General features: G+C 40.8%; 4 protein-coding genes and 1 pseudogene across 6 annotated transcripts; 1 reads left to right on the top strand and 4 right to left on the bottom strand.

The window, feature by feature from the left end:
- Positions 1-8,344: 8,344 nt before the first annotated feature.
- On the top strand, positions 8,345-41,260 carry tmem106bb (transmembrane protein 106Bb). Of its 3 annotated transcripts, none has more exons than XM_034599894.1 (8): positions 8,345-8,489; positions 12,237-12,431; positions 12,663-12,726; positions 13,723-13,882; positions 16,275-16,415; positions 16,506-16,555; positions 20,459-20,512; positions 20,598-23,040. In XM_034599894.1, the coding sequence occupies exons 2-8, from the start codon at positions 12,245-12,247 to the stop codon at positions 20,734-20,736; spliced, it is 795 nt and encodes a 264-aa protein (XP_034455785.1). In that variant the 5' UTR covers positions 8,345-8,489; positions 12,237-12,244; the 3' UTR covers positions 20,737-23,040. The 3 variants fall into 3 exon arrangements, with proteins under 3 accessions (XP_034455785.1, XP_034455786.1, XP_034455787.1); XM_034599895.1 differs by lacking the exon at positions 20,598-23,040 and adding an exon at positions 40,615-41,260 and having other exon boundaries at positions 8,383-8,489; XM_034599896.1 differs by having other exon boundaries at positions 8,431-8,584.
- LOC117770436 (apoptosis regulator BAX-like) lies at positions 25,623-26,612 on the bottom strand. The gene has a single exon (XM_034599899.1). It carries the CDS (start codon positions 26,538-26,540, stop codon positions 25,941-25,943), a length of 600 nt encoding a protein of 199 aa, XP_034455790.1. The 5' UTR covers positions 26,541-26,612; the 3' UTR covers positions 25,623-25,940.
- Positions 36,281-39,876, bottom strand: LOC117770433 (apoptosis regulator BAX-like). The gene is made up of 2 exons (XM_034599897.1): positions 39,144-39,876; positions 36,281-36,319 (listed from the first exon to the last, which is right to left on the bottom strand). The coding sequence occupies exon 1, from the start codon at positions 39,777-39,779 to the stop codon at positions 39,180-39,182; it is 600 nt and encodes a 199-aa protein (XP_034455788.1). The 5' UTR covers positions 39,780-39,876; the 3' UTR covers positions 36,281-36,319; positions 39,144-39,179.
- Positions 36,367-36,935, bottom strand: LOC117770437 (annotated as a pseudogene).
- A 6,239-nt stretch (positions 41,261-47,499) lies between the features above and the next one.
- Positions 47,500-48,540, bottom strand: LOC117770434 (apoptosis regulator BAX-like). Its single transcript, XM_034599898.1, has one exon. The coding sequence runs from the start codon at positions 48,418-48,420 to the stop codon at positions 47,821-47,823; it is 600 nt and encodes a 199-aa protein (XP_034455789.1). The 5' UTR covers positions 48,421-48,540; the 3' UTR covers positions 47,500-47,820.
- Between the last annotated feature and the right edge of the window lie 2,166 nt (positions 48,541-50,706).

Below are 50,706 nucleotides of genomic sequence, written 5' to 3'. Positions count from 1 at the left end.
CAATGCATGATGGGAGCATCTGCCTCAGTTTAGCTGCATGTTTGGACCAGTTGACAAAAGCAGCAAGAGATTTGGTTGTTAGTAATAATCCCACCCTACTTGCATAATTCAGGCAAATAAATGAATAACGCCTCCATGTACATCCACTCAGAGTTGTATTGTGTGCTATGGTGGAGGAGGGCACCGTGACCTTGCTCCTGTTAGTAAAGGTGAGGAAACATGTGCTGTCTGCACATTTTATTCCCACTCAGTATTCAGCAAAGACAAAACCCAGACAAGCCTACTTGTGTGGCCAGCCAAAATGACAATGACAGCAATTTTACCATTAGGAGCAATCAGAAGCTAATCAGAGGAGCTGCTGATTTGAACTGCAGCTAATCAGAGACACTCGATGAAACAGTCCGTCGATCAGCATTGAAGAAGGTCAAAGTGTCAAAGTTTCTCTTGATGCAGTGAGGAGAATCAAAGCCAGGTCTCACTGGACTTGCTGCTGAATAAATAATTACGAAATGAATGAATGGAAATTCACTCATTATCTACTCAGCACTATGCCGGTTGAGGGGTGGGTGAAGTGTTTGAGTCCACAAAACACTTTTGGAGTTTCAGAGGTAAACAACGTCGCAGCCAAATCCAATACAATTGAAGTAAATGGCGACCACTTCTTCAAATGTAAAAAAAAACACAGAAACAAACATAATATGCCTCCATACTGCTCCTGTGGTGTTATCCAAGTGTCCTTAAGAGAAGGGATGGGGTCAAGGGGGCAGGTGGTTAGGCAGGCGGAGGTTACCAGGGTAAGAACTTGATTGGGAGACGGGGGGGTGAAAGAGGATAGAGCAGGGGATGAAGATGTGGTTGATGGAAAGGTAATTACAGATGGTGGGTTGGAGAATGAAGAGCATATGTCATGGGGTTGGAAAATGAGGATTGAATTTTTGTCTGATAAAAAGAGCTTTTGGCTGCAGAAATAGAGGCAGAGAAGGTGGAGAGAAGAGGTTAATATGTAAACAGGTCGTCAAAGTGTTTTGATTTCCGCCATTTCCTTTCTGACAACCACGGAACTCTGGAAGACTTGCGTACCTGCAGTGAAGTAAGAGGACAGAGAGAGGAGGAAAGAGTAGAAAGGAGAGTATCTGTGGATGAGGTAAGATGCATCAGTGAAAAAGAGTCAGATAAAGGGAGGCCTCATAAAACGGATGGGGCCAGAGAGGAGGGAGAGATGGAGCGAATGTTGCGATGGACAGATATAGAATCTGTGGATCAGATTGGGAGAGTGGGAGAGAGTAGGAGATGAAGAAGTGGTCGGAGACGTGAAGTGGGGTTACAATGAGGTTGGCGGTAGAGCAGTTTCTTGTCATCATACAAGATGGCATGTTGATGGCATTTAACAGTGGCAAGAAACTGGGAGAAGCCTTTGCACAGGCTGGTGTGATGATTGGATCGAAAGCAGTGAGCTCAGTGTTTACTGTAGCTTCCTGGGAAATGTTCAAAGAAGCACTGGAAAGTTGCCATAGCAGGTCAAAAAGCTGACTTCTTCAGCTGATGTGAAACCATTATTCAAAATGATTCACAAGGCAGGGCCATTATAAAAACTGGAATGACACTCACAGAGCACATACCTCCGCCAAGGCTCCACAGACCGCTCAAGAAACCACATTTAAATTCACTAGATCCCCAAAAAATTTGGATCTACATCAAATTGTACACACTGATAAATATCAGTTCCCTAAACAGGCCTTATTTTTTAAATCAAAATCTATAAAATCAATACAAAACATGAAAAATATCTTGCAATTTTAACGAAAGTGAAAAACAAATCCTGGATCTGCCCCCTTATCCAGATCAGTGTCAAAATGTAATGGTGTATACCACATGCTTCCACCGAGTGGTTATCATGGTGATCTGTCCTGTAGTTTTTGCATAATCCTGCTAACTCACAGACGAAAACAAGCAAAAACATAGCCTTCTTGGTGGAGGTAATAAAGATGTAGGTAAGCTCCAACACAGTCTCACAGCTTCCATGTGCACACACATTTTACCTTTGTGTTTAACTTTTCTTGTGCAAAACCCTCAAACTCATTTTGCAAACCAATGTCCCAACACTTGCTGTCTGGAGTGAACATTCACCAGTCAGAGTTGACACAGCAGTTTTCAGTGTACAACACAGTCAAGTTACAAAAACACACACAATTGCAGTGACAGGCTGTCAGTGAAAACAATGTTATTTACATGTAGCCTGCATAATTTAATGACTTATTTTCACAGCAGACATCAAACTTACATGGCGTGAGGGAGCAACAGGTTGTTATTCACCTGAAAAATCTACCAATCTTCCATTAATTGTTGACACAAATCCAAACAAATGGGGGATCCAGGAATTTCTTTATCACTCTCTTTAACTTTATGAGATAGGCCATTTTTTTACATTTTCACAAATTTCCTGAATTTTAATTCATGGAATATGATGAAAAAAATCTGGCGGATTAAGGGGATTGTGAGTGTGTGCAAACTGGTGCAGCTTGATTGACTTTAATTTGTTGGGCCTTGGCGTAGGTATGTGCTTTACTGAGTGCCATTCTAGTTATGTCTGCACCCAAAACAGTAGTCTGGATATGGCCTGTGTGTCATCAATGAAAGCTAATTGGCATGAACACAACAATGATTTGGAAAAAAAACTCAAAACATGATCCTCATCTTTTCACTTTATCCTACAATTTGAACAAGCCAAACCAAAGTGATTCTCCCTGAAGCAGATAGGAAAATAAATACAATATAAATTATTACCCCTCTCATCCACCCAGTATAGTATATGCTCGTATATTATCCACAGTGATCGAGTGACCGTGGTCATAAACTGCTACAAGTTCATTATGTCCAGAGCTGAGAATCTGTGTTGATACTGTGAACCAGAACTATAGGTTGCTGGTGAAGTGAAGCACAATGCAGCAGCAGCAACAGCAGCAGCAGCAGCAGCAGCAGCAGCAGCAACACAACCATTAATCATAGTCACACAGTGTATAACAACTGAGCAGTGAAGTGGCTGCATGAGTGATTACACTTGAGCAGCAGCAGCATGGGCGCTTATGTTTAGCAAACAAAAGAGTGTTTCTAGAGTCAATGCTGGATGGGGACAGCGACTCTCACAGCCGACAGCTGCTCTTCAAGTGTGTGCATGAAAGGTTGAAACCTCTGCTGTGATGTGATAACGGCTGACCGACCTGTCGGATTACAGCAGGATGAAATATGACAGCTTTCCACTGCAGAGAATAAAAACATAATACTTCAGCTTGTGCCCTGACTGGACTGGACACACTCTGGAAACCAGTGTGCACAGGAAACAAGGATTTATTGTCTGACTCAAACTGAGATTACTGACACATAAACCTAGTCTTCACATCTGCTGGTTTTTAGACCACCTCAGACAATGTACTTCAGATTGTGTATATTTTACACTACTGGCTACAATAATTGTTTAAAATTCTGCAGTGTACTGATCCAGGTTGTAAGAAAAGACAGTAACCAGTAGTTCCTGTTAACAAGGTAACTAAATGCCTTTGAATTTGCTGCTACATGTGTTTTATCTGTCTTGTTACTTTATTGGGAAACACAATGTGGCCCATAGAACCTCTTGAGTCAACATAGTAAATGGTCTGTATCTATATAGCGCTTTTCTATTCTTGATGACCACTCAAAGCTCATTACATCATCCTATCATACGTTACTCATACACTGCCCAGAGCTGTCAAGATGTACGACTTCATATGGTAGAGTCCTGGCATTTAGTTGAGTACATAGGGTACTTGTATTCAAGGAAACACAGTGGTCAGACCAGAAACTCATGCAGCAGCTCTGCAGCAGACACACTCCCAGTGTGAACAACAGATGCCTGTGACTTGCTGCACATCAGCAACACAGCCGTCACACATGCTGCACATGGACCCAGTGTGGCCCAGGCATTAGTATCAACAATTTCTCACATGCCGTCTTCCTTCTCTTTCCATCCTGTACAATATGGCACGCCGACAGATGTTGTCACAGTTTGCACTTGGAAAATCTGTTATTTTTTGGTTCCAAATTTGTGGTTCCAAACAGTTCAAAATTAGCTGTATGACCTGGAACAGAACCTGTTCAATGTTGGTGGGAAAGAGTTCTGACTAAAAAGATTGACTGATGGGTGAAACATTAGAAGGAAACCAACATTAAGTGTATCAGCAGGGATGGATACAACTTTTATTGATCCCCACAGGGAAACTGCTTTGATGCACAACTCATAGTCAGGAGAGAGGGGGTTAATAAGTATAAATGGAAAAAGCTATTGTAAAATAAGACCAATAAATGTAGTACAATTACAGTTGTTGTTTTTGTACAAAACGTAGTGTGCGAGATAGAATCTCCAGGCCTCTTCAGCATTAACATACAGCAAGTCCAGGGTTTTGTCTGCTGTGTGATTCATGGTATGCACATAGCCTCACAGCTAACAGTTCCATCCTGACTGACATATACCAAAAAAAGGAGAAAAAGAAAAGAAAAACCTGCACGTACACAATACAGGAATAATTATACAGTATATAGTAACACAAGTAGCACTGCTTTTACAACACGTCACATATCTCACATGGAAATCATGAAATCTCATGGTAGAGAAAAGTAATAGGGGGAAGAAAGCTCTGACAAGACAAATATATTTTAATATTTTCAACTTAACATTTTCGCCTCAGACTACTATTTAGATGAAACCATGTGAGAAGTTTACATGGGGAGGTTTCCTTTTGCTGGCACCCAGACATCTGGTATGTGCCATTGAGTCCCAACCAGAGAAGCAAAATGGTTGATAAACACTGGTTTAATTTACGCGTTGACCTGTACCCTACACAGAGCCCTACACGGTACCCTGACGCAACGCAGACTGCAATAGCTGTGATTGGTCCGCTTTGTAGCATCGCATTTCTGGCAGAATCACTGCCAGTTTTTTAATTGAGTTGAAGGAGTGAACACGGACAATGTCTTTCTTTTCTTTGTCCCAGTTCTTTAAGAAAAGGTAATTGCTCTTCAACATCTTTTAACTCTAACTCTAACACGATCTGCTTAGTAACACTCGCCATTGTTCTGATGTAAATAGAGACACCAGAGAATTTGTAAAGAAGCGGACCAGAAACCAGAAGATACTCAACACCAGCATCGAAACTCTACCGCCACTAATGTTTTGGTGGTGTTATTGCAGCGCAGCTCACACACACCTACACACAACTATGAATGCTCCGTGAAGGCCCCGTGCGTAAGCTACGTGCATACCTTTCGTTTGGGTGTAGTTTCGACACAGAATCATTAATTGGGCTGTTAAACCTAAGTAATAGTGAACACAGCAACATACTGGATCTGAGGCTGACCTGCATAAAGAACCTGGATAAACACTGCCACCAAGTGGGCTAACACTGCAGTTACAGAGTTACAGTACAGTGACAAGTTCAGAAAATTGTCAAAGACATTGTCGTATAGTTTATCGTAGTGTTACACTGTCCATTTCTAACTGACTGGAACATAAATAGGCCGCAGGGAAAGAAAGTGAAAGCTTTGTAACCATAATGGGATTTTCCACCAAAAAATTCAAATGAAGAATCAGCCATCAGATTTATGCTGGAGCTGGTAATCTCTTCATTAGTTGATTTTGAAGGATCGCAGACTCAACGCCCAATGTTAGAATACATGCCCCTGTATAAAAGTGGGTAGATATATGTTAAAGGTCCCATATTTTACACCTTTCTGGGACTTAATTTGAGGTACTAGTATCCCTAAAATGATCAGTGGTTTAAAGTCGAAAAAACTGCTGCAATGTGTGCCATGTCCTTTTCTTCTGTCTCTCTCTCTGGGGCTGCAGACAGCACACAAGCTGTTTTCGCCTGCCTCTGATTGGCTGACTGCACTTTGAGTGACACACGACCAGGCCTATCACCGGTCTCATTCTGGCGCATTGACGACCTCTCTGGTAAACACAGCTGAAAGTGACGTTAGTATGTTTGCATACCGCTATAGAAGACCAGCCAGTTACAACAGGATGTTTCTGACAGTAAGTTACACCGTCCTCATGTTTGTTCAAGTTTTAGCAGGACAGTCGGCCAATGTAGGAGTAACGTCCCGAGTTACAGTACGGAGTTTCAATACTGAACACGGCACATAAAAAGATATAATATAGTTTTTCTCGATTGCTTAAGCACGATTTTTAAAACAGGGCCCGGTTTTTCAAAACACTACACACAATTAGCACAACCATACACCCAATTAGCAGAACACCTCAGATTCTTTGCAAAATTAAACTCTTATAAAAACTATACACTAATTTATCAAAACCATATTTTGTTACCTTATGAAACACACACGTTTCATATGACTTAATTCTGTTTGAACCAGTTACACACTGCTGTTGCTAACCTAAAACACTTTTAGCAATTCCACTTCTCAGTGATTAGAGTACTGTAAGTACCCAGAGAAAGTGCAGATATACAATTAATTCACCAAACACTACACAAGACCAATGCTGCAGACTGATGAAAATATAATTTATTTCTCTCCATATACCCAAATCAGTCAACATGTCAACATGGAGAATCACAACAAAACATGTCCCAGTTTTCATGCTACTACAGTACTGTGCATAAAACTGTAAGCTCAGCAAGTATCAGACAAACAGACAATTCTGTATCCAGGACAGGTTACAATGACAGTAAAAAAAAAGAACAAAAAAAAAAGATCTGAAACAAACTGAAAATACGGTACAGAAAATACTAGACATTATCTCTTCGCCTAGCTGGATCTGGCCAGAGAATTTCATATACATCACAGGTGATAACCTCATTGGCAAGACAACGTGGGAAGAACCGTCTTGAATGTTGAATCCATCCTTGCACAGCTGCAGCGTCGATTTGGTCACAGGCCTCCTCCATGGCCTGAATGAGGGGTACCTGAGCCTGGGGCCGGAGACCCTAAACCCTCCACCGCCATGCCGAGAAAAACTCTTTGATTGGGTTTAGAAATGGAGAGTATGGTGGAAGGTATAGTACTGTAAACTGTGGATGGTGTTGAAACCAGTTCTGGACCAGAGCAGTGCTCTGGAATGACACATTGTCCCAGATGACAATGTATTGCATCTGGTGCATGTGGTTTACTGCTGTGACGATGTTGTGCAATCGGTGCAAAAATGTGAGAATGTGAGGTGTGTTGTAAGGGCCCATATTGGTGTGACGGAGGAGGACCCCATTCTGTGTAATGGCAGCGCAAAGGGTGATGTTACCCCCACGTTGCCCTGGGATATTGATTATAGCCCCGTGGCCAATGATATTTCTGCCTCTCCTCTTGCTTTGGTGAGGTTGAACCCTGCCTCATCTATGTATATGAATTGATGTGGGATTTCCTTAGCATCCATCTGTAAAACTCTCTGAAATACAGTGAAAGACAAGATTGTGTAGTTCAGCATAGATCTGGTATACAGTACATTTACATGTAAAAAGGTTACGTGTGCAGTATGCAACATCACAGTGCTAAAGTGAACAATACATACCTCCACATACTCATGCCGCAGCCTTCTCCTCCTCCATGGATTCCCCCTCTCACCCTCACTCTTCTTCTTCTTCTGACTCCTTCCATTTTGGTTGAAGACAGGTGAACTCACCTGCTGCATTTTTATAGTGCTTAAACCTGATTGGTGTGTCTACAATTAAGCAATCATGTGTTTGCGCACCTGATTGCTGTGTTGAACCAATTGGCTCATAGGGGGGGTCATTTGACAGTCAGTGCTTTGGAATTGCAAGGAAGTGACATCTTGATATACTTCAGTGTCTAATGTATACAAGTGTGTTTAGTGATTTGCAAATCACTGTGTGTATTGTTTTGGAAAAAGTGTGAAGCTGACATTGTGCTTATAGTGGTGCAAATCTGGGCCCATGTTTTGCTCCTTGAGTGTAAGGTTTTGATAATTGTGTAATACTTTTGATTTTAGTGTTTATGCAATCGAAAAAAACTGTAAAGAAATAATAATAATAATAATATAAATAGAGAATTCAAATTGTATCAATATATTGAATTTAGGGCACGGACTGAATGTTTTAACTGCTCTTCTATTACAGGAGGTAGACAATGAACCAATATGGAACTCCGCTTCCTTCATAAAAAGGTTTAATGTTTTTGTACTTTACATTCATGGATGTGGAAGTTGGCCACTAATATGATGAGGTTGCAAAGAAAAGAAAATCTCGAATTCTCTTCTGTAATGTGTGAAACTTATCTATGGAAGCCCTGTAAAACCCTGTATCTCATAATTATGACTTAGTATCTCACAAAGAGTCCCAGTCTTGTCCTGATCAAGTTTCTGCTTCATGACGCAGCCGCGCTCTGTGACGTCACTGCGTCACATTTGCGCATGTGTGTTTCACAGGAGATAAACAAACCTGCACGAGCCACGATCCGCTGACGTCTTCTGAACCAACAGTCACATTCAGGTAATGCTTCACCCGTTTCATTGAAATAACACTGTTTGTCTCACTTCGTCCATCTGCTTCACGTGGATACACTGCAACTGTATGCAACTACCTTGGTAAGTTGCGTTATTGGTCATGGCTGACATTCGTTTTCGACCGTTTGCTAGCTGTCCGCTAGCTAGCGAGCTAACCGGTGTTCCAGTCTAACTGGGGAACATGGCAACTGGTGATTTTTGTTGCCTTTATTACATATGTGGTTGGTCTGTTGCAGATTCGTCATGTTCACAAAGTGCGGTGATACACTGACGGTCTCGTTGAAATAAATATCAGACAAAAACCCATCACGAGTTAATGTTATGTGTCCGTGCCAACATCTCGTTTAGACAAAGTGCTTTTGTTTGATGCTGGTGATCATTACAATGCACACACACCAAACACGAGTCATATAAAAACATCCCTCACATCAACGAGGTGGAAGCTCGTGCGGTGTTTTTGTGAGTAAAGTTGGCGAACGTGCTTCTATTGGATGTGTTAAGCTTCATGTGTCCTCCTCCTGTCGCAGCTGACGCTCATCATTGTTTTTTTGTAGTTTCTGTAATGCAAGTGCTATTTATCTGTGTGTTATCAACAGATGATCTGTCTGAAGTGTGTTGAGTGTGTTGTCAACATGACACATGTGTGACGAGGCAAATCTGGAAAACTAACTTAACGTCTTCATTGTCGAACAACGTGTTGTGTATTTCTTCTCTTCTGTCAGATGATACTGTGCTTTGTTGGAACTGTGTCAGTCGAAGGAGTGAGTCAAATACCCTGTGCAAATAGGACAACTCTGGCTGAGTGGATTCACTGATTGTGTATTTCATGTTCAAACGGATTGTGGTCATGTTGCATTGTTTGCCATGTGTCCTTATGCTTAACGATGATTCATCTACAGCGGGTTACTCACAGGATAAGTCTCCTTGTGATGGAAATACAATGTTCAGTGTAGAAGAGGAAATGCTCTTCCACACTTTAACCCTTTGATACACAAGCTATTCAAACCCCTTCTAATGTACGACATGGGTCAAACATGACCCGTATTCATTCCCTGTGTTATTTCATGCATGGCTGGGTGTTTTTTTTGCTATCTTCATTTAGGAGAAGGCTCCTTTGATGACATTGGAGACTCATCTTCTACGTCATGAAAGCAGCTTTCTTCATTTAGTGAGCTGGAAAAAAGTCTGTAGATCCTGTAGAAAAAAGTCTAGGTCCTCAGCATCAGAGATTTCAGACTCAGAATCAAGACCAAGAATTGCCTCCTCATTTTCCTCATCCTGTTCTTCATACAGCATCTTTATGAACACGTTAACCGTAAGTCTGAAAAGATTGCGACCAGCCATACATACACTCTGGATAGAGTGTATTTTTTTCAAAAATACACCCATGCATGAAATAACACAGGAAATGAATACGGGACATTTTTGACCAATGTTGTCTATCAAAGGGTTAAAATCACGTCTGCTGACTTTAGCCAGCAGCGACAGGAGGACACATGAAGCTTAACACATTCAATAAAAGCACGTTCACCAACTTTACTCACAAAAACACCGCAGGAGTTTCCACCTCGTTGATGTGAGGGATGTGTTTGTTTTGTGTGCATTGTAATGATCACAAGCGTCAAACAAAAGCACTTTTGCGTGGAGCTGACCACGCGTGTGTATTCTTCAAGTTTTTCGACTATATTTTTCTACCCATATGATTTATATTGTTGTCTAAACTTGATGTTGGCACGGACATATTATATTATATCGTGATGGGTTTTTGTTTGATGATTATTTCAACAAGACCTTCAGTGTATCGCCGCACTTCACACACAGGCGCTTTGTGAAAATGACGAATCTGCGACCGAGTCTGCAACCGACAACATCTGGAATAAGGACAACAAATCACCGGTTGCCATGATCCCCAGTTAAACTAGGTCACCGGCTTGTTGTTATTCAGGTGGGATGTTGCTGTAACAGGTAATTTAGCCTGATTGGTCTCATGTTGTGATCTAACGTTACACCCACATTGACAGTAACTTCTCCCCTGACAGCATATTACAGGACACCAGCTCAAACTGGACGTTTTCAGGCCTGAACTGAGCTAACGGTTGGAGTTAATTAAAGAACGGACATACTAACGCCACACAAGCTAATCCACTTTGTTTGGTAACCAGAGGCTGAAAGCAGCTCCTCATTATGAACATCTGAACGTGTTGACCTGTGGATTTACTGACACGGCAGATAACACTGTGGGAAAGCAGCTTATTTACTTTTCATTGACAACTTGATCAGATGAAAGAACAGATCCAAGCATCTGAATGATTTTCTACTGTCAGAATCAATAAATGTAATAACTTTATTTGCCACTTATCTCTAAAGAAAAATGTGGAAAAATTGCAAAGGGAAAGTTAAAAGCGTTGGAGGTACTGTTGAGTAGAATCGTATGGCAGACATATGTCAGAAGTGGAACTGCTGCTGAGTTATTTAACCAATAGCTTGTTTGAAGATGAAAGAAGATATTTCTAACTATCCTGTGACAGTGACACCAGCTTGTCCTGTCTCTGTTTCTGTCTGATAAAGACTCAATTTACTGATTTAATGTTTCCATTATATAATAGTGTAAAGTGTGAGACTATGAGCTCACTAGTATTGGAGTTTAGTGCTTGGGAGAGAAGGATCCTTAAAGACAACTAGAGTTCAAACTTTACTTTTGTGACAATTTTAATTGTTTGGTTTGCTGCTAATGATTATTTTCATCAGCCACTCATTAGCTGGCTATTGTATTCATACATGAATTAATCATTTGCTCTGCAAAATCAGACAACCAAGCAGACTGGAAACTGAAAAGCAAGCTCTCTTTAAAGGCCTAGTGCACATTATTATAGAGTAACCAGGGAGAATCCTGAGGTTAACCGGGGGGGGGGGGGTACCTAGTGCACCTTCACTAGCCTCACGATTCGATTTAGATTCAGCAGTTTAGACTTTAGACAGGTGGGGTCTAGTCTAGACGCCACCTGGCCCCATGTTGCCCCCCTTAGCAGCGCCACTGCACTGAGGCGCATTACTTCGCAGGTCAACAAGTGACTCGGGTCCTCCGATGTTTTCTTATCACTTACACTTTGAACTGATATAAAAACCTGCTGAACTCATATTTATGTTCCTGGATAAACAGGGCGTCGCTTCTTCTGCAACAATGAAGTTAAAACATTGCGTGTGTCTCCCTGCTCTGTCCCTCTTCACGTTACAAAATGTATTTAGTTATTAATCGATGATGTCGGATCTTGACTCTTGATCGTTCCGGTCACTTTAACCCTGATGTCCTGACTGTGCCTGTCATGTTACGTCCCTTGTTGTGTAGCAGGTTTAAACATGTGTCTTATAACCTCGAGAGTGAAATCAAACAAAGTAATCACACAAAGTAAACCTCAGCCTGTACGTGTCTTAATAACTTCTGATCTGTTAGTTGTTAAAGTGTAAAGTGAGGGCAGGTCAGAGGGGGAGTGAGGAGGAAGCAGACTCTGACCTCCGACAGGACCTTTATTGTGTGTCTGTCCTGATCCTGTAGCAGCGCTGGTTATAATTATTCAGCAGTGGAACACCGCTGAAACAATGAATATAGTGGAAAACATGAATCAATTTTGTTTTGGTGTAAAGCAATTACTAAGCCCAGGTGTGGGCAACGTTGTAATACTGAGCTTATACTGCGAACCACACACTTCATTTGTTTGCCTTCCTTGTTTTCTAGGTGTGACAATGGGGAAGTCATTTTCCCACCTCACCAAGCAGACAGGCGATGACGAGGACCGGCTCTCCTCTCCTGAGGACGCCCAAACTGAGGATGGCAAGGACGGAGACGTCTCCCAGTTTCCTTACGTGGAGTTCACAGGACGGGACAGTGTGACATGTCCCACATGTCAGGGCACAGGGAGGATACCCAGAGGTAACACTCCTGTGTGCACAGCCTGGGTGGAGAAAGTCAAACTCTTATAGAAGCAGAATGGAGACTGAAAAGTGCGCTGTCTTACATGGCCTAGTCCAACATAATTACACAGTGACCAGTGATAACCCAGCGATAAACCAGGGGGATGGTGTAAAATAGGCTGTAGTTGTGCCATGGACTCAGTTTCTTCACAGCTAATAGTGACTCATCAGTGTTTGTTGTCTGTTTCAGGACAAGAAAATCAATTGGTGGCATTGATTCCATACAGTGACCAAAGGCTACGGCCCAGGAGGACGTAAGTACTTGCCTCTGTATGTTTGTGTCTTTTGTAGAAAACAACCCACACTATTTAATATTTAACAATTTCTACATCACAATCAACAGTTTAATGCATGAATAGGGATTGCAGAATTAAAGCTACACGGCCAATGCAAGCAATATAATAATTTCTCTGTTTTTATCATAATTTTTCTTTTAACTAAATTTATAAACTTGTAAATGTGCTTTACTTTGGCATGGCCACAAGAAACACATTTTAAGAGCAACAAATGAGGAACCGAATAAATAAAGTATATGGCTGTTTAAATTGAGGAAATGGCTACATTACTTAAAAGTGTTGATGGTATAATCAACCCCAAAGGGAATTGGAAGTGTCATAAAAAAGGTTTTTATTTGAAATGTTTTATTTCACATCAAAAAAAAAAATAAAGTCATATTTCAGTCTTTGTACAGAGATGATGGTCAGTAAGTTGGATAACCACAACAAGCCATGTCTTCTTTTTTTTAAAACTATGTATGGCATGAAGTAAACAGAACAGATTTCCTTATCCTCCACATTGTCCTTTTCTTAAGACGGTCATTTACGGTGGAAGTTCCCTGTACTGCACATATGATGCACTATGGTTCTCTTACTGTGATAGAAGAATGGCTGAAAGTTATGATGCAGTAATAACAAGAATATTATTGATGTAGATGGACAAAATTTGCAGTACAACACAAGTAAGGCTTCTTGAAAAAATGTAATTAGGAAAATAATGTTATCATATTTACTCACTATGGTTCCACAGAAACTTGGTTAGATGGTATCACAGTATTAGCCTATTGCCCAGGGCTAATGTCCCTCTTGTTAATTCTTGAGTGGCGCAATTACTACCAGGACTAAATAACTGTTTGACAATGTGAGCAACTAAACAACAAAAAAGTGTGCACATTTAGAATGTAACTCGTCTCACATTTTGTTATCAATGTGTGATTAGGAAGGAATTTAAGCAGTTGTCTATGTCTCCTTCAGGAAGTTGTATGTCTCAGCATCAGTGGTGGTCTGCCTGTTACTGTCCAGTCTGGCCGTCTTCTTCCTCTTCCCTCGCTCCATCGACGTCTCCTATGTTGGGGTGAAGTCTGTTTTCGTCAGCTACGACCAAGACAAGCGCAGCGTCTATCTCAACATCACAGTGAGTTTTTCCATTCCTGAAACTACTGAAATCTGCAGTGTGATTTACGCCTGTGCCGAAAACCTCCTGCTGTGTTGTGCATGTGTGAAAGGCAAACTGCGGGTAAAGCCGTACACAACTCTCCAGACTTTGCCGGAAAAAGGCTATGTGCAGCCCAGAAAAAGGATGTGACGACATGTTTCTGATGTGGGTTACAAACAGAGTGATCACAAATTTAAAACTGTATACATGAGTGATGCTGCAGTCAGTCGTGTAATAATGTACCCAATGAGGTGATGAAAAACACAAGAGTAGTACCCTCCCCATTTGCAAACATCATGCGTCAGTGTTTCTGTTTGCCGACTGTTGCTATCTGCACGGTCGAGGCCTACGAAGATGAATTCTGGACTGAAACACGTGCAAGGAATTTGTCCAATGTGCAGGCTTCAGTTGAAGTGAATAGCAGGCAGGAGCAAGTATTTGTAAGAAATATAATGATAGAACACCTTTTACGGGGGAAAAAAGAGCACCCAGCCACTATTAGGACTAATAAGCTTTGAGTTTCTAGATGACCACCAGTTGCACCAGATGTATTCAGGCATTGATCTACCTAAACTATTCTGAGTAGGTGGTGAGCTTAAGATAGAGACAAATGTTATAGAGCAGTGATGTGTCAGAGCTTTAAAAGGGGTGGGAGTAGTATTTTCTTTTTTCAGCTGTTTTTAAATCTAACCCTAGTTTGAGTCATGAGATCATAAGTCCACACTGGCTTTAATTAAAATGATTCAAGTGAACACTTGAGTCTCGCTTTAGTCCAGATCAAGAATGAGCCTTTCGGTCAAACTCCAGTCACCTGCTTTAAGATAAGATTTCATCGAACTACAAACAAATGAAAATACTGTGAGCAACAAAATAAAAACGAGCTCTATGATTAAACAACACATCCAAACGTGAAAGAAGATAAAACAATGAAGTCTGAAATGAAGAAACATCTTGAGCAAATCAAATGCAAATATACTTTCTAGGAGTGAGCCTGTCATGGGGTCACTGAAGCTCCTTTAGACATGCACTGGACTGTGCACATCCTCCGTATTGTCTCTGGAGGAGGTACATGTGTGAACGCAGACCGAGTGAGCCCCTCCACAGTTTCTACAGTCTTTATCCGCCTGACCTCCTAGTATTAAGTCAGTAGAAATCTAGGAGAAGTCGATGTGTGAACACAGCAGGGTATTCACTCCCGGATTCACCGCGAGCGTGGGGGGGTTTGATATAAAAAATTAGTGTCATGCACGTAGACGACACAGACGAAGATGTCTGGAGAGTTTGAGCCGGGGTGCTGTAAACATGATCACGTGATCTATGCAGCAGAGTTAATACGCAGTGTTTCCCCTACCATTATATTATGGGGGGTGCCCCACCCCCCCTGGAAGGTCAAGTACTTTTTTTTTTTTAAATATAGCGCCAGATCTCAACATAAGTCATTTAAGGTTACCTTTCCTATAAAACAGGTCTATAGCTTGCTCTTTTATTAAACAAACTAAATGGCCTTATGTTATTTATCTTATTTACACGACGGCATGTCAATTCTGTCTCTACATGGTCGCGCGTTTAGATTTCTCCTCTGCTCTCTGTATCGCGCAGGGCGGAGTTCCATCCCGATGGATGGAACTCTGTCACACTGTCTGTGTGACACGTGCGCGCACACACAGGTGAGCACACTCCCACCAGCGGACAGAGAGCATCCATCGGAAAACATGTCGCATCAACCACCTGAAAAGCAGATAAAAATATCCGCGTTTTTTAAACGCTCCCAGGGAGGTGAAGATGGCAACACTCACTCTCCTGCGAGTAGCAGCCGGAGTAGCTCTCCTGCTCCGGGTCCAAGTACAGAAAAGTGCCCAAGTGTTGCACGCCCTGCCCCAGACAAGCATCAGTCCAGTCACCACCGGATGACAGGTTTTGTCCATGTTTCATACAGGGCAATAATCATTTGTGGCCATATTCAAATCAAAGCCTATATGTAAAAACATTGTGCTGCAGTAGCAGCTCCTCTGCAGAACATGATGTGGAACTGAGAAGGTTCATATTGTGCATTGTAAATATGATAAATAGAAATAGTTGCACAATTGCCATTCTTTGTGTATATTTATTTCTTGTACATTCAGCCTTTAACAGAAATTGCAAAAAATAATAAATATGACCCTCCTAAGTGAGGTTTTTGGAAGATATCAGGGTGGTAGATCTCGGCTTACGTTTGGAATTAAAAAGTGATCTTGGGCTCGAAAAGGTTGGTCACCACTGCTCTAGTGAAAACATCACCCAATTATTTTATATTCAGTTTCTGCCAATAGATCCCTTTCACCTAAATCTTACACACTGGACCTTTAAACCTTTCTGCTACTTCTCCTTTCAGAACACTCTCAACATTACCAACAACAACTACTACTCAGTGGAGGTTGCCAACATCACAGCGCAGGTGCAGTTTGCCAAGACAGTGATCGGTAAAACCCGCATCAAAAACATCATTGCCATCAGCCCTCTGGACAAGAAACAGGTACAGCTCAGTGTTTGTTCACCAGGTCACCACCTGTCTCTGTGGATACAACTCTTAAGGCTTTACTATTTACTGCTTTTCTGTTTCCAGACTGATTATATGGTTCCCACCATCATCGCAGATGAGATGAGCTACATGTAGTAAGTATTGTGTGTGCAGAAGCAGAGCATGGAAAGCATGTAGATTTTTTTTTTAAACTCAGCAGCTCTGGCTGTGATGTAAATAGGGAAGGAAATAGATTTTTTTCAAGCATCTTCCTGTCAGTAAAAGTAATGTAAGCTTTTATTTTCTTCTGTTTAAGAGATTCTTACCAAAGAATAGCTAGTTGAGTAAAAGTAAAATATCTTTATAATGAAAACAGTAGAAATAATTTTTATATTTGCATGTTCAACTTAAACCGCATGGTGGCAGTACCAGCTTGTCCTAAAAATCACTCGAACAACTAGATCAGAGGTCACTAACAGGCGGACCGCGGTCCGGGTCCGGACCCAGAAGCCGTCCCGTACGGACCCGGACCTACAGCCAAAACAGAAGGTTATGATTTAAAACCTGACGGGGTGCTTCTATTTGTAACCGGCGCAGCTTTTGTAGTCTTTACGGTAGTGTTTTAGCGGATGAGAAACGCACAGACCAATTGCATGCGAGTTAAGCCATCCCACGTGATACTACTCAGCCAATCAAGTCTGTGCATTCCAGGCGGTAAACATTGCGACTCTACAGTGCAGACAGGTGAGAGAGTTGGAGGCAAGAAACACATGAAAAGACGGTAGAAAGAAAAAGAAAGATAGAGATACAGGTAGAGAAAACAAAGGGAGAGATACAGAGGAGTGAGACGGAGAAAGGGAGAGAAACAGGAGTGAGACGGAGAAAGGGAAAGAAACAGAGGAGTGAGACGGAGAAAGGGAGAGAAACAGGAGTGAGACGGAGAAAGGGAAAGAAACAGAGGAGTGAGACGGAGAAAGGGAGAGAAACAGAGGAGTGAGACGGAGAAAGGGAGAGAAACAGAGGAGTGAGACGGAGAAAGGGAAAGAAACAGAGGAGTGAGACGGAGAAAGTGGAGAAACAGGAGTGAGACGGAGAAAGTGGAGAAACAGGAGTGAGACGGAGAAAGTGGAGAAACAGGAGTGAGATGGAGAAAGTTGAGAAACAGGAGTGAGACGGAGAAAGTGGAGAAACAGGAGTGAGACGGAGAAAGGAAGAGAAACAGGAGTGAGATGGAGAAAGTTGAGAAACAGGAGTGAGACGGAGAAAGGGAGAGAAACAGACGAACAAAGTGGGGGAGTGGGATATAAGAGGGGAAGAAAGTGATTCTAAAACTGTTCAATTGTTAAGATGTGTTGAGATTTATTATCTGTAAAATTGGTTGAGACTTTTGAGTCAAGATGTGAAACAGAAAAAGGGAAATTCAACCTTTTGCTCCCTTTATTTAATTTTTCTGAAGTTAAGCCCTTTATTTGAACATGCACAATTTTCACATTTTATTTATTTTCTCTTATTTTGAAATGCAGCCCTACTTTTATTTAGTTAATGAGAGAACATTATACATATCTGCAATCATACATATATGTTCAGTTCTATGTTACGTGACAATAAATATTGTCAAAAAGTTTTTGAATCGTACTGAATTCATTTGATTTGACAGTCAGGTATTTAGTAAATGCAGATGTTGATACAACTACTAGGCTACTTAAATATATATCACACTAAATAGTTAGACATTAAGATCTTCCGGACCTTTGCTTCAAGAAATTTTCTCTAACTGGACCTCTTTAAATTTTAGTTGAATACCCCTGATCTAGAGCATTGCTCATTGTAAATGGGCTGTCATTATTTACTTAACTAGTGTTATGTTTTCATACAATGCATGTCGCTTCTCTCGCTTCTCTCTTCTCGTGCCCCTCTCACAGCAGACTGCTCACTCCCTGGATGGGTGGGGCAGTGAACTTTTTGTATCAGGAGGGAAGAGACTCAGAGCACGAGAGAGCGAAAGTGAAGAGCCCCAGTGAGTTGACGAGAGTTCAGAGACGGTTATTGACAGTTTGTTCATATTCTTTGTGAACGCTGAACCGAACGAATCAGTTTATAAATGATGAACATGAACGGCGTTCACTCCAGCGAAAGTTATACGTCAAGCAGCCGGTCAGTGACTTTGTTGAAGAACAGTAGAAACAAACAGTGAAAACACACCATAGAGTTTCCTCTATGAGCCACAGCTGCTCAATGATCAGAAGACCCCGACATTTATATTCGACTCGTAACAATGTCGTTTACACCTTTTTGTTTTAAGCCTAAATGTCCCCGAATATCTTCCCGACGAGGTGCATTCAGGGACTGTCGGAAATGCTACCGTCTGCTAGCTTAGCCACTTCCTGTGGACTTTTATGAATTTAATCTTTGTACAGTGATTTAGAGGAGATGTACAAAATATCGAGATATATATCGTGTCTTAGGCCATATCGCCCAGCCCTAGTGTAAAGGTTAGAAGATTAGATTAACTGTTCATAAGATATGCTTTCCACATACAGTTAGGCAAGTCTATGAAATCAGTAAGCAGATATACAATCACCGGCCACTTTATTAGGTACACCTTGCTAGTACCGGGTCTGACCCCCTTTTGCCTGCAGAACTGCCTTAATTCTTCGTAGCATAGATTCAACAAGGCGTGGCGTTCAAACGGTGCTCAATTGGTACTAAGGGGCCCAAAGTGTGCCAAGAAAATATCCCCCACACCATTACACCACCACCATCAGCCTGAGCCGTTGATACAAGGCAGGATGGATCCATGCTTTCATGTTGTTTACGCCAAATTCTGACCCTACCATCTGAATGTCGCAGCTGAAATCGAGACTCATCAGACCAGGCAACGTTTTTCCAATTTTCTATTGTCCAATTTTGATGAGCCTGTGCGAATTGTAGCCTCAGTTTCCTGTTCTTAGCTGACAGGAGTGGCACCCGGTGTGGTCTTCTGCTGCTGTAGCCCATCTGCTTCAAGGTTCAACGTGTTGTGCGTTCAGAGATGGTATTCTGCATACCTTGGTTGTAACGAGTGGTTATTTGAGTTACTGTTGCCTTTCTATCATCCCGAACCACTCTGCCCATTCTCCTCTGACCTCTGACATCAACAAGGCATTTTTTTCGTCCACACAACTGCCGCTCACTGGATATTTTCTCTTTTTCGGACCATTCTCTGTAAATCCTAGAGATGGTTGTGCGTGAAAATCCCAGTAGATAAGCAGTTTTTTAAATACTCAGACCAGCCCGTCTGGCACCAACAACCATGCCATGTTCAAAGTCACTTTAATCCCCTTTCTTCCCCACTCTGATGCTCGGTTTGAACTTCAGCAAGTCGTCTTCACCACGTCTAGATGCCTAAATGCATTGAGTTGCTGCCATGTGATTGGCTGATTAGCTATCTGTGTTAACAAGTAATTGAGCAGGTGTGCCTAATAAAGTGGCCGGTGAGTGTATATAATGAATGCTCAGAAAGTAGAGCAGGAACCGGCTGGGCAAGTGCAAGAGGCCCTCCTAATTCCTAACATGTTTAGATTCAAATGTGCACTTTCGTTTTCCTCACACTTGTCTCTGCAAGGATTTAACCTTTCGTAAGCAGCAGTGTGATGTAAAAGAGTTGATCTTATGTAAGAGTTTCTCCAGTCTTAAGGCCTCTTTTCACACCCCCACCATTTAGAGTATCTGTATTAAGATAGATCAGTAGAACCTCACAGAGCTGCCAGCATGGCTGTTCTTGTGTCCTTCACAGCAGTTGTGAAACAATATGTAGTAATTAGGTAAGAATATTTTATTGTTGGAATGCAACTGAAATCATGATTCAGCCATTTTTTGTTAAATATCAGCATTATTATATGATAAGGCACACCCCTGAATTTGAGAGTCCCACCTTAACTGTGATGTATTAATCTTTACTGTTATTAATCCAACCAGACATCAGTAGTTTTTTCAAATTCTCCCTGCTTGAAAACACTGTCAGTAATTTTTTAATTGCTCCACAATGCACAAGTACTAACATTTGTTTTATTTCCCAGTGACTACTGCACCCTGCAAACCATCAGGGTTCACAACATTGTCGTCATGATGCAGTAAGTTGTGTCGATCCTCCTAATCAAATCTACGCCAGTGAGTTGACTGTGTAAGCTCCAACCTGTGCCTTACCACCCTCTGCAGAGTGACAGTCACAACAACGTACTTTGGCCACGTGGAGCAGGTGTCTCAGGAGATGTACCAGTATGTGGACTGTGGAGGGAACACCACCTCTATCAGAGGGATGCCCCAGCCCTTCAACATCCCACATCCTGCTGAGTAACCCCCACCTTTGTGCTCCTCACTGGCCCTGACTCAGGCCCTGGATGGTCACCTTAGGTGGTTTACGGTGTTGCCTCTTCTTCTATACCTGCAGGGTCTAACAATCTGCTGTTGACATGATACTGTGGATTGGAATTCAAAACCAACACTAACAAAGTCCACACTGAGATAAGAATTACACCCAGGAAAGTTTGCAAAGCAAAAGTGTTGATGTGTGTGTGCGGACGCACATTGCATTCAGCAAAGAAAGCAAATCAACACAACCTTATAAATACAGGAGCGCTTTGATAATTAAGAGATCTGTATCCAAAAGATGTTTCTGTCACAATTACAAGTTAACTGTTTCATAATTATGAGATCCTTATCTACTAAGTACTAAGTTTCTCTTAACTCGTGTTTGAAATAATACAAAGGCGTTTCATATTTACAAGACCCATGACTCGTAATTGTAAGGAAACAGTTGAGCAAAAATAATACTTGTAGTTATGAAAAGATAATTGCAGTAAGTACTAAACAGTGCAATTAGAGTTTACATGTGTCATAACTACAAGACCTGTATTTGACAGTTGGGAGAAAAAATATCTAAGCTCTTTTAAAATTACAAAATCATTACCTTGAAATTAAGAGAGGAGAATTTGCTACAATATAATATAATTAGATTTAGTTAAATCATATCGATATTTCATAAAGTAAACAAAATATTTGTAACTCTGAGATCCATATCTTGTAATTGGGAGGTATGCTTCTCATGACTTAAGATACAGAGCCTATATTTGTGAGTCTCTTTTAATTATATGATATTTTCAAATCTCAGAATGTTGAAATATGAATCTAATTATTATGAGATGCTAATATATAATTCTATCGAATGTCTAAAACCTTTTCTCCCTGATGAATGCAGTGTGCACTCCACAATGTCGACTGGTTTAGGTGGCCTGCTGTTCAGTTGCAAACGTGGGTGTGTGTTTGATGGTCCAGGTGCAGCTCTGACTTTTCCGTTCTCTTTTCCACCTCTTGTGTGTTGTAGTGTATGAGAATGTGAGGCGATGTGGAGTTTTATCTTCCACCACCGTCTGAAAGCTGAGAGCAGTTCATTTCCGTTTCACTAACAAAAAGTGTTGTCGCTGCTTCATTAAGTTGTCTTCTTTTGTTTATGTAGGACTGCTGATTTTATCTCTAATATAAGTGCCAAAATAATACCAGAATTTCAATACCAACTTTGTTTTTGATATCTTTGTTTGCAGTGTTGAGGTTTGATGCCAGAACTAATTTCAATATAAGAAGTGGTGGCACATCTGTCGTTTCCATGATGTAAGATTAGGTTCATAGTTACATGAGTCACCATCATATTTCAACTGTAGTTATTATCCAGAGTATCTAGTAGCCTAAAGGGTTGTTGTGATTGCTCTGTTTTCCTGCCTCACATGCTGAAAGCTAAGTATTGGATTCAATGTTTTCTAATGTCGACTGAAATATAACATCTGTTATCATGACAATGCTCTTACATAATCTTGGATTTGCGAAAAAGGGCGTTTGTTAGAAAAATAAGCTGAAAAACATCATTATTATTTATAACATTTAAACCATAATGCACTACATAAGTCTATTTAAAGGGCACATTTTATTATTGGTCTCAAGTTCTCTGAAACCTGTGTATCCACCACAGTGTGTCGAGCTCTGTGAAGATAAGTCATGAAAACATGGTGATGTTACAGCACAAAAATATTCAGATGCTGTTCTGTCGGATACTGACATAAGTTAATTTTATCAATAGTATCTGCTTTGTTTTTTTTACAATCTGCTTACTTGCCTATAGTAGCTTTTGGCTGTCAGGTGCTCAGTATTGGTTTGTTGCTAAAATGGAGGCTTTCCTGTTGCATTCCAATTTAAAGTTAGAGGTGAACATTCTGATGGGGGCAGGTGGTGACAATTTCTAATGTGGTAGTTGTCCAGCTTTTAAGAGAAAGTCTGTTTGTTTTTTTTATCATTCCACTGTCGGGATAGATGTTTTTAATCTAATGTTTGCAATTAAAGAGTTATGGCTTCATCACACCAGAGTTCAAAATAACATTTGGAGTAAAATTGGTTCATTTCAGTGAAATGAATGGATTCACTCATCTGGGAGGAAGTTCATTTCATCACATCTTGCACATCATCTTCAACTTTGGGGAACTTTGACATATTTCAGCCAGTAAACAAAAGCAAAAGAAAAAGTCCTGTAGTGATCAGGGGCCTCATTTATTAAACAGTGCGTGAGATTCATACTAAAAGTGTATGTGCGCACGAAAGCCGTAAATGGCGTAAGCAAAGAAAAAAAACAGATTTATAAAACCGTGCCCATGCACACCTGAACGCAATGTTCACTTTATAAATCACTGTCTACCCAGAAATGTTAGAATGTGGATCTGCTGCCATGTCCGCCCTGTACACGCCCACATTCAACCGTAAGTGGTCAATACAAAGCACCTCATGAATATTAAATTATCCTGCTGACCAATGGGTTTCCACCATGAGTCATGACAGTCACGGCATCAAGCGATGAGAAGAGGAAGCGAAACTTTCTGACACTGACATCGAGGTGTTTGTTAGTCAGGTGGAGGTGAAGAGAGATTTTATGGGAAAGCAGTGATGTCACTAATAAAGAAAATACACTGATACGCTGCTGCTGTTATTAGAGTAATTGAGAGTGAGCACGATAGAGTGAACGGAGCCTGAAATAAAAAAAAGATCCAATTCAAAGGTGGAGTCAAAAGAAAAACACTATCAGAATGTGAGGGGACTTGTTGTATCGCCTGTTCGTAGTTTAATCATCCAAAACTGCAGGATTATTAAATTCAGAGACAGATGTGATGTCCTCAATCTATAGAATCTAACAGAATTATTATTATATGCTCGTGTTTGTACTGGGATGGTTCGGTTCCGTCGGTCGATCTGTGTGTTACTGGACTCAGTTCAGCACAAAGATCACAGATCTATAGAATCTATATCAGCTGATCAGTCATCGTCATGGTTACAAAAACTCTTTGTGATCGCTGAACCCTCGTTTCCTCCTCATCCATTCATTCACGCACAGTGTTAGAAGACATTATAAAAACCTATTAATGACTCGGCTCTGCAACTCCACTGTTTATTTGTATCTAAACTTAATTTGCTGTAAGGTGTTTTATGTCTTCTTCAATTAAATTAAAGTTAGTTTTAGTGTTAATGATGAAGTGGGTCATCAATCTGGCTTCAGTTCACCACCTCACGTCTGCATCGCCATCTCCAAAATGTTCGTACGCATGGGTACGTTTTCGTGGAAATGTGCAAATTTTGCCGTCAAGTTTGTTTATATAAATCCCAACGTTTGCGTGAGAAGTGGCGAAACTGATATAAATGAGGCCCCAGATCTTTCTGGCTGTGTTTCACCATGTGTTTTCATATCCACCTGCTGTCGTGGAGTAAAAGCTGCTCCACAGAAGAGGCTGCTTTGTACACAGTTATGAGTTTAAACAGCAGAAACATAGGTATATGTATATTAAAGTCAACATGGAGAAGCAATGTTTGTTCAGTTTATATTAAATTGTGTTTATTCTGTCTTCATAGAAATATAACTAATAGGTTGGGAAGATTAAACTACATCTGTAACTTTTGTTCCTATATAGAAAAGCTAACTTGAATTGTTATTTAATCCAAAATGCACCTTTAACAATCCCTATGAAAACTTCACTGTAGTAGTAGTATTTATTTAGGACTCCTAACATAAACCCTTAACAACCCACTTGAACAATAACTTTAAAAAAACATGACTCCTACCTCTTCTGACATGTTGTTGCTCTGTATTTGTTTTGAATAAAGTTTTACAATCAAGGAGTGAGGTTGTTTTTTTCTATCTACTAACCTCACCCTACAAAATGGTAAAAGGCAAACGGACTGCATGTATATAGCACTTTTATCAACAGCTTGTTATCAACGGCTCAAAGGGCTCCACACACTACACATTCACAGTTTACTGTACCCATCTCACATCTTTCAGGCACACACATGCCCCAGACTATTGCACTTTGATGTCCCCCTCCACTCCCCCCTGCACAATGTTACATTTTTCGTGTCAGCTAAGGCTAAATGGCCTTACCTCTATAACGACATTATTCCAAATCTGCTCTCAAGCATTTCTGTTTTATCTTTATGATTAAATATGGTTATAAAAAACCTTAACTTTGTTATCATACTCAAAGAATCAAGACACTGATAACATCACATCTTTGTATGTAAATTGTAAATCAACTGAAATAGTGCAGTGCTGAGATTGGTGCAATTTGGAAAAACGATACATTCAATGTAAATAATTGAATAAAAAAGCGACTATTGGAAAGGAAATCTCAGCCTGAGAAACAGAAACACAGCAAAGGTGATGATTTCAATCAAAGTAAAAGCACAACATCCCTTTTGTTGCTGTAATGTTCCATATTGATTTTAATTACAGATATTATACAATATTATGTCTGTTGTGTAACAGACCAATGAAATAGCATTCATGCAATGTATGGAAAATAACAGGAGTTCCGTAAATCATTCAAGATATATAAGCCACACGTGAACAGTAATAAAGCAAAAATCAGTTTCATTTTATGGAAAATAGTGATTATATAATCTTCATTACAGATAAACTAGGTAGGATGAACCTGTTTTTTTGTACGTTTTCCAACTGCACCATAGCAACAGGCAAGTTTAGAATAAGTACTGCCCTAGGAAGTTGAAATTTCCAGTTTAATTCAGCAATGACTATCCCAACAGAAAACAAACAGCACAGAGCAGTGTTCAATTAAAAGGTTTAAACAGAGAACCTCATAACATTGCAAACATTGTAAACAAAATGTACAGCAGTGCCATGATGAAGAGATGGTAAACAGGAAAGAAGGCAGGAGGACAGAGGGGAGCCACACAGCTACATTCACACACAGTGGGTGGTGTGTTTCCATAGGATGTTTGTCTGCTTCAGATTTTCAATGTTACAATTCAAACACAAATAAAATGAGTTTCTTTCAAATACCAACTCATCTAATAGACTAACCCCCCACCCAACCTTTACTGTTTCTGGCTCTACTGGCTGCAGCTCTAGAGTCATCGCTGTCACCCTCAAGTTTTCAAGTTTTGCAGAGAAATTGTAAAAAAAAATTAGAGGGGAAAATAACCATCTTTATGGCAACAAGGTGCGCCTCAGAGTCAACTGGTCAGTCTCCAGCTGATGAAGCTCCCGAGAGTTATGCCGGTGAAGAAGGTGATGATAAGGCCTCCTCTATGAGAGCTCATGGATGACGCGATCTGCACGGACGCCACCGCCAATTCTGAGAAACTGCAGATCCATCCTCCTCGTCCCCGAATCCAGCCCAAGAGATACTTTTTGAAATAGTCCACGGTGCACTTCAGTATCTCCGTCACTGACTGAAGCTTATGAGCCTCCACCATTTTGACTGCCAACTTGCCGGCAATATAGAAGAGAATAGCAATCTTCTCCCAGGTGATTCCATGCTCAAACGCCTTGTCTGCCATTTCCATAAATCTGTTCCACTTGAAGCCTTGTGCAAGCCCATCTATTCCATCTTGGATGTCCACGTCATCCTTTATTTTGTCACCAATTTTGCGGAACAATGTGCCCAGCTGGTCCACAAACTTGTCCTCCTGCTCATTCTTTAGTTCCACAGCAAGTAGGGTGAAGGACGGGACGTCCTCGGAGGGTATGTGTTTCAGCTCCTCCTCAATGACCTCTCTGATCAGGGCCTCTCCTATCCTCTCATCAGACACGCTGTTACTTTCACACGCCATGGTTAAAAAGTACAAACTTTCTCTGAAAAACTTCAAGAGAAACTTCCTCGGAGACTCTGCTTCTCTTCAGTGACTCTTCCTCTTCTCGACGGTTCAGTAGGCGGAGCTTTGTGTGTGAGAGGTGGAGTTGATAGTAGATGAGTCATAAGTCAGGTAAGTTCCACTAAAGGCTGGTTTCTGTGAACCACTTCCACTTTCTGTTTCAATAAAATAGAAACCATTTTGATTCTCAGTTTGAATAACCCTCCCCTGTTTAATATTTCACAATAAAACCTGCTCTTATCTGATCGTATGCTAAAACTAGAATACTTGCATCTCATGAGTTTATTTCCAACTCATTGAATCAATTATAAAACCCAAAACTAAGTAAGCTAAATTGATTTCAACCAGTGGTCGCCAACCCGCCGAATGCGATCTACTGGTCGATCTCCCAGTCTTCACGGTCGATCCCCCAACTCTCTGGACTCACTGGCTGTCGTCGCGCCGCAGATCAGCTGTGTGTCGGTTGTCTGTTTTTCACACGCGCTGTGTGTCTGCTACTGGCGGTGGAGCTGCAGGTTTATCTCCTGCATTTCCTTCAAGAACAAGTTGGTTCATGTACTAAAGTAAATGTCAGGACTCTACGGTATGAAGATGCGCATCTTTCTGTCGATAACAATCAAAGCCCCGTTGGAACAAATGAGTGGATTCAGAAGGTGAAACGCTGGAGTGCTTTTACTTTGAAACGTGTTCAGAAAGTGTTGTAAATACATTTGTGTCATAGAGAGATTCACATTGTGGTTCACAGCAGAATAAACAGAAAAAATGATCTTTAACCTGATTTTTAATGTTTATCTGATGAATTTATGTCACAAACAAATGGTTGCAACACTTTCTGTATGCCTTTTCAAAATAAAAGCACTCCAGCGTTTCTGTTGATGGAATCCATTCCCTTGTTTAAAAAGGGGTTATTATTGTGAAATATTTGCAAGAGCAGAAGATGCACGGCTTCATACTGTGTAGTACTGGTATTTATTTTAGTACAAGGGACTTCTTTCATACAGGGTAATAATCATATTTGTGGCCATATTCAAATCAAAGCCTATATGTACAAACATTGTGCTGCAGTAGCAGCTCCTCTGCAGAACATGTTGTGGAACTGAGAAGCTACATATTTTGCATTGTAAATATGAATGATATTAATTTGAATATTGTGAATTGAATGGAAAAAGTTGCACAACTGCCCTTCTTTGTGTATATTTATTTCTTGTACATTCAGCCTTTAATGAAATGTAATGGTAGATCTCGGCTTAAGTTTGTGATTAAAAAGTGATCTTGGGCTCGAAAAGGCTGGTGACCACTGATTTAAACACATGAATGAAATTGACATTGTGAGTCATAATCACAGAACGTCCGCGCGTCTATATTTTGTATAATTTTATATACTTATGTAATTGTATTTAAAAAATAATAATGTAAAACATATATAAAGTTATATAAAATACACATAAACATGTTTATATTGCCAAAGCACACATTAGACTTAAAATACAGTATAACAAATTGATTTAAATGGCAAAATACATAAAAAATCATCTTGTGTGTTAATAATAAGTTGTGAGATTTTGGTCCACCCCAATGTTCACTTCATGACTACGGCCTTGGTGTGTATTATCAAAGCTTTCTGTCCACACCTAAGGAACCTGCCGGAGGCCTTTGTTCTACCGACCTTTGTCTTTTAACTTTTGGTTTTGGTATCCAAGTGACAGGTGGGGGAGGACTGATAATCTTGACATGATGTCAAAGAACAGGTTGAATGCAGTCAAACCTGCAGACCCAGACTGACTGGCTGGTCTGAAAAGTAATCAGCATTCGAAAGTAAAGACGATAAGCATTCTGTGTGTGTGTGTGTGTGTGTGTGTGTGTGTGTGTGTGTGTGTGTGTGTGTGTGTGTGTGTGTGTGTGCGTGTGTGCGTGTGTGTGTGCGTGTGTATTTCACTTAATGGCTTATTTGATGATGATTAAAAAATCATCATCGTATCACTCTCGCTGGAGTGAACGCCGCTTACGTTCATCATTTGTAAACTGATTAGTTCAGTTCAGCGAAAGTGTGTTTTTGTAAAGAAATTACAGAATTTGCTGCAGTTCCACTTGAAGTCGCCATATCTTTGCCAGTCAGCTCACAGCAGAAGTTACTCGACATCGGATGTATCGACACATTCAGGACACATTTTAATGCCAGGTGTGAACACACGTACTTAGCGGTCTGAACAGGGTCAATGATGCACATGCTTGACCAATCACAAGTCAGTCTCAGCTGTCAATCACCCATGTTTCACCCAGTTTTTATGGCAAACCATTATTGAGGAATAATCTTTGACTTATTAGTTTGGAATTTAAAGTCAGAGGTGAACATTCTGATGATGGCAGGTGGTCACAATTTCAAATGTTTGTGTGTTGTAGTTGTCCAGCTTTTAAGAGAAAGTACGTTTGTTTTTAATCTTTCCACAATCAGAAGACATGTTTTTAATCTAATGTTTGCAATTAAAGAGTTATGGCTTCATCACACCAGAAGTCAAAATAACAATTGGAGTAAAATTTGTTAATTTCAGTTGAATCAGGGGATTCACTCGTCTGGGAGGTGACATGACATATTTGTGCCAATAAACAAAAGCAAAAGAAGAAGTCCTGAAGTGATCACAGCCTTTTAACTTATAGGTTGGGAAGATTAAACTACATCTGTAACTTTTCTTCGTTAAAAGATGTGTTATTTAACACATCTTTGTGTTTTTTATGTTTTTTTGCAAAATAAAAATAATTCCTCAAACTGGATTTTCAGTAACATATTTGAGTCAGTAGAATAACAAGGGCATTATCAGTCTATTTGACAACTGTAAAACCCGTCAGAGACACAAAATACAATAAATACATTTTAACAACTCATTTTGCAATTGCCTCGTTCAATTTTAAGAGCCAGTTAAAAAACTAACTGAACAAACTATTCATGCGAACATTCACATTTGGGAATAATGTGTAATATCTCTCCAAAGAGACGCTCTACTCTTCATGTCCGTCCAAGTGCACAGACAGAGTGAGCCACATGAATTGTGCTGCAAGTGCTAATATTAAACCCAAGTGCTTTCAAATTTTCAATGAACAGATCACTTTTCTCCAAAGAACCGACCATGACCGGGAAAGCTTTTGTAACTGACACATTTTTTTTTTTCGGAAGGGGTTCACTAAATTTCCAGTCAAACGAACTTTGAATTTGATTCTTATAGGCCAAAGTCTTAGAAATATTTATGAAGTTACACACAACATGAGCATGCCTTTTGAGAGGGCCATGCCTACTCTCAAATCTCATACACCATTACTTCAAAAGTGGGCCGAACTTTAATATCATGCACCAATAGTGAATCATAAAATTATGTTTGGGGGTGAGCTGTCTGTCAGGATAAAGACTCTTGAATACATTGTGGTGATCTATGACCAACTGCTTTTAAAAGACAGCACGTCCTTTGCTGACAACTGGGGAAATACTATACTGCATATTTCTCTGAGTAGAAGGAACAATTTCCAATGCTGATCATGCTCTCTTATAAAATCTCCTATTAGGAAGGGTAAAAAGAGTAAGAGGCACCACCTCTGACAGGCTGTTTGTTTTATAGGATTCTCTGATGTTCTCAGGTTAAGAATGACACTAGGTTTGTTTTTCTCATTTGCAAAACTGTAATCAAAGCTTACCAGTCTGTAATTGAACTGCTCTCAGGTGAAAAGCTTTTCATTGTAGATTAAATGTTTCAAAAGTAATTTGACTTCAATTAGAGCCACGCCCTCTAAAATGCAGGAATCCCCCTTTATACCAGTTAGAGTTGTATTATTAAGCATGACATTTTCTTTAAAGTTTACTTTATTGCGAAAGTCCTGATGATTATCATCAAACACATGCTGGGCAGCTTGTCTGTCAGTTTGACAGAAATGGCAAAATTCGTTGGCTGAGAAGCTTTCCAAAAACCCTCCAAGTGAATGGCAAGCATGATTATCAGCAGTCAGGAGGCAGATAGTGCCATAGAGCAGAGAACTCTGACCCTCAATTTCAAACTCCATCCATTTTGTTTCAAGAGATCGAATATCATCCAACAAAGGCTCTAATATTTTGCCAAAGCCATATACCTCTCTGTCTATAGCAGGGGTATTCAACTAAAATTTAAAGAGGTCCAGTTAGAGAAAATTTCTTGAAGCAAAAGTCCGGAAGATCATAATGTCTAACTATTTAGTGTGATATATATTTAAGTAGCCTAGTAGTTGTATCAACATCTGCATGTACTAAATACCTGACTGTCAAATCAAATGAATTCAGTACGATTCAAAAACTTTTTGACAATATTTATTGTCACATAACATAGAACTGAACATATATGTATGATTGCAGATATGTATAATGTTCTCTCATTAACTAAATAAAAGTAGGGCTGCATTTCAAAATAAGAGAAAATAAATAAAATGTGAAAATTGTGCATGTTCAAATAAAGGGCTTAACTTCAGAAAAATAAAATAAAGGGAGCAAAAGCTTGAATTTCCCTTTTTCTGTTTCACATCTTGACTCAAAAGTCTCAACCAATTTTACAGATAATAAATCTCAACACATCTTAACAATTGAACAGTTTTATAATCACTTTCTTCCCCTCTTATATCCCACTCCCCCACTTTGTTCGTCTGTTTCTCTCCCTTTCCCCGTCTCACTCCTCTGTTTCTCTCCCTTTCTCCATCTCACTCCTGTTTCTCCACTTTCTCCATCTCACTCCTGTTTCTCAACTTTCTCCGTCTCACTCCTGTTTCTCCACTTTCTCCGTCTCACTCCTGTTTCTCTCCCTTTCTCCATCTCACTCCTGTTTCTCCACTTTCTCCATCTCACTCCTGTTTCTCCACTTTCTCCGTCTCACTCCTGTTTCTCTCCCTTTCTCCATCTCACTCCTGTTTCTCCACTTTCTCCGTCTCACTCCTGTTTCTCCACTTTCTCCATCTCACTCCTGTTTCTCCACTTTCTCCGTCTCACTCCTGTTTCTCCACTTTCTCCGTCTCACTCCTGTTTCTCTCCCTTTCTCCGTCTCACTCCTCTGTTTCTCTCCCTTTCTCCGTCTCACTCCTGTTTCTCTCCCTTTCTCCATCTCACTCCTCTGTTTCTCAACTTTCTCCGTCTCACTCCTGTTTCTCTCCCTTTCTCCGTCTCACTCCTGTTTCTCTCCCTTTCTCCGTCTCACTCCTCTGTTTCTTTCCCTTTCTCCGTCTCACTCCTCTGTTTCTCTCCCTTTCTCCGTCTCACTCCTGTTTCTCTCCCTTTCTCCGTCTCACTCCTCTGTTTCTCTCCCTTTCTCCGTCTCACTCCTGTTTCTCTCCCTTTCTCCGTCTCACTCCTGTTTCTCTCCCTTTCTCCATCTCACTCCTCTGTTTCTCTCCCTTTCTCCGTCTCACTCCTGTTTCTCTCCCTTTCTCCGTCTCACTCCTCTGTTTCTCTCCCTTTCTCCGTCTCACTCCTCTGTTTCTCTCCCTTTCTCCGTCTCACTCCTCTGTTTCTTTCCCTTTCTCCGTCTCACTCTGTTTCTCTCCCTTTCTCCGTCTCACTCCTGTTTCTCTCCCTTTCTCCGTCTCACTCCTGTTTCTCTCCCTTTCTCCGTCTCACTCCTGTTTCTCTCCCTTTCTCCATCTCACTCCTCTGTTTCTCTCCCTTTCTCCGTCTCACTCCTGTTTCTCTCCCTTTCTCCGTCTCACTCCTGTTTCTCTCCCTTTCTCCGTCACACTCCTCTGTTTCTCTCCCTTTCTCCGTCTCACTCCTGTTTCTCTCCCTTTCTCCGTCTCACTCCTGTTTCTCTCCCTTTCTCCGTCTCACTCCTGTTTCTCCACTTTATCCGTCTCACTCCTCTGTTTCTCTCCCTTTCTCCATCTCACTCCTGTTTCTCAACTTTCTCCGTCTCACTCCTGTTTCTCTCCCTTTCTCCGTCTCACTCCTCTGTTTCTCTCCCTTTCTCCGTCTCACTCCTCTGTTTCTTTCCCTTTCTCCGTCTCACTCCTGTTTCTCCACTTTATCCGTCTCACTCCTCTGTTTCTCTCCCTTTCTCCATCTCACTCCTGTTTCTCAACTTTCTCCGTCTCACTCCTGTTTCTCTCCCTTTCTCCGTCTCACTCCTCTGTTTCTCTCCCTTTCTCCGTCTCACTCCTCTGTTTCTCTCCCTTTCTCCGTCTCACTCCTGTTTCTCTCCCTTTCTCCGTCTCACTCCTGTTTCTCTCCCTTTCTCCGTCTCACTCCTGTTTCTCTCCCTTTCTCCGTCTCACTCCTCTGTTTCTCTCCCTTTCTCCGTCTCACTCCTCTGTTTCTCTCCCTTTCTCCGTCTCACTCCTCTGTATCTCTCCCTTTGTTTTCTCTACCTGTATCGCTATCTTTCTTTTTCTTTCTACCGTCTTTTCGTGTGTAACTTGCCTCTAACTCTCATCTGTCCGCAGGGTTAGGGTTAACCCTAGAGTCGCAATGTTTACCGCCTGGAATGCACAGACTTGATTGGCTGAGTAGTATCACGTGGGATGGCTTAACTCGCATGCAATTGGTCTGTGCGTTTCCTCATCCGCTAAACCACTACCGTAAAGACTACAAAAGCTGCGCCGGTTACAAATAGAAGCGCCCCGTCAGGTTTTAAATCATAACGTTCTGTTTTGGCTGTAGGTCCGGGTCCGTACGGGACGGCTGTTAGTGACCTCTGATCTATAGAAATGAAGAGTAGACAAAGGTGAATGTTTGCAAGGGAGGAGTTCAATTCCACAGGCAAGTTTCTCAACTGAAAGTAAACTGCTCCCATTTAGTGAACTTTAGTTAGTTTAGTTTTTGAACCCAAGTCATAATAAAGTTGGATTTGTAGTGCATTGGGATACCTGCTGTATAAGGCATGCTGGGCAAACTGTGTTCCACCACAATAATCATGCATTTTACCATCAACACTTTTGTTAGATTGCTTATAGAGGGTCTGCATCTTTTCACTTCCAAATAGAAACTTTATGGTATTGATAATGGAGATGTACTGATAAGTGTCTGCAGCCAGTACTTGATTCAATTTCCCCTGTTTTCTTGCTGTGTCACCTCTGTACCCCAAGAACATTTTGGTGGGCTTAACCAGGGAGTGTTTTTCAGAAAAAATTCCACGTCTGAAAACATTTCGTGCCTTTTCAAAAAAACCTTCATCAAAGCTTGGACAGTGTCATCATCATTTGATATAGAGTAGCTATTAATCAGAGATGCAGTTTTATCTTTCAATGAATCTAATGTCTTGTCCAATAGCTCTTTGGTGCATACAATACTTTTTTGCACATCAGTTAGGGTGGAATTTGATGCAGAGTACATGTTGGCAACAAATGAAGCTGCCCAGTCACTGTGGTCTGAAAAATGAAGAGCCATTGGAGTATCTAGATCAGAGGTCACTAACAGGCGGACCGCGGTCCGGACCCAGAAGCCGTCCCGTACGGACCCGGACCTACAGCCAAAACAGAAGGTTATGATTTAAAACCTGACGGGGTGCTTCTATTTGTAACCGGCGCTGCTTTACGGTAGTGGTTTAGCAGATGAGGAAACGCACAGACCAATTGCATGCGAGTTAAGCCATTCCACGTGATACTACTCAGCCAATCAAGTCTGTGCATTCCAGGCGGTAAACATTGCGACTCTACAGTGCAGACAGATGAGAGAGTTAGAGGCAAGTTACACATGAAAAGACGGTAGAAAGAAAAAGAAAGATAGAGATACAGGTAGAGAAAACAAAGGGAGAGATACAGAGGAGTGAGATGGAGAAAGGGAGAGAAACAGAGGAGTGAGACGGAGAAAGGGAGAGAAACAGGAGTGAGACGGAGAAAGGGAGAGAAACAGAGGAGTGAGACGGAGAAAGGGAGAGAAACAGGAGTGAGACGGAGAAAGGGAGAGAAACAGACGAACAAAGTGGGGGAGTGGGATATAAGAGGGGAAGAAAGTGATTCTAAAACTGTTCAATTGTTAAGATGTGTTGAGATTTATTATCTGTAAAATTGGTTGAGACATTTGAGTCAAGATGTGAAACAGAAAAAGGGAAATTCAAGCTTTTGCTCCCTTTATTTAATTTTTCTGAAGTTAAGCCCTTTATTTGAACATGCACAATTTTCACATTTTATTTATTTTTTCTTATTTTGAAATGCAGCCCTACTTTTATTTAGTTAATGAGAGAACATTATACATATCTGCAATCATACATATATGTTCAGTTCTATGTTACGTGACAATAAATATTGTCAAAGTTTTTCAATCGTACTGAATTCATTTGATTTGACAGTCAGGTATTTAGTACATGCAGATGTTGATACAACTACTAGGCTACTTAAATATATATCACACTAAATAGTTAGACATTAAGATCTTCCGGACCTTTGCTTCAAGAATTTTTCTCTAACTGGACCTCTTTAAATTTTAGTTGAATACCCCTGATCTAGATTGTGGTCGAAATCTGTATCTGAAGTGTCATTGTTGTTAGAGCACGACTGCATAGGAACATCCTCTGACAAAGTGAAATTTATAATTTTTCTCCAAATGGGTTTGCAACCTGGGTGTGTTCCCTGAGAGATTGATTGATTGAGATGTTTGCCATAATAATTGAAGTTATGGTTAGTTACATCAAAATAACATATTGGAACTTTTAATTTAAGTGCTGTATACTTACCAAGAATGGCAGGTCCACAAAGCGAGGGTACTGCGGAAGCATTTCAGCTACTGTTGGTGATTTGCTTGTTATCCAGAACCTTCGGTATTGGAAGGTTTTCTAGCTTGCAAATATTTTTTTCCTGCCTTTCGCGCGAGGCGGCCAAACAACCTAATTACAATAATGGTAGATATGAGATATTATCATTACAACCTAACCGTCAACAACCATGTTTGGTTGTTTAACATGTTGACCGTACAAAGAACCTTTTGGCCAACATATCTTTGACAATGCTGAGCTAACGTTAGCAAGACATCCAAGATATGTTAACCTATGATTCTCCGCACTTATTAAACAGCATTTACATTTGCTAAATGCATAATGAAACAGGGCCCGACCCCATCCTCCTAATGTAGAAGCTATCCCTGTCCAAAGCGTTTGTAAGAGCTAAATGCAGTTAACCTGTTTAAAATGTTAACTAACCTACCGGGTCACCGGTGTTGGGCAGAAGCTGACTTAAAGCCCATGACAACATCCACCTTCTGATTCTACAAGCTAGCGTAACTTAGCGTTAGCTTGCAAACATCTGGAATTAACGTTACATCACAGTCTCAGGCTCAGCTTTAACACAAGACACTGATAGCGTGATGCCAACATTGAGGGAGCCGTTAGTTTACGTGATGTTCACTTTTAATGCCGTCGCAACAGGTGAAGTTAAATCTCACTTGTGAGTAAGTGCTTTTCAGTGAATACAGTTTTGAAACCTCCCTACCTGAATGTCACAAACCTGGCAATTCATTTTCAGCAGGCTCTACGCTAACTAAAGATAAAAGCCAGCTTACCTTTCGTGATTGGTCAAGTATCTAACACATGATGTGTTGATCACTTGTGTGACTTTTAAAAAAAGCGTTTTTAAAAAAAAGCGCTTTTAAAAAAATGTGTTTGGATATTTTACCCGAACATGTGTTGAAATAGCTATAAGACAAAAAGCGTGTTGGATTTTAACACATCCTTTCTTTAGAGTCATCGCTGTCACCCTCAAGTTTTAAAGTTTTGCAGAGAAATTGCAAGAAAAGTGGAAAAGTAGAGTGAAAATAATTCTTAGAAAATGTTTGAACCATCTTTACAGCAAAAAGGTGCGCCTCGGAGTCAACTGGTCAGTCTCCAGCTGATGAAGCTTCCGAGAGCTATGCCGGTGAAGAAGGTGATGACAAGGCCTCCTCTGTGAGAGCTCATGGATGACGCCACCGCCAGTTCTGAGAAACTGCAGATCCATCCTCCCCATTCCCGAAACCAGTCCAGGAGATAATTTTTGAAAAAGTCCACGGCCCACCTCAGGATCTCCATCACTGACTGAGGCAGATGAGCCTCCACTATTTTGACTGCCAACTTGCCGGCAATATAGAAGAGAATAGCAATCTTCTCCCAGGTGATTCCATGCTCAAACACCTTGTTTGCCATTTCCTTAAATCTGACCCACTTGAAGCCTTGTGCAACCCCATCTATTCCATCTTGGATCTCCAAGTCATCCTTTATTTTGTCACCATTTTGCGGACCAATGTGCCCAGCTGGTCCACAAACTTGTCCTCCTGCTCATTCTTTACTTCCACACCAGGGAGGATGAGGGATGTTTCAGCTCCTCCTCAATGACCTCTTTGATCAGGGCCTCTCCTATCCTCTCATCAGACACGCTGTTACTTTCACACAGCATTGTTAAAGCTTAAGTGCTTCAGGATGATTGGAGGTTTGGGATTGATGCCGTTCCAATCCGCATCTGTGTCTTCACCACCAGCCAGGAAGGAGGATGAGCATCCACCGTACACAGAGAGATACAATACACACTAACATGGACAGGGGTTCTGCTACATTGACCGACTGTTCTTTTAAAACTTGAACAAACATGAGGACGGTGTAACTTACCATTCAGAAACATCCTATTGTAACCTACTGCAAATGTGTGGCTGGTCTTCTATAGCTGCAAACATAACAACGTGTCTTTCAGCTGTGTTTACCAGAGAGATCGTCAAATGTGCCAGATTGAGTCCGGTGATAGGCCTGGTTGCGTGTCACTCAAAGTGCAGTCAGCCAATCAGAGGAGAGGCTCAAGAGGCAGGCGAAAACAGCCTGTTCTGTCTGCAGCTCCAGAGAGAGGCAGAAGAGAGGACATGGAAATACACATTGCAGCAGCTTTTTCGACTTTAAACCACTGATATATCATTTTAGGGGACCAATACCTCAAATTAAGACCCAGAAAGGTGTAAAATATGGGACCTTTAAAACCTCTTCTTGACGGTTCAGTAGGTGGAGCTGTGTGTGTCTGTGAGTGTGTGTGTGTGTGTGTGTGTGTGTGTGTGTGTGTGTGTGCGCGTGTCTGGGAGAGGTGTGGATCTTTCACACACTGCTGGTTTAGTTGTCAGACCTCAGTTTGGCCTGTGGACTGGATTGAATTTACATATTTTGGAAACATATTGAAAAGCAGCACTGAGGTTCTCTTTTGTGTAAACGTGTAGGCAGTGTAATGTTCAGTAAGACAATGATTGTTATATCCTATTATCTGTAAGAAACATAGATAATTGTCTTTAACATATAAAATATATGTGTATGCTACTCTGGCCATGTTAAAGGCTGTGTTTCTTTATATTACATCTAGTAGTTTAGGTTGGGCACACACATGCTCAAATAGCCAGCCCTACCCCACATCTCAGACTCAGGCGATGAGTCAGATTAAACACGCACACACATGCCCCAGACTATTGCATTTTGATGGCCCCCCTCCACTCAAAAATGTGCACGATGTTCCAACAGTTGGATGTTTGAGCTTCACTCTTAACTTATTACCAGCAGTTCAACTTCAAAATAAAATATTTACATTTTTATGGATTCTGAAAATTTGAACGAGGGAGAAGTGGATTTCATTTCAAGGATAACACACACACACACACACACACACACACACACACACACACACACACACACACACACACACACACACACACACACACACAGACAAGTTCGTAAAAGAGAACAATATTTGTCATGGGTTTTCTTCTCATTAGAAAGACAAGTTATGTATTTGTGAGCTACAAAAAACATTTTTTTTCACTCAATGGCTCAATGGTTATAAATAACCTTAACTTTATTATCATACTCAAACTATCAAGACACTGATAACATCACATCTTGGTATGTGAATTGTAAATCAACTGTAATAGTGCAGTGCTGCATTTGGTGCAATTTGGACAAATGATACATTCAATGTTAATAACAGTTGAACCAAAAAATGACCATTGGAAACTTTTTTTATAATTCTTTTTTTTTTTTTTCCCAACATAACAAACTGAGACACAGAAACACCGCAAAGATGATGATCTCCATCCAAGTAAAAGAACAACATTCATTTTGTTGCTGTAATGCTTCATATTGATCTGAATTACACAGCTTTGATTTTGAAATAGTTGTGAAGATTATGTCAGTTGTTTAACAGACCCCTGAAAAAGCATAAATGCAATGTATAGAAAATAACAGCAGTTCCGTAAATCATTCAAGTTTTATAAGCCACACACGTGAACAGTAATAAAGCAAAATCTGTTTCATTTTATGAAAAATATTGACGATAAAATCTTAATTACAGGTAAACTAGGTGGATTAAAACAACATACCACACTAGGAACTTAAAATTTCAAGTTTAATTTAACAATGCCTATCCCCACAGGAAACAAGCAGCACAGAGCAGTGTTCAATTAGAAGGTTTAAACAGAGTACCTCATTACATTGCTGACCACAAAACTAAATTTACAGCGGTGCCATGGTGAAGAGACTTCACTGTTTCTCAAACTTTGGCTGCAGCCCTAGTGTCATCGCTGTCACCCTCAAGTTTTCAAGTTTTGCAGAGAAATTGCAGAGAAAAGTAGAGGGGAAAATAACCATCTTTATGGCAACAAGGTGCGCCTCAGAGTCAACTGGTCAGTCTCCAGCTGATGAAGCTTCCGAGAGTTATGCCGGTGAAGAAGGTGATGATAAGGCCTCCTCTATGAGAGCTCATGGATGACACGGTCTGCACGGACGCCACCGCCAATTCTGAGAAACTGCAGATCCATCCTCCTCGTCCCCGAATCCAGCCCAAGAGATACTTTTTGAAATAGTCCACGGTCCACTTCAGGATCTCCACCACTGACTGAGGCAGATGAGCCTCCACCATTCTGACTGCCCACTTGCCGGCAATATAGAAGAGAATAGCAATCTTCTCCCAGGTGATTCCATGCTCAAACGTCTTGTCTCCCATTTCCTTAAAGCTGTTCCACTTGAAGCCTTGTGCAAGCCCATCTATTCCATCTTGGATCTCCACGTCATCCTTTAATTTGTCACCAATTTTGCGGACCAATGTGCCCAGCTGGTCCAAACACTTGTCCTCCTGCTCATTCTTTAGTTCCACAGCAGGGAGGGTGAAGGACGGGACGTCCTCGGAGGGTATGTGTTTCAGCTCCTCCTCAATGACCTCTCTGATCAGGGCCTCTCCTATCCTCTCATCAGACACGCTGTTACTTTCACACGCCATGGTTAAAAAGTACAAACTTTCTCTTAAAAACCTCAAGAGAAACTTCCTCGGAGACTCTGCTTCTCTTCAGTGACTCTTCCTCTTCTCGACGGTTCAGTAGGCGGAGCTTTGTGTGTGTGTGTGTGTGTGTGTGTGTGTGTGTGAGAGGTGGAGTTGATAGTAGATGAGTCGTAAGTCAGTTAAGTCTCACTAAAGGCTGGTTTCTGTGAACCACTTCCACTTTCTGTTTCACTAAAATAGAAACCATTTTGATTCTCAGTTTTAATAACCCTCCCCTGTTTAATATTTCACAATAAAAGCTGCTCTTATCTGATCGTATGCTAAAACTAGAATACTTGCATCTCATGAGTTCATACCATATCCTGAAATTACATTTATTTCCAACTCATTGAATGAATTATAAAAGCCAATACTAAGTTAGCTAAGTTTATGTTCACACATGAATGAAATTGAAATTTCATTATCACTCATGTCTGAGTATCAAGGATAGGCCATGAGTCAATGAATGTTAACATAATTAAGACCTACCTAAACATATTTAAGACTGTACATAGTATCTTAATGTTTTAAGGCCTTAAATTCTGATTATTTAATTTTAAACATTTACGTGTTTACAGTGTTTATAATCCACGTCTAAACTGTAGCTTCATATTTATCCCACAGACACGAGAATGGCATCAATATTTTAACTTCTTTCTGTGGAATAAAGCAAAGTTAATGTGATTTGTTGTCATGGAATCAAACGTGTTGTGTAGTTATTAAAAGCTGCAATAATCAATGTACGCCAGTGAGTTGACTGTGTAAGCTCCAACCTGTGCCTTACCACCCTCTGCAGAGTGACTGTCACAACAACGTACTTTGGCCACGTGGAGCAGGTGTCTCAGGAGATGTACCAGTATGTGGACTGTGGAGGGAACACCACCTCTATCAGAGGGATGCCCCAGCCCTTCAACATCCCACATCCTGCTGAGTAACCCCCACCTTTGTGCTCCTCACTGGCCCTGACTCAGGCCCTGGATGGTCACCTTAGGTGGTTTACGGTGTTCCCTCTTCTTCTATACCTGCAGGGTCTAACAATCTGCTGTTGACATGATACTGTGGATTGGAATTCAAAACCAACACTAACAAAGTCCACACTGAGATAAGAATTACACCCAGGAAAGTTTGCAAAGCAAAAGTGTTGATGTGTGTGTGCGGACGCACATTGCATTCAGCAAAGAAAGCAAATCAACCCAACCTTATAAATACAGGAGCGCTTTGATAATTAAGAGATCTGTATCCAAAAGATGTTTCTGTCACAATTACAAGTTAACTGTTACATAATTATGAGATCCTTATCTACTAAGTACTAAGTTTCTCTTAACTCGTGTTTGAAATAATACAAAGGCGTTTCATATTTACAAGACCCATGACTCGTAATTGTAAGGAAACAGTTAAGCAAAAATAATACTTGTAGTTATGAAAAGATAATTGCAGTAAGTACTAAACAGTTGTGATGGAAATCTGGAAATACAAGAGGCTGGAAACACCAAAGTTATCCACGTGTATTTTAATAGGGGCTTTCTGCAGAAAGGATCAACACAGAGAGTCACAAGGATCTCAGAGTGAAGATGCAGGACACTCAAATGCAAGCATCTTATATAGGAGGACTAAGGCTGTCTCTCAGAACCAGTTAAGACTGGTTCTGTAGGCGCAGGAGAGAGAGGAATCTAAACACAAACAACTGATTTACATTTGTTTCCTAAGGAGATAAGCAGACATACATTCCGTTCTTTGGAGGGTAAATAAGTGGCAAAAGGGTCTGGCAGTTTTCAGGTCATCAACAGTTCAGACCATAAAACAGCTCAGGTCATAAAGCATTTAGACAGGGCTGCAAAAGTTACTCTTCAACTATAAAATAGGTTTCAACCACACTTAGTTAATTTTTCCAGTACACAGTGCAATTACAGTTTACACGTGTCATAACTACAAGACCTGTATTTGACAGTTGGGAGAAAAAATATCTAAGCTCTTTTAAAATTACAAAATCATTACCTTGAAATTAAGAGAGGAGAATTTGCTACAATATAATATAATTAGATTTAGTTAAATCATTATATCGATATTTCATAAAGTAAACGAAATATTTGTTTAACTCTGAGATCCATATCTTGTAATTGGGAGGTACGCTTCTCATGACTTAAGATACAGAGCCTATATTTGTGAGTCTCTTTTAATTATATGATATTTTCAAATCTCAGAATGTTGAAATATGAATCTAATTATTATGAGATGCTAATATATAATTCTACCGAATGTCTCAAACCTTTTCTCCCTGATGAATGCAGTGTGCACTCCACAATGTCGACTGGTTTAGGTGGCCCGCCATTCAGTTGCAAACGTGGGTGTGTGTTTGATGGTCCAGGTGCAGCTCTGACTTTTCCGTTCTCTTTTCCACCTCTTGTGTGTTGTAGTGTATGAGAATGTGAGGCGATGTGGAGTTTTATCTTCCACCACCGTCTGAAAGCTGAGAGCAGTTCATTTCCGTTTCACTAACAAAAAGTGTTGTCGCTGCTTCATTAAGTTGTCTTCTTTTGTTTATGTAGGACTGCTGATTTTATCTCTAATATAAGTGCCAAAATAATACCAGAATTTCAATACCAACTTTGTTTTTGATATCTTTGTTTGCAGTGTTGAGGTTTGATGCCAGAACTAATTTCAATATAAGAAGTGGTGGCACATCTGTCGTTTCCATGATGTAAGATTAGGTTCATAGTTACATGAGTCACCATCATATTTCAACTGTAGTTATTATCCAGAGTATCTAGTAGCCTAAAGGGTTGTTGTGATTGCTCTGTTTTCCTGCCTCACATGCTGAAAGCTAAGTATTGGATTCAATGTTTTCTAATGTCGACTGAAATATAACATCTGTTATCATGACAATGCTCTTACATAATCTTGGATTTGCGAAAAAAGGGCGTTTGTTAGAAAAATAAGCTGAAAAACATCATTATTATTTATAACATTTAAACCATAATGCACTACATAAGTCTATTTAAAGGGCACATTTTATTATTGGTCTCAAGTTCTCTGAAACCTGTGTATCCACCACAGTGTGTCGAGCTCTGTGAAGATAAGTCATGAAAACATGGTGATGTTACAGCACAAAAATATTCAGATGCTGTTCTGTCGGATACTGACATAAGTTAATTTTATCAATAGTATCTGCTTTGTTTTTTTTACAATCTGCTTACTTGCCTATAGTAGCTTTTGGCTGTCAGGTGCTCAGTATTGGTTTGTTGCTAAAATGGAGGCTTTCCTGTTGCATTCCAATTTAAAGTTAGAGGTGAACATTCTGATGGGGGCAGGTGGTGACAATTTCTAATGTGGTAGTTGTCCAGCTTTTAAGAGAAAGTCTGTTTGTTTTTTTTATCATTCCACTGTCGGGATAGATGTTTTTAATCTAATGTTTGCAATTAAAGAGTTATGGCTTCATCACACCAGAGTTCAAAATAACATTTGGAGTAAAATTGGTTCATTTCAGTGAAATGAATGGATTCACTCATCTGGGAGGAAGTTCATTTCATCACATCTTGCACATCATCTTCAACTTTGGGGAACTTTGACATATTTCAGCCAGTAAACAAAAGCAAAAGAAAAAGTCCTGTAGTGATCAGGGGCCTCATTTATTAAACAGTGCGTGAGATTCATACTAAAAGTGTATGTGCGCACGAAAGCCGTAAATGGCGTAAGCAAAAAAAAAAAACAGATTTATAAAACCGTGCCCATGCACACCTGAACGCAATGTTCACTTTATAAATTACCCGGAAATGTTAGAATGTGGATCTGCTGCCATGTCCGCCCTGTACACGCCCACATTCAACCGTAAGTGGTCAATACAAAGCACCTCATGAATATTAAATTATCCTGCTGACCAATGGGTTTCCACCATGAGTCATGACAGTCACGGCATCAAGCGATGAGAAGAGGAAGCGAAACTTTCTGACACTGATGTTGGGCCATGGTTTTGTGTGAAACCACACTTCGGCCTACATGTGCCATCAAAGCCTGAAGCCGCATGTTCCCCCAGGACTCCGTCTCCCAGGGGCCATTAAAAACCAGAGCAAGGAACTCAATGTCCCAGAGGGCATCAACTTCACACAGAGGGGTGGAAACCCCCCCCCAGGGACACAGGTTTCAACTCCCATTGGTCACTCTGGACCCCATGACCTGTGAGGTCACCGGGCCAATATAAGCTAGGTTCTCCAGCTTCTTCTCTCGATCTGTCTCTTTCTAAACTCCCTCAATGGAGAGAAGGCTGTCGAGTCTCTTTCTACACTCCCTCCAAGGAGAGAAGGCTGTGGAGCCTCTTCTCCAGCTCACATCTTCTCTTCCCATCCAACTCTTCGAGAGGAGCACAAAGGTGCAGCTTCCAGCTCATCTCACCAAGGAAACCTCCTCGCCCTCCAAGCTCTACCAACGTCCTAGCAGCGACTCGATGTCCTGCTTGCAAACTTCAGCCAGCAACTGAGCTACACCGCCCAACCGAAACCAGCAAGACGACACAAAACTGCGAACTGCACAGCAACTTCCTTTTTCCCCTTTCCACGGACTGGTAACACAACTGGGCTTAATAATTATACTAGGCTAAGCAAGACTGTTTATTCGATTCTGTGTGAGGTTTATAAGTCTGATTTGTGGTGTTGTGGTATTTTGGGTACAAGTTATTGAGAAAGTAATGTTAGTCTGTTATGCTCTTCACAGTCTTTCGTTGCATCCAATCTAGTAACTTCCTCTAATTTGGCACACACACAGACACACGCATAACTCTTCACCTCATTATCTCTACAGGTCGTAAACATTCCAATAGGTGGGGGAAGGGTGTTATCTCTTTGGCCAGCCACCATCTTGAAAGCACGCTGACTCACACAGACACACACACATGTATACACACATACCTATCTTTGTTTAGCAATTAGACCGTTAGTAATTTGTGTTTTTATACTTTATTATATTCATAATAAATGTTTTTCTTTCACAAATGTTTTTTCATTAATGTTGCATAAGTGAATTTCGCCAACCTCTACACTGTCAAGAACCCCATATCTTTCAACTTAGCTAACTATCTATATGGTAATTTTGGTTATAGTTATTAATTTAATTGTTAATCAGAGTTCCAAATTTGTAGTTAGAACCTTAAACAATGAGACTTAATCAATAAATTGGCTATCTTTTCCCTTCCTTTGAAGGGTGGTGCCCCCGAGGTAACTTTAATCAATTAAAGTTATTATTTAATATTAATAATCAAATATTAATATTTAATATTTTTATCTTGACAACCAAATTTATTGAATGCCGAAAGGCACACCATTTTATGGTATCACGTTTGATGCATTATGGCACAACACTGACATCGAGGTGTTTGTTAGTCAGGTGGAGGTGAAGAGAGATTTTATGGGAAAGCAGTGATGTCACTAATAAAGAAAATACACTGATACGCTGCTGCTGTTATTAGAGTAATTGAGAGTGAGCACGATAGAGTGAACGGAGCCTGAAATAAAAAAAAGATCCAATTCAAAGGTGGAGTCAAAAGAAAAACACTATCAGAATGTGAGGGGACTTGTTGTATCGCCTGTTCGTAGTTTAATCATCCAAAACTGCAGGATTATTAAATTCAGAGACAGATGTGATGTCCTCAATCTATAGAATCTAACAGAATTATTATTATATGCTCGTGTTTGTACTGGGATGGTTCGGTTCCGTCGGTCGATCTGTGTGTTACTGGACTCAGTTCAGCACAAAGATCACAGATCTATAGAATCTATATCAGCTGATCAGTCATCGTCATGGTTACAAAAACTCTTTGTGATCGCTGAACCCTCGTTTCCTCCTCATCCATTCATTCACGCACAGTGTTAGAAGACATTATATAAACCTATTAATGACTCGGCTCTGCAACTCCACTGTTTATTTGTATCTAAACTTAATTTGCTGTAAGGTGTTTTATGTCTTCTTCAATTAAATTAAAGTTAGTTTTAGTGTTAATGATGAAGTGGGTCATCAATCTGACTTCAGTTCACCACCTCACGTCTGCATCGCCATCTCCAAAATGTTCGTACGCATGGGTACGTTTTCGTGGAAATGTGCAAATTTTGCCGTCAAGTTTGTTTATATAAATCCCAACGTTTGCGTGAGAAGTGGCGAAACTGATATAAATGAGGCCCCAGATCTTTCTGGCTGTGTTTCACCATGTGTTTTCATATCCACCTGCTGTCGTGGAGTAAAAGCTGCTCCACAGAAGAGGCTGCTTTGTACACAGTTATGAGTTTAAACAGCAGAAACATAGGTATATGTATATTAAAGTCAACATGGAGAAGCAATGTTTGTTCAGTTTATATTAAATTGTGTTTATTCTGTTTTCATAGAAATGTAACTAATAGGTTGGGAAGATTAAACTACATCTGTAACTTTTGTTCCTATATAGAAAAGCTAACTTGAATTGTTATTTAATCCAAAATGCACCTTTAACAATCCCTATGAAAACTTCACTGTAGTAGTAGTATTTATTTAGGACTCCTAACATAAACCCTTAACAACCCACTTGAACAATAACTTTAAAAAAACATGACTCCTACCTCTTCTGACATGTTGTTGCTCTGTATTTGTTTTGAATAAAGTTTTACAATCAAGGAGTGAGGTTGTTTTTTTCTATCTACTAACCTCACCCTACAAAATGGTAAAAGGCAAACGGACTGCATGTATATAGCACTTTTATCAACAGCTTGTTATCAACGGCTCAAAGGGCTCCACACACTACACATTCACAGTTTACTGTACCCATCTCACATCTTTCAGGCACACACATGCCCCAGACTATTGCACTTTGATGTCCCCCTCCACTCCCCCCTGCACAATGTTACATTTTTCGTGTCAGCTAAGGCTAAATGGCCTTACCTCTATAACGACATTATTCCAAATCTGCTCTCAAGCATTTCTGTTTTATCTTTATGATTAAATATGGTTATAAAAAACCTTAACTTTGTTATCATACTCAAAGAATCAAGACACTGATAACATCACATCTTTGTATGTAAATTGTAAATCAACTGAAATAGTGCAGTGCTGAGATTGGTGCAATTTGGAAAAACGATACATTCAATGTAAATAATTGAATAAAAAAGCGACTATTGGAAAGGAAATCTCAGCCTGAGAAACAGAAACACAGCAAAGGTGATGATTTCAATCAAAGTAAAAGCACAACATCCCTTTTGTTGCTGTAATGTTCCATATTGATTTTAATTACAGATATTATACAATATTATGTCTGTTGTGTAACAGACCAATGAAATAGCATTCATGCAATGTATGGAAAATAACAGCAGTTCCGTAAATCATTCAAGATATATAAGCCACACACGTGAACAGTAATAAAGCAAAAATCAGTTTCATTTTATGGAAAATAGTGATTATATAATCTTCATTACAGATAAACTAGGTAGGATGAACCTGTTTTTTTTGTACGTTTTCCAACTGCACCATAGCAACAGGCAAGTTTAGAATAAGTACTGCCCTAGGAAGTTGAAATTTCCAGTTTAATTCAGCAATGACTATCCCAACAGAAAACAAACAGCACAGAGCAGTGTTCAATTAAAAGGTTTAAACAGAGAACCTCATAACATTGCAAACATTGTAAACAAAATTTACAGCAGTGCCATGATGAAGAGATGGTAAACAGGAAAGAAGGCAGGAGGACAGAGGGGAGCCACACAGCTACATTCACACACAGTGGGTGGTGTGTTTCCATAGGATGTTTGTCTGCTTCAGATTTTCAATGTTACAATTCAAACACAAATAAAATGAGTTTCGTTCAAATACCAACTCATCTAATAGACTAACCCCCCACCCCCCCACCCCCCACCCAACCTTTACTGTTTCTGGCTCTACTGGCTGCAGCTCTAGAGTCATCGCTGTCACCCTCAAGTTTTCAAGTTTTGCAGAGAAATTGTAAAAAAAAATAGAGGGGAAAATAACCATCTTTATGGCAACAAGGTGCGCCTCAGAGTCAACTGGTCAGTCTCCAGCTGATGAAGCTTCCGAGAGCTATGCCGGTGAAGAAGGTGATGATAAGGCCTCCTCTATGAGAGCTCATGGATGACGCGATCTGCACGGACGCCACCGCCAATTCTGAGAAACTGCAGATCCATCCTCCTCGTCCCCGAATCCAGCCCAAGAGATACTTTTTGAAATAGGCCACGGTCCACTTCAGGATCTCCACCACTGACTGAGGCAGATGAGCCTCCACCATTTTGACTGCCAACTTGCCGGCAATATAGAAGAGAATAGCAATCTTCTCCCAGGTGATTCCATGCTCAAACGCCTTGTCTGCCATTTCCATAAATCTGTCCCAATTGAAGCCTCGTGCAAGCCCATCTATTCCATCTTGGATCTCCACGTCATCCTTTATTTTGTCACCAATTTTGCGGACCAATGTGCCCAGCTGGTCCACAAACTTGTCCTCCTGCTCATTCTTTAGTTCCACAGCAGGGAGGGTGAAGGACGGGACGTCCTCGGAGGGTATGTGTTTCAGCTCCTCCTCAATGACCTCTCTGATCAGGGCCTCTCCTATCCTCTCATCAGACACGCTGTTACTTTCACACGCCATGGTTAAAAAGTACAAACTTTCTCTTAAAAACTTCAAGAGAAACTTCCTCGGAGACTCTGCTTCTCTTCAGTGACTCTTCCTCTTCTCGACGGTTCAGTAGGCGGAGCTTTGTGTGTGTGTGTGTGTGTGTGTGTGTGTGTGTGTGTGTGTGTGTGTGTGTGTGTGTGTGTGTGTGTGTGTGTGTGTGTGTGTGTGTGTGAGAGGTGGAGTTGATAGTAGATGACTCATAACGCCGGGTTCACACAGGACGCGGAAGCGCCGCGCCAAGGAAAGCCAGGCGCCTCCTTTCCGCCCCCGATGCGCCGCGCAGCGCCAAGGGCGCCTCGCGCCCTGCACCGATGGTTTCGGCGTCGAGTCTATTTTTTCCGCTTGCCGCGAGCGTATCGCGCCAGGAAACACACTGAAAAATGATTTTAAACGATATAAATGACATATTTTATACGACATAAATTATCAAATATGCATTCCCATACTTTGTATTCCCCTTCTGTTGTCCTGGAGTTTTAATTTTCCCAATTTTCACAATCACATAATTAAATGTCCCCCTCTGCCCATCCACTACAAGCACACAAGCAGACAGACAGAGAGAGAAAGAGAGGGGTGGGGGGGGGCTATGAAGACCATCATCATTTACCCCCGAACCCCGACATTCAACGGGTACAACAACAAGCGGAGAAAGCAGAATCGCGGGCTGACCGGCGCGGAGAAATGCGCCTCCTGTGTGAACCGCCAGGCGGCTGCGCGCTTGAGAATGGCGCGGCGCGCCGTGGCGCTGCGCTTCCGCGTCCTGTGTGAACCCGGCGTAAGTCAGTTAAGTCTCACTAAAGAAGTGATTCTCAAACCTGTTATGCCTGTGGGGCGCGCGACCGGGAGGGGGAAATGTGAGGCGGGACTAATGTTATAGCCGAACTAATGTTTTGACGTCCACATCTCTGTAACGGCGGAACAGTAAAACAAATCGTTCTTTCGCCGTAACCAGGGGTCGACCACCCACGGCTCTTCAGCCCCTCTGCAGTGGCTCCCTGTACAGTGTTGTGCATGTCGCGCATATTTTTCGCGAACGGGGAACTTTACGAATCAGTTTTCATATGTTGAACGTGAACGTGAGGGAACGTCACGTTAATTTGTTAAATCATCATCGTATCAGGCCAGCATGAAATACCAGGAGCTGGCGAATGTGTTTATGTGCGTGTGTGTGTGTGAGTGTGCGCTCCCAGACAGCGCGCACACACACAGGCCCCGGGGCTCCGCCCCCACTCATTCGCTCAGAGATACACACACAGTGAGATCAGAGCTCGTTCACGTGAAGCAGCCGGTCAGTGACAATCAAGAGACAGTGTTCAAAAACCAAGTTGAAAAGAAAGTACGATGAAGCCTATCTTGCTCTTGGGTTCACAGTGAATGCGGTAGGAGATGAGGAGAGACCAGTGTGTATTTTAGGTCTGAAAACTCTATGAGACCCCAAAAAATAAGAAGACACTTAGAGAAACATTACACCCCAGTCACATGCATGTGTTCTTTTTGGTTGAGCTTTATCATCTTTGTAACAAAGTGATTATAATTGAATTTATTTTTTCTCTATTTTTGAAAAAGTACAGACTGATGGAGGAATGTAGTGATACATGTCACCAAAAGTACTTCAATTAAGTTGAATTTAAGCAAAGTTATTGCACTATTTTTTGAAAAAAGCGACAAATGTCACAAAAAGTTGTTTGAAAAAGGTTTTTTATTTGCACATCAGAAATTCCTGAAAGTAATGTGAATTTAATGTTCATGTGTATGTTATGTAAATAGACATGTTAAACTTGGCCCATTTTGTCATCATTTTGTTGGTGCAGGGGAGCGGGTGGGGCATGAACAATATTCTAGCTCCAAAGTGGGGCATGACAGAAAAAGTTTGAGAACCACTGCACTAAAGGCTGGTTTCTGTGAACCACTTCCACTTTCTGTTTCAATAAAATAGTAACCATTTTGATTCTCAGTTTGAATAACCCTCCCCTGTTTAATATTTCACAATAAAACCTGCTCTTATCTGATCGTATGCTAAAACTAGAATACTTGCATCTCATGAGTTTATTTCCAACTCATTGAATCAATTATAAAACCCAAAACTAAGTAAGCTAAATTGATTTCAACCAGTGGTCGCCAACCCGCCGAATGCGATCTACTGGTCGATCTCCCAGTCTTCACTGTCGATCCCCCAACTCTCTGGACTCACTGGCTGTCGTCGCGCCGCAGATCAGCTGTGTGTCGGTTGTCTGTTTTTCACACGCGCTGTGTGTCTGC

This window comes from Hippoglossus hippoglossus, chromosome 11 (genome assembly GCF_009819705.1).
Source record: "Hippoglossus hippoglossus isolate fHipHip1 chromosome 11, fHipHip1.pri, whole genome shotgun sequence".
Classification (NCBI taxonomy): domain Eukaryota; kingdom Metazoa; phylum Chordata; class Actinopteri; order Pleuronectiformes; family Pleuronectidae; genus Hippoglossus; species Hippoglossus hippoglossus.
Note: the sequence above shows the minus strand (reverse complement) of the source record. Positions and strands in the feature narration are given on the sequence as shown.

Coding starts and splice junctions, on each gene's coding strand:
- tmem106bb (XM_034599895.1), top strand. CDS start 12,245: ATGGGGAAGTCATTTTCCCACCTCACCAAGCAGACAGGCGATGACGAG. Junction 13,883..16,274: donor GCGTCTATCTCAACATCACA/GTGAGTTTTTCC, acceptor TTCTCCTTTCAG/AACACTCTCAACATTACCAA. Junction 20,513..40,614: donor AACATTGTCGTCATGATGCA/GTAAGTTGTGTC, acceptor CACCCTCTGCAG/AGTGACTGTCACAACAACGT.
- LOC117770436 (XM_034599899.1), bottom strand. CDS start 26,540: ATGGCGTGTGAAAGTAACAGCGTGTCTGATGAGAGGATAGGAGAGGCC.
- LOC117770433 (XM_034599897.1), bottom strand. CDS start 39,779: ATGGCGTGTGAAAGTAACAGCGTGTCTGATGAGAGGATAGGAGAGGCC.
- LOC117770434 (XM_034599898.1), bottom strand. CDS start 48,420: ATGGCGTGTGAAAGTAACAGCGTGTCTGATGAGAGGATAGGAGAGGCC.